The sequence below is a fragment of the Ochotona princeps genome, chromosome Y, assembly GCF_030435755.1.
Source record: "Ochotona princeps isolate mOchPri1 chromosome Y, mOchPri1.hap1, whole genome shotgun sequence".
NCBI lineage: Eukaryota > Metazoa > Chordata > Mammalia > Lagomorpha > Ochotonidae > Ochotona > Ochotona princeps.
This window is the reverse complement of record NC_080866.1, coordinates 12053271-12125359: the sequence shown is the minus strand read 5'-3', so window position 1 is coordinate 12125359 and position 72089 is coordinate 12053271. Positions and strand designations below refer to the sequence as shown.

Below are 72089 nucleotides of genomic sequence, written 5' to 3'. Positions count from 1 at the left end.
TTCAACGGCTTCTTAGGTATACACTCTCTGGTCTGAAGACAGAGCCAGCAGAGTATCATCCCAGTCAATTGAAAGCTCCAACATACCATCAGCAAAAATTTACATCACCATGGAATTAATTGACATAGTAATGAGTAACCAATATGTTAAAAGTAAATGCGAGTTCCCAGCCACCTTCTGTGACCACCTCACTTACATTTCAATTTTAGTTTATACACAACCTATAACATTCAAAACATAACATGTTATACATAAGATCATATCATCTTCTTTTTTTTAAATTTTATTTTAAATTCATTAATTACATTGTATTATGTGACACAGTTTCATAGGTACTGGGATTCTCCCCACCCCTCCCCAAACCCTCCCACCATGGTGGATTCCTCCACCTTGCTGCATAACCACAGTTCAAGTTCAGTTGAGATATCCCCATTGCAAGCATATACCAAACATAGAGTCCAGCATCTTATTGTCTAGTCAAGTTCAACGGCTTCTTAGGTATACCCTCTCTGGTCTGAAGACAGAGCCAGCAGAGTATCATCCCGATCAATTAAAAGCTCCAACATACCATCAGCAAAAATTTACATCATTATGGAATTAATTGACATAGTAATGAGTAACCAATATGGTAAAAGTAAATGCGATTTCTTATCCACCTTCTGTGACCACCTCATTGACATTTCAATTTTGGTTTATACACAACATATAACATTCATAACATAACTTGTTATACATAACATCATATCAAATTAAGGCAAACATGTGGTATTTAACCTTTTGGGATTGGCTCATTTCCCTTAGCATTATGGTTTCCAGTTTGGCCCATTTGGCCACAAAGAACTGCATTTTGTTTTTTTTAATAGCTGAGTAGTATTCCATGGAGTAGATGAACCATAGCTTTCTTATCCAGTCCTCTGTTGATGGGCATTTTGGCTGCTTCCATGTTTTTGCAATTACTGATTGTGCTGCTATGAACATAGGAGTGCATGTTGGTTTCTTGTAAAACAAGTGTTCTGGATATATTCCTAGGAGTGCTATTGCTGGGTCATACGGTATGTTGAATTTGAGTTGCTTGAATGTTCTCCATACTGATTTCCATAGAGGCTGTACCAGCCTGCAGCCCCACCAGCAGTGGAGTAGGGTTCCCTTTTCCCCGCAACCTCGCCAACAAGTGTTGTTGGTGCTTTTATTCATGTGGGCCAGTCTTACTAGCGTTAGGTGGTACCTCATTGATGTTTTAATTTGGATTTCCCTTATTGCCAGGGAACTTGAGCATTTTTTCATATGTTTATTTGCCGTTTGGGTTTGTTCCTTTGTGAAGTGTTTGCCCATTTCCCGTGCCCATTTCTTGAGTGGCTTGTTTGTTTTGACATTTTGGTTGTTTTGTAGCTCTTTGTATATTCTGGAGATCAACCCTCTATCACCTAAGTCGTGTGCGAAGATCTTCTCCCATTCTGTGGGTTGCCTTTTTACTTTGTTGATTGTTTCTCTAGCTGTACAGAAGCTTCTTAGTTTGATGAGGTCCCACTTGTTTATTTTGGTCTTGATTTCTACTGCATTTGGAGTCTTTTTTAGGAAGTGAGGGCCTACCCCTAAGTGTTCCAGTGTGTTTCCAACATTTTCTTCCAAAAGTTTGAAGGTTTCTGGATGTAGGTTTAAATCTTTTATCCATTTGGATTTGATCTTAGTATATGGTGAGAGATGTGGGTCTATCTTTTTGTTTCTGCAGGCTATCAACCAGTTGTCCCAACAGCATTTATTGAACAGACCTTCCCATTTGCCTGGGTTGTCGTTTGTCTTTTTGTCAAAGATTATTTGGCTGTATTTGTGTGGGTTCCCATCTGGTGTTTCTATTCTGCTCCATTGATCTTCTTCTCTATTTTTTTGCCAGTACCAGGCTGTTTTGATAACCACTGCCCTATAGTATGTCCAGAGGTCTGGGACTGTGATTCCCCCTGCTAACTTCCTGTTCTTGAGAATGGTTCTAGCTATTCGTGGTTTTTTGTGTTTCCAGATGAACCTTTGAATCATTGTTTCCAGATCTGTGAAGAATGTTTTGGGCAATTTGATTGGGATTGCGTTGAATGTATATATTGCCTTTGGCAGTATAGACATTTTAATGATATTGATTTTACCTATCCAGGAGCATGGGATGTTACTCCATCTTTCTAGATCTAGTTCAATTTCTTTTTTAAGTAGTTTGTAGTTTTCCTCAAATAGGTCTCCAACATTTTTGGTTAGGTTAATTCCCAGATACTTCATGCTTTCCTTTGTTACTTTGAATGGTATCTTGCTGGTTAGATCTTTTTCCAACTTGGGGCTGTTAGCATACACTATGGCTGTTCATTTTTGTTCCTTAATTTTGTACCCTGCCACTCTACCGAACTCTCGTATAAGTTCTAGTAGTCTCTGTGTTGAGCCTTTTGGCTCTTCCATATAAAGAATCATGTCATCTGCATATAGTGAAAGCTTGACTTCTTCATTTCCCATTTGGATTCCTTTGATTTCTTTTTCTTGTCTTATGGCCTCAGCGAGTACCTCTAGAACTATGTTGAATAGCAGCGGAGAAAGCGGACATCCCTGTCTTGTTCCAGATCTCAGTGGGAAGGGTTCCAGTTTTTCTCCATTCAGTATGATGCTGGCATTGGGTTTTTCATATATTGCTTTGATTATGTTGTGGATTTTTCCATCTATGCCTACCTTGGTTAGGGTCTTTAGCAGGAAGTTGTGCTGGATTTTGTCGAAAGCTTTGTCTGCATCTATTGATACTATCATGTGATTCTTGTTTTTCAGTTTTTGGATATGGTGTATCACATTTATGGATTTGCGAATGTTGAACCATCCCTGCATTCCAGGGATGAATCCTACTTGATCTGGATGAATGATCTGTCTGATGTGTTTTTGAATTCTGTTGGCTAGGATTTTGTTGAGAATCTTAGCATCAATGTTCATCAAAGAGATAGGTCTGTAGTCTTCCTTCTCTGTAGGATCTCTGCCCGGTTTTGGGATTAAGGTAATGTTGGCTTCATAGAATGAGTTTGGAAGGGTTGCTTCCTTTTCTATTGTTTTGAAGAGTTTGTAGAGGATTGGGGTTAGTTCTGTTCGGAATGTTTTGTAGAATTCTGGAGTGAAGCCGTCTGGGCCTGGGCTTTTCTTTGTTGGGAGGTCTTTAATCACTGATTCAATCTCTGCTTCAGTTATGGGTTTGTTCAGGTTGATTGTTGCCTCTGGGCTAAGTTTTGGCAGGTTGTGTGAGTCTAAGAACTTTTCCATTTCTTGGTGGTCTTCTGATTTGTTGGAGTACAGTGCTTTGTAGTAATTTCTGATTATGTTCTTAATGGTTGTAATGTCTGTTGTTATGTTGCCTTTTTCATCTTTGATGCTGTTAATTCTTGCTTTCTCTTGTTTTTTCTTTGTCAGTCGGGCCAGCGGGGTGTCTATTTTGTTTATCTTTTCAAAAAACCAGCTTTTTGATTTGTTGATTTTGTGTATGTTTTTTTTTTTATTTCTATCTGGTTGATTTCCTCCCTTGTTTTGATTATTTCTTGTTTCCTGTTGTGTGTGGGGCTCATCTGCTGCTGCTTTTCCAATTCCTGGAGGTGTGTGGTTAGTTCCTGTATTTGGCGCCTCTCTTGGGCCTTGACATGAGCTCCAATTGCGATGAGTTTACCCCGTAGCACTGCTTTGGCAGTGTCCCACAAGTTTTGGAATGTTGTATCAGAGTTTTCATTGGTTTCCATAAATTTTTTGATCTCATCTTTAATTTCTTCCCTGACCCATTGTTCGTTCAATAGCATATTGTTCAACCTCCAAGAGTTTCTATATTTCCTTGGGCATTTTGAATTGCTGATTTCCAGTTTCATTCCATGGTGGTCTGAGAGGGTACATGGTATGATTTCTATCTTTTTGAAGTTATTTAGATTTGCTTTGTGTCCTATCATGTGGTCGATCCTGGAGAAGGTGCCATGTACTGCTGAAAAAAATGTATAATCTGTTGTCTTAGCATAAAAAATTCTATAAATGTCTACCAAGTCCAGTTGTTCTAATGTTTGTACGAGCTCTGTTGTTTCTTTATTGAGTTTTTGTTTTGTTGATCTGTCTATAGTTGTTAGCGGGGTGTTAAGATCGCCCACTATTATTGTGTGTGTATCTATGTCTCCCCTTAAGTCTGTAAGTAGTTGCTTCACGAAGCTAGGTGCATTGGAATTAGGTGCATATATGTTCACGATTGTAATTACTTCTTGATGGATCAGTCCCTTCACCAATATATAATGTCCTTCTCTGTCCTTTTTGATGTCTGTCAGCTTGAAGTCTAGGTCATCTGAGATTAGAACAGCTACATTAGAACAGCCTTTTTTTCTCGTCCATTGGCATGAAATGTCTTTTTCCATCCTTTCACTTTAAATTTCTTACAGGATTTTCTGGTTAGATGTGTCTCTTGTAGGCAACATATAGTTGGGTGCTGTTTGATGATCCATTCCGTTAATCTATGCCTTTTGATTGGTGAGTTTAAGCCATTTGTGTTTAGAGATAATATTGAGAGGAATTGGTTTTGGGCTGCCATGAGTGTAAGTGTGCAAGTGTGTATTTGCGACTATTAGAGTTTTTGATTGGTTGACTTTTCTTGTATGGATTTTAGTGGGGAGGTCTTCCCATTTGCCATCTTTGATTTTGGTTTGTATTTTTTCTTTCTGGGTTTAGCACCTTCCTGAGGAGATTTTCCAGAGCTGGTTTCGTGTTGATGTATTCTTCAAGTTTCTCTTTACTGTTGAAGTATTTGATTTCATTCTCAAATATAAATGAGAGCTTTGCTGGGTACATTTTTCTTGGTTGGCAGTTGTTTTGTTTCAGGATTTGATAGGTTTTACCCCATTCTCTCCTTGCTTGGAGCGTTTCTTCTGATAGGTCGGCTGTGATCCTGATTTCCCTTCCCCTGAAAGTAATCTTATCCTTTTTTCTTACTTGTCTTAGAATGGTTTCCTTGTATTCACTTGAAGGTAGCTTGAGGACCACATGTCTGGGAGACAATTTGTTTGGATCGTATCTACTGGGGGTTCTTTGTCCTTCCTGGATTTGTGCTAGATTTATATTTCCAGTATTCTGGAAGTTCTCCTGTATTATCTCATTGAGCACTCGTTGCAAGCCTGTCTCCTTTTCCACTCCTTCGGGCAGGCCTATTATTCTAATATTTGATTTTTTGAGGTTGTCTTTCATTTCCTGTATGGACCTATTGGCTTTCTCTAGAGTTGTCTCCAACTGTTTGATGAGCTGCTGCCTTTCATTCTGATTGTCTTCCAATTCTGATATTCTGTCTTCTGCTGTGTTCATTCTGTTGGTTAGGCTTTCAATTTTGTTCTCTATATCAAGGATTCCCTTTTTGACTTGATTTATTTCTGCAGTGATATGGTTTTCGAATGCCTTAGACTCTTCCCAGCGCTTCTCACTCTCTCTGACGAATTTCATCATTAGCTTCTTAAAGTCCTTATCTGATAGTTCCTCTATGTCTTCATCTTGCATCTCAGATATTGGGATTAGTTTTTGGTTGTATTGGGAGGGAGTGCTTGATCTTTCCTCTGGGTCATTGCTTTTTCTGATACTTCTCCTCATTGTGTTTTTACTTCTTGTTGTTTTGAGATTTTAGCGGTGATTCAGCTGAGCCGGCTCTGGTTTGGGGTCTCCGGCTGAGCCCAGCAGGGCTTACCTCCTGAGTCACCAGCTGCTTTCAGGGTCTGTAGATCACAGCCCCGAGTTGGGTCAGGAGGCTTTGTGGGCCAGCCCTAGTGCCAGGCCCCTTCCCCTGTGGCTCCCTCTCAAAGGCAGTTCCCTACAGATTCACTCTGCCAAGCCGCGCCTGGGCTTTGGGTCACAAGGCTAATACAGCGGGGGTCTCTGCCTCAGTGCTGAGCCGAGACTCTCCTTCAGGGCTTGAGGTTAGCACAGCAAGGGCTCCTGCTGCTCGGAGCCTAAAATCCCCAACCCCGGCCTGTGCTGGGCTGGAGATCTCCGCGGCCCCAGTGCCAAACTCGGAAGCGCTGCTCCGCCAAGGGCTGCAACACCACAGGCAGGTCTTTCCGAGCGGGCTCCTGCTGGGAAAACCTGTCCGGCCAGTTCAGCTGAGCCCACTCCGGTCTGGCCTCTCTAGCTGAGCCCAGCTGGGGACTCCGCCCTGAAGAAACCACTTCCTCAGCTGCACTCTCTCAAGGATGGAAGCGGATCTCTGAGAGGCACAGAGCCCTTTAGGTGAGACGTGCCCCCACTAGTCTGCTCCTCTGCCCAGGACGTGAGGCCCTGTCGAGCGTTGCCCAGCCTCTGGGGCTCAGGGCGAGTCCAGCAACAGGATCCACTGACTCTCCCGCAGCCAGTCCATAGCTCGGAGCCGATATGGGGATCTCTGAGCCCCAGTCCCACAGTGCTGCTCCTGTTCCCTCTGCACTCTCCCAGAGCCACTGAGCAGCGGGTAGGCAAGCCTCTGGGAAATCTCCCCAGCTTTTCCTCCACTTCTGCAGGGATAATGCACCCAATGATCAGTCCAGTAGCCTCCTCTCGGGGCTGCTGCCTTCCAGGGGACTGGTGCCCCTGTCGGTGTGGGCGCCTATCCTTCCAGCCGCCTCTGTTTTCCCTGGGGCGGTTGAGCCTCTGCCGCCTTCCCCCTGCCTGGGATCGTGACTCACCAGGTTTCTCGCGGCATGCTGTATTTTCTTTCCTACTTTTTGTGGCTGTTCCTTCATGCTGTGTAGATCTTCTTGCTTTAGTGAACTCCAGTGACCTTCTCGCTCTTCTCCCTACAGTTTCGCGCCTCCTGGCCTGTTTCTCTGCTGGATCGGCTCCCCTCCTTCCCTACTCCACCCTACACCAGCTCTCTGCAGTCGGCCATCTTTTTCAGTCTCCGGAACTGCAAACTTGTACAACCTCTGTGGAAATCAGTATGGAGAACACTCAAACAAATGAAAATCTGCATACCATACGATCTAATAATAGCACTCCTAGGAATATAACCAAAACACTTGCTACACAAGAAACCAACATGCATCCCTATGTTTATAGCAGCACAATCAATAATTGCAAAAACGTGGAAGCAATCAAAATGCTCATCAACAGAAGACTGGATAAGAAATCTATGCGGGTTTTTTTGTGGTCAAATGGGTGCAACTGGAAACCATTATGCTAAGGGAAATGAGCCAGTCCCAAAGGTTAAATACCACATGTTTGCCTTACTATAAGGTGAAAGGATGCCCATCCAGAAAATGGTACACCTGTATTATAATATTATTATTAGTTTTTAAATTGTGCTGTTTTGGCTTCATCTCTTGAATTTTTTTAAGATTCATTTATTTTTATTGCAAAGTGAGATATACAGAGAGGAGGAGAGACAGAGAGGAAGATCCTCTGTCCGATGATTCACTTTCCAAGTAGGCTCAATGGCCAGTGCTGCGCAGATCCATAGCCGGGAACCAGCGACCTCTTGCTTGTCTCCCACATGGGTGCAGGGTCCTAAAGGTTTGGACCATCCTCAACTGCTATCACAGGCCACAAGCAAGAAGTTGGATGGAAAGTAGCGTGGTCAGCATTAGAACAGGAGCCCATATGGGATTCTGGGTCATTGAATGTGAGGACTTTAGCCACTAGGCCACGCCACCAGGCCCTGTAATAGTATTTTAACTTCAAACAGTCTGTGTATCTAATGCATTATGATATTGTGATGTATCAATTAATGTGAATCAGACTGCTTATGTTCTACATGAAAGAACTGTAAAGCCTAATATACTTTCAAGACCCTAAGCTACTCAGAAATGGGGTGGAAAAACAGGGAAATCTTCCATCTCCTTAGAGTGTCTGAAGAAGGCATAAAGCATAACCTGTCAGAAACATAGCAGGTCATTCATAGACAATAGACTCAAATCAGCATTAAGCCATAGTTAAATTATAAAGACATACAGGGGGAATCAAGAGCGATCCTGACAACCTCTTAACAGGAGGTCATATGCACAGAGCAGGTGGGACCCCAGAGTAGAGCAGGTGGACAAGAGGAGGCTTGTATCCCAAGCCTGAAGACTCGGATTCTCACCAAAGACTATCAGTATGGGCACCAAGGACTACATCCTAACAGACTAGGAACACATGGGGCATTGGAGTGCCTTCTGAGGCTGAGAACTCCAAGGTCACCCAGCCCCATCTGGATCTATCACATGGGATGGAACAGGCCAAATTCCTTCCTCAACAGACCCAAGGTCATTGGAACAACAGGATCCAAGGAGTCCTGAGTGATTTGCAGAAACAGAAGAACAGCAAAGTTCCTTAGGGACTAGGGAGAGGAGCTTCTTTTGGTCCTTACTTAGTTCCAACATTGGATCCCCACCCTCTCTTGCAATGACCTTCAGGATTGCCCTGGAGCCTCACACCACAAAATTCAATCAATCAATCAAATATAATAGAAAGTGAGAAAAATACAAGGAAAGCTTACAACCAAACAGGATATGATCATCGTGGATCCACATACACCTTTCTAGATGTAACGCAAAGATTACTTACTCCTAACTAGGGTATGGGCTATTTCCCTGCACACCCCTACTAAAACAGTTCTACACCTCAACTGTAAACAAAGGCCTGATTAGAATTATAAGCCAGTTTTTAAACTATGCTAAAATTTACCAAGTTCAGCAAAATTATGCATCCACACAATAAACAGCTAAATTATAAAATGAAAACAGACATGAGACAGCTGAATAGTAGCCTATAGACACTTTAAAGTGTATAGCAGCCGGGGCTGAGTACAAACAAAATGCTAAAGTGTCAATGAAGTAATCACAGGAGGTGGTTCAGAACTTGCACTGTTATAATGTATTGATTATTCAATACTATATCAATTAATTCTATAATGTTGTACAATGTTGTTGATGTTGTGCTGGGGCTTGTAATTGATAAGAACGATATTCTGCCAGTTCTACCTTCAGACCAGAGAAGGTCTCCCCAACAAACTGTTGAATTGATCTGGACAATAAGATGCTGGACTCTATATGATTACAACGAAAGAATCTTGACTGAATTTGAACTGTAATACTGCAACAAGTTGGAGAAACCCACCAAGGGAGGAGGGCATGGGGGAATCCCAGAGCCTATGAATCTGTGTCACATGATGCAATGTAATTAATAATAATAAAAAAAAAAGCTTACAAAAGTTTCCCATCAATCCAGTGAAATTGGTGGAAATCACTTCAAGAAGAGATGTGGATAGGAACAGCATGCTCGATTTCCAACAGGAAGAGAAGTATGCAGGACAGGATAGAATCACATCGCCAGTTACCTGTCACTCATGTCCAATATCTAGTCTCTGAGAAACATCTCACCATTGATGTTAGCTCGATATTCCTTAACAATCACTGTGTTAGAGAAATAGGGATTGCTGAGGAAGAACAACCTGATCTTGATGCAGTTCTTGGGAGCTGGAGCTTGGCCACCTGCTAGGAGAAGATGGAGCAGCTCCTGTGTGGATTTCAGTGTCATGTGCAAGGTGAATATCTAGTCTTTCAGCCTTTAACCGTTGCCCATATGTCCCTCATTTATGCTGTCTCTGTCACTTTCTCTTGTTGACAAAGAATTAACATTTTAAAAACAGAAGACACATATATTCAAGAGATAGAATATTTACTTGCTTTAGTTTGAATCTACTTTCTCAAGGCAACAGCAGTTATAATCTTAAGACACCTTTCAGTTTGTTTTATTGTGATGGAAGCTTCATCTAGAAGGCCTACAGAGAAGTGTTGCCCAGAGAACCTCAAAAAAGAATATGCAGGAACCTTAAATACTGTTAAGAAATACCATGTATTTATAAATTGGTACGCAGAAGTCCTAGAGTATTTTTAAATTATTGAGGATATTGACATAAAGACAACTGACTTTGAATCTGGCGTGTTGGCCCAATAAGTACAACCATACTTTGCATGTGCTGTGATCACACATGGATGCTGCTTAGTGACCTGGCTGCTGAAATTGCCACTGAGCACCCTGTTGTGACCTGGGAAAACAGTACTGGATGGCCCAAAGCCTGTGACCCTGCTCCCAAGTGGGAAATCAGGAAGAAGCTTTGAGTACTTGCCTTCAGATTGGCTAGATTCAGCTCTGGATATTGGGGCTTATTTGGGACTGAAGCATTCGATGGTCAATCTTTCACTCTGAATCTCCTTCACACTGTAAATCTGCCTTTCCAATATAAATAAATAAATAAATAAATAAATAAATAAATAAATAGTTAAAAGAAAACACCAGTCTTCATATATTACTGAAACTATGAGCATATTATTCTGAGGCAGTCATCAAACTTTGTTCCTATGAGGCTACAACTGATAGAAGGAGACATTTTGACAAGAAGCAGTTTATCCAGTTTGTCGATTCTGCTGCTAAAACTACCAATCCTATTATGTTCACTGATAGAGGCTATTTTCTGCTGAATCTTTTTTTTTTTTAATTATTTATTATTTAACTTCAGTAATTACATTGTATTATGTGACACAGTTACATAGATACTTGGGTTCTCCCCACCCCTCCCCAAACCCTCCCACCATGGTGGATTCCTCCACCTTGCTGCATAACCACAGCTCAAGTTCAGTTGAGATTTCCCCATTGCAAGCGTATACCAAACATAGAGTCCAGCATATTATTGTCCCATCAAGTTCAACGGCTTCTTAGGTATACCCTCTCTGGTCTGATGACAGAGCCAGCAGAGTATCATCCCAGTCAATTGAAAGCTCCAACATAACATCAGCAAAAGTTTACATCATTATGGAATTAATTGACATAGTAATGAGTAACCAATATGTTAAAAGTAAATGCGGGTTCCCAGCCACCTTCTGTGACCACCTCACCTATACTTCAATTTTAGTTTATACACAACATATAACATTCAAAACATAACATGTTATACGTAATATCATATCATCTTAAATTAAGGCAAACATGTGGTATTTAACCTTTTGGGATTGGCTCATTTCCCTTAGCATTATGGTTTCCAGTTTGGCCCATTTGTTTTTTTTAATAGCTGAGTAGTATTCCCTGGAGTAGATGAACCATAGCTTTCTTATCCAGTCCTCTGCGGATGGGGATTTTGGCTGCTTCCATGTTTTTGCAATTACTGATTGTGCTGCTATGAACATAGGAGTGCATGTTGGTTTCTTGTAAAACAGGCGTTTTGGATATATTCCTAGGAGTGCTATTGCTGGATCATACGGTATGTTGAATTTGAGTTGCTTGAATGTTCTCCATACTGATTTCCATAGAGGCTGTACCAGCCTGCAGCCCCACCAGCAGTGGAGTAGGGTTCCCTTTTCCCCGCAACCTCGCCAACAAGTGTTGTTGGTGCTTTTATTCATGTGGGCCAGTCTTACTAGCGTTAGGTGGTACCTCATTGATGTTTTAATTTGGATTTCCCTTATTGCCAGGGAACTTGAGCATTTTTTCATATGTTTATTTGCCATTTGGGTTTGTTGCTTTGTGAAGTGTCTGCCCATTTCCCGTGCCCATTTCTTGAGTGGCTTGTTTTTTTTGGTGTTTTGGCTGTTTTGTAGTTCTTTGTATATTCTGGAGATTAGCCCTCTATTCCCTACGTAGTGCGTGAATATCTTCTCCCATTCTGTGGGCTGCTTTTTTGCTTTATTGATTGTTTCCTTTGCTGTACAGAAGCTTCTTAGTTTGATGAGGTCCCATTTGTTTATTCTGGTCTTGATTTCTACTGCATTTGGAGTCTTTTTTACGAAGTGAGGGCCTACCCCTAAGTGTTGCAGTGTGTTTCCAACATTTTCTTCCAAAAGTTTGAAGGTTTCTGGATGTTGATTTAGATCTTTTATCCTTTTAGATTTGATCTTGGTGTATGGTGAGAGATGTGGGTCTATCTTTTTGTTTCTACAGGCTATCAACCAGTTGTCCCAACAGCATTTATTGAACAGATCTTCTGCTTTGCCAGGATTATTGTTTGTCTTTTATTAAAGATTATTTGGCTGTATCTGTGTAGGTTCCCGTCTGGTGTTTCTATTCTGCTCCATTGATCTTCCTCTCTACCTTTGTGCCAGTACCACGCTGTTTTGATAACCACTGCACTATAGTATGTCCAGAGGTCTGGGAACTGTGATTCCTCTACTAAAACCCTGTTCTTCAGGATGGTTCTGGCTATTCGTGGTTTTTTGTGTTTCCAGATGAGCCTTTGGATCATTTTTTCCAGTTTCTTGAAGAATTTTTTTTTTTTTTTTTGGCAATTTGATTGAAATTGCGCTGAATGTATATATTGCCTTTGGCAATATAGACATTTTAATGATATTGATTTTACCTATCCAGGAGCATAGGATGTTACTCCATCTTTCAAGGTCTTGTTCAATTTCTTTTTTAAGTGGTTTGTAGTTTTCCTCAAATAGGTCTCCTACATTTTTGGTTAGGTTAATTCTCATATGCTTCATACTTTTCTCCGTTATTTTGAATGGTATCTTGCTGGTTAGGTCTTTTCCAACTTGGGGCTGTTCGCATACACTATGGCTGTTGATTTTGGTTCCTTAATTTTGTACCCTGCCACACTACCAAACTCTCGCATAAGTTCTGGGAGTCTCTGTGTTGAGCCTCTTGGCTCTTCTATATAAAGAATCATGTCATCTGCGTATAGTGAAAGCTTGACTTCTTCATTTCCCATTTGGATTCCTTTGATTTTTTTTTTTCTTCTTCTTATGGCCTCAGCGAGTACCTCTAGGACTATGTTGAATAGCAGTGGAGAAAGTGGACATCCTTGTCTTATTCCAGATCTCAGCGGGAAAGGTTCCAGTTTTTCTCCATTTAGTATGATGCTGGCATTGGGTTTTTCATATATGGCTTTAATTATGTTGTGGATTTTTCCATCTATGCCTACCTTGGTTAGTGTTTTTAGCAGGAAGTGGTGTTGGATTTTGTTGAAAGCTTTTTCTGTATCTATTGGTACTATTATAGGGTTCTTGTTTTGCAGTTTTTGGATGTGGTGTATCACATTTATGGATTTCCTTATGTTGAGCCACACCTGCATTCCAGGGATGAATCCTACTTGATCCGGATGAATGATCTGTCGGATGATTTTTTGAATTCTATTGGCTAGGATTTTGTTGAGTATCTTAGCATCAATGTTCATCAGAGAGATAGGTCTGTAGTCTTCCTTCTTGGTTGGATCCCTGTCCGGTTTTGGGATTAAGGTAATGTTGGCTTCATAGAATGAGTTTGGAAGGGTTGCTTCCTTTTCTATTGTTTTGAAGAGTTTGTAGAGGATTGGGGTCAGTTCTGTTGGGAATGTCTTGTAGAATTCTGCAGTGAAGCCATCTGGGCCTGTGCTTTTCTTTGTTGGGAGATCTTTAATCACTGATTCAATCTCCACTTCAGTTATGGGTTTGTTCAATTCATTTGTTGCCTCTGGGCTCAGGTTTTGCAGATGGTGTGAGTCTAAGAACCTTCCATTTCTTGGTGGTCTTCTGATTTGTTGGAGCACAGTGCTTTGTAGTAGTTTCTAATTATGTTCTTAATGGTTGCAATGTCTGTTGTTATGTTGCCTTTTTCACCTTTGATGCTGTTAATTCTTGCTTTCTCTTGCTTTTTCTTTGTCAGTCAGGCCAGTGAGGTGTCTATTTTGTTTATCTTTTAAAAAACCAGCTTTTTGATTCATTGATTTTGCTTGTGTTTTTTTTTTTTTTATTTCTATCTGGTTGATTTCCTCCCTTGCTTTGATGATTTCTTGTTTCCTGTTGTGTGTGGGCCCCTTCTCTGCTGTTTCTTATCCAAATCCTGGAGGTGTATGGTTGGTTCCTGTATTTGGTGCCTCTCTTGGGCCTTGACATGACCTCCAATTGCAACGAATTATTCCGTAGCACTGCTTTGGCCGTGTCCCACAAGTTTTGGAATGCTGTGTCAGAGTTTTCATTGGTTTCCATAAGTTTTTTGATCTCATCTTTAATTTCTTCCCTGACCCATTGTTTGTTTAATAGCATATTGTTCAACCTCCAAGAGTTTCTGTATTTCCTTGAGAATTTTGAATTGCTGATTTCCAGTTTCATTCCGTGGTGGTCTGAGAGGGTACATGGTATAAGTCCTATCATTTTGAAGTTATTTATATTTGCTTTGTGTCCTATCATGTGGTCGATCCTGGAGAAGGTGCCATGCACTGCTGAAAAAAATGTATCATCTGTGGCCATGGGGTAAAATGTTCTATAAATGTCTACTAAGTCCAGTTGTTCTAATGTTTATATTAGCTCTGTTGTTTCTTTGTTGAGTTTTTGTTTTGTTGATCTGTCTATAGTTGTTAGCGGAGTGTTAAGATCGCCCACTATTATTGCGTGTATATCTATGTCTCCCCTTATGTTTGTAAGTAATTGCTTCACGTAGCTAGGTGCATTGGAATTAGGTGTATATATATTCACGATTGTAATTACTTCCTGGTAGATCAATCCCTTCACCAATATATAATGTCTTTCTCTGTCCTTTTTGATGTGTGTCAGCTTGAAGTTTAAATCATCTGAGATTAGGACAGCTAGGCCAGCCTTTTTTCTCGTCCATTGGCATGAAATGTGTTTTTCCATCCCTTCACTTTCTTTCTTTTTTTTTTCCTTTGGTTGATTTCATTGGTTCTTTTTTTTTATTAAATTTATTCATTAATTACATTGTGTTGTAATTATATAGAATCCGGGATTCTCCCCCCACAATCTCCCCATGTTGGGTTTCTACACCTTGTTGCATAACCATAGTTCAAGTTCAGTTGAAATTCCCTCTTGCAAGTATATGCCAAGCATAGAGTCCAACATTTTATAGTCTAGTCAAGTCCAACTTCTTATTTGGTAGACCCTCTCTTGTCTGAGGGCAGAGACAGCAGGGTATCATCCCAATCAAATAAAATCGCTAATATACCATCAGCAACAATTAACATCATTATGGAATTGATTGACATAGTATTGAGCAGTCAACATGTTAAAAATAAATGCGCACTTGATGAGCTCCACCTTTCCATGTTGGCTTCCTTATATGAGAGAATATATGGTATTTATTCTTTTGTGATTGACTCATTTCACTGAGCATAATAGTTTCTAGTTGGGACCACCTGGTTTTGAATAGAATAATATCATCAAGTGCCCATGGAGTATGTGATGGAAACAGTTCCTAAGAGACTTCTGTTTTTCCTTTTAGTTAAGCATGTGCTGCCTACTCAGTGACACATCACTTAATAAAGGTGTTACAATTTGTCATTGACGTTGCTGCTGTTGTTATTCATGCTGTGATTGATGTGTTAAATTTGCATTAGTCAGTCATTTTCCTTGTAAAATGCTATGATTTATAGGTAGCTGAAAGAGCTGTGCATTTAGTCTAATCAGTATGTGTAAAAGTGCATATGCAGGGTTAAAGATGGGAATTATTGAAAAGATGGTTGATGTTACTGTTAAAATTATTGTACTTCTTTATAAGTAGTTCTGATCTAAAATATAGATTGCTGCAAGTCAGGTCCCACAGCAAGAGATGGTGAGAATTCTCTGTTCTAGGCATGTAGGCATTCAATGGATGAAGTAACAACAGAGTATATTTAGCATGTTGTGAACATGAATATGGCAAATTGGCAGTTTCCGTCAGTTGCTGGCAATAGTTTAGAGTGATGACAAATATTATTTTGATTTTTTGTGTGTTATTTAGTTATGAGGAAAGTGTATGGTAAGCAGTCCATTTGATGGTTTACTAATTTCCTCATTGTTCAGAAGTCCGAGTTGATTATGTATTTAATATGATAACCATTTTTGTGCTGTGAATTGCATTGATTGTTATGTAGGGCAGAGTTGATGCTTACTAAATGTACAAAATGGATTGAAGAGATTAGCCAGTTAAATCTTTCACCAGTAAGGCACTCAACAGCCCATGAGATATTTATTAAAAATGTCAAGTAAATTCTCTTATTTTTGTATCATAGTGTCAAATAGCAGTAAAATAAACATGTTGAGATCCTTAATCTACTGCTATGTTTCACTGCAAAATTTACCTTTGTTAAAATTTGCTTCTGTTCAAATTTGTTGAGACCGCACGTAAAAGTATCCTAATATTACTTTGGCTGGTATTTTCTAATTACTGTATAATATTTTGGGAATGCAAATTTTATTTGAATGTCAACTACAGTTAAGCATGTGCCGTTTGTTTTTCTTACTCAGTTTTTGTAATTTGATGGAATGTTTTTATCACAACTTAATAAATGTTTGCTTTATTTTAAAAAAAAAATAAATGCGGTTTCTTAACCACTTTCTGTGACCCCCCATTAACAGTTCAACTTTAGTTTATATACTACATATGACATAATATCCATAACATAACATGTTATGCTTAACATCATATCATCCTAAATAAAGGCAAACATGTGGTATCTAACCTTTTGGGTATGGTTTATTTCCCTTAGCATTATGGTTTCCAGTTTGACCCAAATACAAATGAGAGCTTTGCTGGGTACATTTTTCTTGGTTGGCAGTTGTTTTGTTTCAGAATTTGAGAGTTTTTACCCCATTCTCACCTTGCTTGCAGTGTTTCTTCTGATAGGTCGGCTGTGATTCTGATTTGCCTTCCTCTGAAAGTAATCTTATCCTTTTTTCTTACTTGTCTTAGAATAGTTTCCTTGTATTCACTTGAAGGTAGCTTGAGGACCACAGGTCTGGGTGAGCATCTGTTTGGATCGAATCTGCTGGGGGTTCTTTGTCCTTCCTGGATTTGTGCTGGATTTATATTTCCGGTGTTCTGGAAGTTCTCCTGTCTTATCTCATTGAGCACATTTTGCAAACCTGTCTCCTTTTCCACTCCTTCAGGAAGGCCTATTATTCTAATATTTGACTTTTTGAGGTTGTCTTTCGTTTCCTGTATGGACCTATTGGCTTTCTCTAGATTTGTCTCCACCTGTTTGATGAGCTGCTGCCTTTCATTCTGATTGTCTTCCAGTTCTGATATTCTGTCCTCTGCTGTGTTCATTCTGTTGATTAGGCTTTCAATTTTGTGTTCTATATCAAGGATTCCCTTTTTGACTTGATTTATTTCTGCAGTGACATGGGTTTCGAATACCTTGGACACTTCCCAGCACTTCTCACTCTCTCTGATGTATTTCATCATTTGTTTCTCAAAGTCTTTATCTGGTATTTCATCTATGTCTTCATCTTGCATCTCAGATATTGAGATTAGTTTTGGCTGTGTTAGGAGGGAGTGCTTGATCATTTCTCTGGGTCATTTTTCTGATACTTCTCCTCATTGTGTTTTTGCTTCTTGTTGTTTTGGGATTTTAGCGTCTGACTTGTTTGTCTACAGCCGTTGCCCTCAGTGCTGTAATCTGTAGGAGGTGTGATCTAGCTGCTGCTGTATGGGGTGCTGGCATAAGCGTTATATTTCTTACTCTATTGGGGACAGCAGGTGATGGTGTGGTTGTTGTTGGGTTGCTTCGTTTGTGCCTGGGTTTATATTTCTGCCACCTGGCTCCGTTGCAGCTAGTTGGTTAGGAGTTGTCTTACGTGCAACACCACCTCTGAGGCTCCAGCTGAGTAGAGCAGTGGGTGCTGCCTGAGTCACCAGCTGCATGATGCTCAGAGTTTGTAATCTACAGCCCTGAGCTGGGTCAGAAGGCTTTGTGGGCCAGCTCTAAGTCCAGGCCCCTTATCCTGAGGCACCCTCTCAAAGGCGTTGCCCCACTCAGGACTTCTGCCTCAGTACTGAGCCGATACACTCCTTCAGGGCTTAAGATTAGCACTGCAAGTGCCTCTGCTGCTCGAAACTTGAAATCCCCAACCCCGGGCTTGATTGGAAATATCTGCGTGTCTCAGCGCCGCCAAACTCTGCTCTCCGGAATTCCCACTCAGTAGTGCTGCTCCACTGAGAGGTGCAACACCGCTTCCCGCCACACAGCAGGCAGACTTTTCTGCCACTGGGAGAGTCTGTCAGGTCGATTCCGCTGAGCCGGCTCTGGTTTGGGGTCTCCAGCTGATCCTGGCAGGGTGTACTGCCTGAGTCACCAGCTGCTTGCTGTTCAGGGTCTGTAGATCACAGCCCTGAGCTGGGTCAGGAGGCTTTGTGGGCCAGCCCTAGTGTTGGGCCCCTCCCCCTACAGCTCCCATTCCAAGGCGTTGCCCCACTGAGATTCACTCTGCCGAGCCACACCTCGGCTCTGGGTCATAAGCCTAGCACAGTGGGGGTTTCTGCCTCAGTGCTGAGGCGATACATTCCTTCAGGGCTTAAGATTAGCACCGCAAGTGCCTCTGCTACTCAAACCTTGAAATCCCCAACCCCAGGCTGGGTGGGAAATTTCTGCTGGCCTCAGCGCTGCCGAACTTTGCTCTCCAGAATTCCCACTCAGAAGCGCTGCTCTGCTGAAAGGTGCAACACCGCCTTCCGCCACTGGGCAGACAGGCTTTTCTGAGCGGGCTCCTGCTGGGTGAACCTGTCTGGCCCATTCCACTGAGCCGGTTCTGGTTTGGCCTCTCCAGCTGAGGCCAGCAGGGGATTCTGCCTGAGGCAGTGGCTGTTCACTGCTTCAAATTCACAGCCCTGGCACCTATATGAAGCTTCTTTCTCAGTTGCATTTTCTCAATGGTGGAAGCGGAGCCCTGAGAGGCACAGAGCTCTGAGGGGCGCACAGCCATGCCCCTACTAGTTTGCTCTTCCGCCCAGGTTGTGAGGTTCTGCTGAGTGTTGCCTAGCCTCTGGAGCTCAGGCTGAGCCCAGCAATAGGATCCACTGGATTCTCTAGCAGCCAGTCCAGTGTTCAGAGCTGATATGGGGATTTCTAAGCCCCAGTTCCACAGCGCAGATCCAGTTCCCTCTGCACTCTCTCAAAGCTGCTAAACAGTTGGGAGGAACACTTCTGGGAAATCTCCCCTGCTTGTTCTCCACTTCCGCAGGATATGATGACCCCTATGATCAGTCCAGTAGCCTCCTCTTGGGGCTCCTGCCCTCCAGTGGAATGGTGCTCCTGTCGGTGTGGGCGCCTATCCTTCCAGCCACCTCTGTTTTACCTGGGACGGTTGAGACTCTGCCTCCTTACCCCTGGCTGGCATTGTGACTCACCAGGTTTCTTGCTGCGTGCTGTATTTTCTTTCCCACTTTTTGTGGCTGTTCCTTCACGCTGTGTAGATCTTCTTGCTTTAGTGAACTCCAGTGACCTTCCCGCTCTTCTCCCTACAATTTTGGTTTACCTGGCGTGTTTCTCTGCTGGATTGGTTCTCCTCTTTCCCTACTCCACCCTACACCAGCTTTCTGCGATAGGCCATCTTTTTCCTATCCCCCACCCCGATGATTTTCTACCTAACAATTCCACTATACTTTCCTGTGAACTCTAGTAGTAGTCTTATGGTAGTCTGTATTCCCTTGTGCAGATAATAGTTTGATGTGCCCCAATATTCTCCTGACTTCCTCTCTTACACTTTGTATCCACTTGATATTCATTTCCTTGATTAAAATATCCAGAATTCTATTTACTACCTGGAATGAAAGCGTGCATTTTCCTTGTCCCAGGATACTAGCATGTATCTACAGATTTTTCCCTATTCAATATGATATTGAGCTATGTGTGTTGAAAGCATTGCTCATTTTGAGAAACATTGTTCATTTCCAACTTTGCTTTATGTTTTCAGCACAAAAGCCTATTATATTACAACCAATGTTTTTCCTGGGTCTATTGAGTTAAGCAATGCTTTCATTTGTTTAATAGGTTGTAGTCTTGTGTAATATTTATTGATCTTATATAGGAATAATCGCTGCACAACTTTCATACATTCTCTAATTGGGTAGTGTTCTTAGTGAGATGAGGGATAAGATTAGCTAGTATTTGTTGAGAATTTCTCTTGATTAAGGTTTATGTGGCATTAAGAGATCATTTATTAGTTACTTTTCTGATTATCAATATAGGTGTGAGCTTATCTTATTCATTTTTTTGTGGCAAGTTGTGACTTGATGTGTTGTTACATTCATTCACTTCCAGGCATGTTTCAGTTTTCTTTTGATATCTGCCATGGCCGGTTATTCTTCCTGGAGCATGTTATTGCAGTTCTCTTTCTTTGCACACTTCCTACAGTTTCATTAACTGTTGATTCCTTTTCATTTAATGGTGGTCACAAAGTAAATATTCTACAATTCAGTTTTCACAGTCTTAGGTATCTTTTTCCATAGTATATACTATTTCTCTGGTTTTTGATGTGTGTGTGTGTGTGTGTGAGTGTGATGAAGCTGAAATATCTAAATGTTTGACGATAGTTGTATTGAATCCTTTGTCCTACTTTACATTTATTAAGAAATGCTTTAAATAAGGTGGTGCCATGATGTTGGTCCATATATACCTTCTAAAAGTATTTCTCTATATTGAATATTGCATTATCTTTTACTGAAACACATCTTCGTTTCTTGTATGATTTTTTTCTGATATCTGAATGACTGATGTTCGTTTTTCTCCATTGACATGGAATTTCTCTACCACTATTTCACTCTGTATCTGTGTATTTCCATTGGTGAGTTGCAATACTTACAGACAGCAAATGGACTGTCTTTTTATTTAATATGGTAGGTAAGTAGAATCTTTTGGTTTAATAGTTTAAAGGCCATTTGCAAATGGGTTTATTATTGAAAACTAACAATCTGATATTATCATTTTTCCATAAGCATTTCAGTACCTAATTTGTGTCCTTTGCACATTGATCAGGGAGAATTTCTTCTCACATTCTTCTCGCGAAATAATTGTAATTCTGCATTGTTGAGTGCAGCACTTGGTTAATTATTACTTGTGTCAGACTAGGTACTGGTCATTTCCTCAAGTTGCTGATCATTTTGGATTATTTTCCTACCCAACTTCATTCCAGTGTGTCTTGTGTGATAATCTCTACTACACAGATGCCTTTCTCTCTGGAATGTTTCATCCTTACTGTTAAAATTTCTACAAGTGCTCTCTATTTTATGCTATTTGTTTATATATACAAAGGTATGTAAACATAGACAAAACTGTGTTTCTTACCCATTTCTTAATCTATTTCCTATTGAATTTCACTATTTTCATCTCATACATTCAAAAATCTTTGGAATTTGAGTTTTGTGTTTTAGTACTATAATGCATTTGTTGTGGTCAAGACATAAAATGGCATATGGAGAGAAGTGCACTAGGCTGATAAGTTGGGTGACTATGATACTTGAGAACAGTCTTCCTACAGTATCCCCAGGGGCTGTGTGACCTGGAGATTTCAAAGTGTGAGGCAGAAAACTGGAGTGTGATTTGAGTAACTGTGTAGGAGTCATTGTATGGTGCAGAGTCACTACGTAGCCTTGTAAGCTGATTCAGTATGTGTGGGCACTAGTTCAGGGTTGTTAGCGTGTGCACCACAGAACAAGAGATAACACTAATAGAAAAAGCATTCATGAAATTGAAGATTATGACCGATGTATCAGCGAGTGTTGTCTTAAGTGTTGCAATATCACTTTAAATGGGCACCTTCACTATCCATCGTCAGGAACCATGCTATAGGATCAATTCTTGCAGAGATTCAAAGTGCTGTATCCGAACTCAACTAGCTGCACAATCTGAATTCAAATTGAACTGTACGACTTAGTACTACATCCTTCTAACAATAATTTGTTGTAACCCATGAAATATGTGAAAATCAAATACACAATAGTATTTGCACATGTCGTAAGATCCAGTGAAAATCAGTGAAAGTTTGCATTCTGCAAGAGATACAAATGAGACAAAGAAAGATTCACCAGTGGCTTTTATGTGACAGACACAAACAGAGATAAAAAAAGAAAGATGTAATTTTTCTAATGGCAAATTAGTCGCACATTAAATATCGCCAGGTGCTTATTTTGAATGGTAACTGATCTCTAAGCCATTAACTTCTGGACAGAACACATTTCTAGTGTCTTCCTGTGGAACAATTCTGTTATTCTGGCAAAATGAATACTCTTTGCAGTATTGTTTAGTAACTTAGTGTGGCTCTACAGGTAATGTTGAGTTGTTATTCATATTCTTTAAAACCCTACCAAGATACAAAACATAAAGTTATTGTCCAAGTTGTACTTTGTGTGTTATCCACATTAGATTCAGGTGGCTAAAGAGTCCCAGGAGTTTTCATATGCTTGTTTGATAATATACTGTCATGATTTTGCAGTCTGTATCATGTGGATCCCTTACTTTTTCAGTATTATTTTTCAGTAAATAGTGTAGGATTTTGCAGTATAAATCACATGGATCCCTTAAGTGATAAGTGGAATTTTCAAGCGCTTTGATTTGCAGAAAGAAACTACTTTCCTCCATTTAACATTTAGGGGATGAGTAAAGCAGGGCTGGCTTAGAACAGTACATGTGGAATGTGTATAGTTACTTCTCACTATCTCGGTAATAAAGACAATAGACAGATTGTGGAAGTTTTCACCATAACTTTCAAATTAGTAAATATTAAATACTAAGAAAATCTCTTCCTCTTGCAAAATTTAATTCTTTTCAGTCACTGTTGTCTTTTGCTGCAAGATCTCTTTGTGAAAAATGTCTTCGTTGCCATTAAATATCCTTCATTCTCATCCCACATCCCTATTTCAATTTGGGTCTGCCTATTACTTGGACATTTCATATAAAGAAAACCCTCATCTTTCACGTCCTGCTGCTCCATTTCTGAGTCAGATCCCTGCTAACGAGCATGGGAAGGCAGCAGATGATGGCTCAAGCTCTTGTGTCCTTAAATCCACATGAGAAACTGCAAGGAGCTCCGTAATCACAGTCTCCTTACTGCTCAGCTCTGGACATTGCAGTGATTTGGGGAATGAAGCAGTACTTTGGAGACGTCTCTGGCTTTCAAATAAGTAAGTTACACTTTAGAAACAAAGAAAGACACTTTACATTCAACACTGAAAAAGATAAATGAAAAAGAAAAAAAAATATCTAAACAGCTACTCAATTACAAGGTTTGCAGCTTTCCAGGAAAGACACAAAGCAACACTCAACATCCTTTCATAAGGAAAAGATACACAGAAAATATGACAGTAATGCACACCAATCAAAAGAGTCAAGAGCACTCCTAACACAAATTAAAACTTCAATAAAGCATGATGGAAATAGAAATTCTCACTCATTGCTGGTGGAACATGTAATAGTTTGCTGGTTTGGAAGAATATTAAGCAGTTTTTCCCAGTGTTAACCTGAGTCTCAGCATATTCTCTAGCACTTCGGAAACCATAAATCATAAAACTAGAAAAATAGCTTTGAAGATGGCTATCCAGATAACATTAAAATGTGGTAGAATTGAATTCATACACCAAACAACATGAGAAATTGCAATGCCCTTCAATAGATGGGAAAATGACAAAATCTTTTTAGTGGTTGTGTAGTGTTCTGTGGAGTAGATGTTCCACATTTTCTGTTAGATGTGCTAAAGAAAGAAAATACCAACTAAGTACAAACAGACCTTCATTATGCAAAGAGAAGTCTGTTCCTGGGCCTATCTCTTGTGGTGGGAGAATGCACAGGAGAAGAGAGGGTCTCAAGTGGGAAAGAAAAGCAGGGTAGTGGAGACAACGGTTTTATACCCCCACTGGCATGGGCGCTGGCATCAGCCCTGCTTGAGCTCTGATAGGAGAGGGCATGTTGGCCTTTGTCAAGAATCGGCCTGTACACGGCATTGGCGGCTTTCAGGGAGTGCCAGATCTCTGACATAGCTCACTGTGGTGCCCACCCATTTTCTGTAACCAGATAATTAGGTCATGTAGAGTTTTTTGCTTTTTGCTTTTGTTTGTCTGTTTGTTATTCAGGTGAACTGGCATTTTCCTAATCTTGGGCCCTGAGTGAACAGAGAAATCAACTCGCAGACATGCACGTAATGCATCTTAGGAATCTGCATTAAGGAGAAGAACCTACCAACCAGAATGGCAATGGCAAAAGATAGAAGAAAAGACAGAGGCACTATGATTGTTACTGAAGACTCTCCAGCAAAGCAGCAAAAGCGTCTACTACCCACAAAGTTAACTGAGGAAGACAAGAAAGAACTCATTATAAAATGCCTGACCAACAATGAGAAGGACATACAAGAGTTCAAGGAATTTAAGGAATATGTTATACAGGAAATAATGGCAATGTACTAAAATAAGAACACAGTGGAGCAAATTAAAAGTACAGTGGAGAGTATCAAAAATAGAAAGAATGAAGCAGAAGAAGGAATGTTAGAATTGGAAGATATTTTCTGTCACCATGAAGAATTAAAAAAAAAAAAAAAAAACACCTGGAAGCAGAGATGGGTCAAGCTAAAACAAGTATTCAATAATTAAAAGATATGATTAAAAGGCCCAACATGAGAGTTATGGGAGTTCCAGAAGGCACAGAAGGAGAAGTTGGGATTCAAGCTGTATTTATTGAAATGATAAACGGAAACTAACCTAATCTGGAGACAGAATTGGAAAACAATATACAGGAGGGTCACCAAACTCTCAACAGGGTTGATTAAAAATGAACTTCACACCAATACATGAAAATCGTGCTCTCTTCATTTGAACAAAAAGGAAAAAATCCTTAAGTGTTCACCTTTAAAGAAATGAAGTGACCTATACAGGAAGCACAATCAATCAATCAGCACAGCTGACCTCACAGGGCAAACACTACAGGCCAGAAGAGAATGGAATGACATATTCCAGATTCTAAAAGCAAACAAGTTCAGCCCAGAATAATGTACCCTGTAAAGTTTTCCTTTGTCTTTGAAAATGAAATAAAATTCTTCCACAATAGAGAAAAACTTCAAGAATTTGCCTCTTCTAAACATGTCCCACAAATGATACTCAAAGAAGTTCCCATGAAAGTCAAAAGGGGAAAACAACTACAAAATGCAAAAGCAAATGTGGAGAACATCCCACTAAAAGGCTAACAGAAGACTCACTCAAGGAACAACCCATCGCTAAAATGACAGGACCAAACTGCCCCTTACCATAATAACTCTGAACTTAAATGGCTTAAACTCATCAGTCAAATGGCATAAATTAGAGGACCAGATCAAAAAACAAAATACATCAATCTGCTGCTGACAAGAGACACATCTCACCAACAAAGATCAGAGGCAATTGAAAGTGAAAGGATGGGAGAAGATATTGTAAGTGAATCATAAGGAAAAATGTGCAGGGGTAGCCATTCTTATGTCCGACGACATAGGCTTTGATGTGAAGAACATTAAAGACATAAAGATGGACAACACAAAATGATCCAAGGATCCATTCGGCAAGAAGATCATCATAACAAATGTATATGTGCCAAATGCCAAAGCATCTAGCTATGTGAAACAAATATTAATGGCTTTAATGGAAGAAACAGACTCCAAGATGATCATAGTGGGGGATCTTAATACCCCATTAGCATCAATGAACAGATCAAGGAGACAGAAACTAAGGAAAGAAATAGCAGAACTCACCCAAACTCTAAAGCAAATGGACTTAGCTTATATCTCTCAAACAGTCCATCATACAGAGAGAGAATAAGCCTTTTTTTTTTATTCAGAGCATGGAACTGTCTCCAGAATTGACCATGTTTCATGCCACAAAATAAGCCTCGGCAAATTTTAAAAATTGAACGTATACCAAGCATCTTCTCTGACAATCTTCGACTGAAGCCAGAAACTAAGAATTCAAAACACCAAACAAGACTTGCTAACACATGCACACTAAATAATATGTTACTAAATGAGTAGTTGGTTAGTGAGGAAATCAAAGGGAAATCAATGTGTTGCTAAGAGAAAAGTTCATTTCAATCAGTGCTTATGTCAAGAAACTAGAAAAGCATCAAATAGATCGTCTAACCTTACAGTTCAAGAAGCTAGAAAAACAACAGCAACTCAATCCTGATATTAGAAGCAAGAAAAAAAAAACAACAAAACAAGGGAAGGAATAAACAAACAAGAGATAAAAGAACTAGACATAAGACAATGAATCAAAGAGCTGGTTCTTTGAGAAACTTAACAAAACAGACTCCCCACTAGCCCATCAGGAACTATTACAAGCAACTATATGCAGCAAATCACAAGATCTAAAAGAGATGGATAGATCTTTGGACACATACAATCCAACAAAACTGAATCAAGAAGCAATTAACAACCTAAGTAGACCTATCCCATTGCATTGAAATTGCGTCAGTAATTAAAGCCCTTCCAACCAAGAAATGTCCTATACCAGATGGCTTTACTGTTGAACTCTAACAAATGTTTCAAGATGAACTTTCCTCAATTCTCCACAAGATTTTCCAAATAATAGAAAGAGAGACAAATCTTCCAAACTCTTTCTATGAATCCAATATCACTTTAACACCAAAGCCAGAGAGAGAAACAACAGAAAAAGAGAACTACAGACCGATATCCTTGATGAACATAGATTCAGAGATCCTCAACAAAATGCTAGCCAACCAGATCCAACGACACATCAGATCATTCACCTGGACCATATGGGATGGTTCAACATCCACAAATCAATAATATGATTCAGCACATACACAAATTAAAAATAAAAACCATATGATCTTCTCAACAGATGCAAAGAAGGCATTGGATAAAATCCAACACACTTCATGCTGAAACTCCTAAGTAAGAGAGACATAGAAGGAACATTCCACAACACAATCAAAGCAATATACGAGAAAACCAATGCCAGCATCATACTAAATGGAGAAAGATTGGAAACCTATCCACTAAAATCAAGAATTAGACAGGGATGACATCTGTCACCACTACTCTTCACCATAGTATTGGAAGTCCTTACCAGAGTCATCAGGCAAGAAAGAACAGAATTAAAGGAATCCAAACTGGAAATGAGGAACTGAAATTGTTGCTACTTGAAGACTACATGATTCTCTACATACGAGAACCAAAGACTCAGTCAAGAGACTGTTGGAACTCATTAGAGATTTTGGCAGACTAACAGGATACACAAATACTGAGCACAAGTCAATGGCACTGCGTACGCAAACAATTTCAAGGCTGAGAAAGAAATTGTAAGTACAGATCCCTTTAACATAGAAGAGAGCAACCTTAAATGCCTTAAATGGGACTACATCAAACTAAAAAATTTCTGTGCAGCAAAGGAGACAATTATCAAAGGGAGGAAGTAACCAACAGAAACAGAGAAATATTTGCACACCACACAAGTGATAGGAGACTAATATCCAGGATTTACAAAGGGCTACAGAATCCTAAGGACAATAAAAAGCAAACAAGCAAACAAGCCTGTAAAGAAATGGGCAAAGGATTGAGCAGACATTTTTCAATAGAACAGACTCAAATGGCTAACTGACATATAAAAAGATACTCAGGCTCTCAAGCCATCAGAGAGATCTAATTGAAAGCCATGTTGAAGTACCAGCTAACTCCAGTGAGACTGGCCTACACTCAGAACTCAAGTAACAATACCTGCTGGCAAAGATGTGGAGAGAAAAGTAGTCTCCTTCACTGCTGGTGGCAGTGTAGGCTAATGCAACCATTGTGGAAATCAGTATAGAGAGTGCTGGGAGAATTGTAAACAAGTCTGCCATATGATACAGTTCTCCTGCTCCTACGAATATACCCAATAGGGATGAAATCTGCATATGTGAAGGGGATCTATAGGCCTATATTTGCAGAAGCAAAATCTGCACTGGCAAAGACATGGAAACAATCCAGATGTGCTCCCAAAGAAGAACAGTTAAAGAAGCTGTGCTGCTTCTACTCCATGAAATAGTATTATCTATTAAGAAGAACAAAATTATGCCATTTACAACCAGGTGGTCCCAAGGAGAGTCCATTATGCTCAGTCAAATATATCAATCCCAGAAGAGCAAATACATAGTTCTCATTAATATTAAGAAACCATCATGGAAAGTATAACTTCAATGACCTGATCCATACTGGTTTTTATGTGTTTGTTAGTTTGTTAGTTTTTGACTATTTTATTTATATTTTTTTGCTGCATCCCATCTTTTAATGTTTTAGAACTCAGTTACATTTATCCCAGATACATTCTTTTCCTGACAAGACAATAAGATGCCGGACTCAATGATTGGTATATGCTTGCAATGGGGGAATCTCAACTGAACTTGAACTGTGGTTATGCAACAAGGTGTAGGAATCCACCATGGTTGGAGGGTTTGGGGAGTGGTGAGGAGAATCCAAGTACCTATGAAACTGTGTCACATAATACAATATAATAAATCAATCAAAATTAATAAATAAATAAAAAAGAAGCCATCATGGAAAAAATAACTTCAGTGACCTGATCCATACTGGGTTTTATTTGTTTGTTAGTTTGTTAGTTTTTGACTGTTTTATTTATTTATTTATTTATTTATTTATTTATTTATTTATTTTTGCTGCATCCCATCTTTTCATGTTTTAGATTTCAGTTTCATTATCCCAAATACATTCTTTCCTTTATTTGAATTCCTCACTGCCTCGTGGATTACATGGTGGCATCATTTTTCCCAAGAGACTTATTTTTGATAAAGATTGGTTAATTTTTATTGCAAAGTCAGATATACAAAGAGGAGCAGAGATATAGAGGAAGATCTTCCGTCTGATGATTCATTCCCCAAGTGAGTTCAAGGGCCAATGCTGTGCTGATCCAGAGCCAGGAGCCAGGAACCTCCTCCATGTCTCCCACATGGGTGCAGGATCCCAAAGTTTTGGGCTATGCTTGACTGCTTTTGCAGGCCACAAACAGGGAGCTGGATGGGAAGTGGAGCTGCCGGAATTAGAACCGTTGCTCATATGAGATCCCGGGCACGCTCACGGTGAGGACTTTAGCCCCTAGGCCACGCTGCTGGACCATAAGAGACTTTTGCGGTTTTTTTGTTTGTTTGTTTGTTGGTTGGTTTGTTTTGTCACACTTGTGTTGTTTAATCAGTGGTGGTTTTTTCATGGTGTTGTAATTGCTGTGGTGATTCCTGGTTGCTGTTATTCTAATTCATACCAGTATTTGATTTTGTTTTATGGCTTCTCATTTATGGAAATGAGGGGAACAATGCAACATTCATTCCTGCTTCCAAACAAAAGGTGGGCTCCCAATAAAATTGTTGGAAATATGTAGACAATGGGTTGCTGAACTGTTTGACATTGTCTGCACCAGCAATGCTTGGGCACACTTCAATAAGAGACTGATGCAATTATGACATAGTTATGGAATTATGGGGAAGCTTTTGTTGTGCTGTGTGGTAGAATCCCAGTCTATACAATATTGAACCACAAAATTCAAAAATTTCAAAAAATATATACAAAAAAGCAAAAGAATCAGCTAATGAGAAGTACAATGCTCAAGAGTAAAAGCAGAGACCAAATCACAACATAAATAACTGAAGACTCCCCTGCCAAGGAAGAAAAGCCTTTAGCTCCCTCCGTGATAACTGAGGACTACATTGAGAAAATGGGCCTACAGAATGACAGTGGCAGAAGAATAATCTCAGAGTTCAAAGATATTTCTTATTACAATGGGAAAACAATTAAAAGGTGAAAGCAGAGCTGGGTAAAGCTATAAAAGGAGAAAAGGTATTTAAGAAGTAAGACACACTATTAAAAGACCCACATAGAAGAGTTATAGAAATCCTAGAAGGTGCAGAAAGAGAAGTTCTGCTTAAAAATGCATTCAATGGGCCAAGCAGCATGTGCTAACAGCTGGGTTCCTCATCTTGGTGGCGCCCGGGGTCCCGTGTGGGTGCTGGTTCTAATCCTGGCAGCTCCACGTCCCATTCGGCTCTCTGCTTGTGGCCTGGGTAAGCAGTCGAACACAGTCCAAAGTTCTGGGATCCTGCAGCCATGTGGGAGACCCAGAAGAAACACCTGGCTCCTGGCTATGGATTGACTCAGCTCCAGCTGTTGCACTCACTTGTGAAGTGAATCATCGGACGAAAGATCTTCCTCTCTGTCTCTCTTCCTCTCTGTATATCTGACTTTGTAACAAAAATAAATAAATCTTTATCAAAGAAATGAATTCAATGGGCCTGGCATGGTAGTCTAGCGTTCAGAATCATCATTTTTCATGCATCAAGAACTCATAGGACACTAGTTCTAATCCACACGACCTGACTTACCCTACAGCTCCTGGCTTGTGTCCTTGGAAAACAGTGAAGGATGGCCCAAACCATGCTATGCTGTACCCAGACTGGAGACCTACAAGAGGCTCCTGGCTCCTGTTTTCGAATCAACTCAGCTCCTGCCATCACTGATGCTTGGGAAGTGAGTCAACAGGCAGAAGATCTTCCTTTGACTCTCCTGCTTTATATATTTGACTTCCCAATAAACATAAAATAAATCTATTTTAAACAACAAATTCAATGAAATAACAAATGAGAAATTTCATAAACTGCAAAAAGAATAGACATTAACATCGAGAAAGGGCACAGAACACCCTACAGGTGTTTTGATCAAAACTAATCTTGACCACAATGCAAGATAATCAAGCTCTAGTCAATGGAACACAAAGAAGAAATCCTTCAATGCAGTCGAGAAAAAAAAAAAAAAAGATCAATTGACATATAGAGGAAGTACAATTAAATTCATAGCTGATCTCTCACAGGAGACTATAGGCCAGAAGAGAATGGTGTGATATATTCCAAATTCTGAAAGCAAAGATTGTGAGTTCAGGATAACATCTCAGCAAAGCTTTTCTTTGTCATCTTCTCCTAGTTTTGGATTTTTATTTATTTTCATTTTTGGTGATTTTTTACATAGGTGATTAGGATGAATAGGGTCAAGGGCTACAGGACATTGGGTGAGATCACAATTTCCACATTCTCTCTTTTTTTCTTTTATTGCTGAATCTGCAGGAAGGGAGTAGTCAAGGAGAGAAGTCACATTCAGCCTCCTTTATTGACAAGGCAGATAGAGAGGAGGAAAGACAGAGATCTTCTGTTCAATGATTCAGTCTCAAAGTGACCACAATGCCCAGATCTGAGCCGATCTGAAACCAGGAGCCAGGAGCTTCTTCTAGGTCTCCCATGTGCATGCAGGGTCCCAAGGCTTTAGGCCATGCTCGACTGCTTCCCAGGCCACATACAGGGTGCTGGATGGGAAGTGAAGTGGACCACTGGGATTAGAGCCAGCACCCATATGATATCCTGGCCTGTGCAAGTGAGGACTCTAGGCTACCGTGCTGGGCCTGGCTTTGTTTTGTAAAAATGAAGATTCTTCCACAGTAAAGAAAAAAGAATATGCCTTGACTGCTCTCCATGAGCCAGCATGCAGGTGGAGCAGTGGGCAGGCCTTCCAAAACCAGAGTGTCTTTGGGAGGAAGAAATGTCTTTGCTTTCACAATATGCCTTATACACAAATCGTCTGGCTCCAATTCTATGAAATTTGTGAGATTTTTCGGTGCACAGCTGTTAGGCAAGAGGAAAGAAACTTACAACTGACAGTTCAATCATAACATGCACTTTGCCCCCATGGCGATTTTCTGGTTTCATGGCCCCTACAGAGATGAGCATCAGGATTATTTAGAAGGAGGAGCAAGTGCATGGAAAGAAGCTGCATGGAAATGGAAGACAAGGAAAAGAAGGGAAATAAGTAACAAAAAGAAATAGTGTTGGCCTATGCAGAGGGAACCTGCTTTGCAGAGACTGAAAGGAGCATGTGTAGTTCTTGTCCACGTTGGAGGATGTTCCTGGTACTCAGTGACGTGCCTTGGGAGAACACAGTCATCTCCATGCTGAAGCCTCATGCAATTAAAATGTGACAGTTCTCCTCAGCATTCTCATTCTGCAAAATCATTCTGGTACTGGGTCTGTGAGCTGATGTTTACCTAATAGAATGAATTGCCTAGCGAAATGATTCTATCAATGAATACATGATTGTCCCATGACTTACTTTAGGGTGGAGATAGAACGTTGTAGTAGTGGGAGGTGGGGGGCAGCCTCATTCCATGACTGTTCGGAGAATTTCCGCCTCACTCACCTTTTGCTTCCCAAATCACTGAACCCTAATCTTCTTTGGCCATCAGCCTCTGTCACCCACACCAAGATTCAAAAACTCTACAATTCCCCACCTACGTAGCACTTTGAGAATAGCTAGTAAGATGAATGAGTGTATTAAAGGAACTGTCTGAGAAGAGAATATTGAACACCAACCTATGAAAAAAAAGGTCCTGGATCTATGATAATGTGGTGATTGCCAAGTGAAATATTCCGTATTACACAGAACACTGAATCCTACAGATGACACTACTATTACATATGATTGTATTAAACGTTACAAAGGAAAAAGCCAGAGTTTGATGAAAATGTGAATGGATGTCTAGATGGGTCCAGAGGCAAGGTCCAAACCTCAACAGTTTAAGAAGAAATTCCCTAATCAAATATTTAAACTGAACTTCAAAGGATCAATGAGTACCAGATGAATAACAGTTGCTCTAGTGGTTAAGACACTGGTGGAGGGGTCAGCACTGTGGCCACTACCTGTACCTTAACCTGTACTTTAAGCTATTACCTGTGATGCCCACATCCTGCATGAGCATGGGTTGGAGTCCTGGCTGCTCTACCTCTGATCCATTTCAAATAAATATTGGTAACAAAAAATCATTGAGACATCACACTCCGTGTCAGAGTTCCTTCAGTATGACACAGAATGAATCATCCAGACAGAAAGCCAATAAACCTAAATTCAAGTCAAATCATGCTATCCAGCAGATGGGCTTCACAGACAGTTTGCATAATATTTGACCTAATATCTACAAACTACACACTGTTCTCATCAGCATTTGGAACCTTTTCAGAATTAGACCACGTATCATACCCCAAATCGAGTCTCAGCAAAAGTCAAAAGTATTTTCTCACCCTAACCATTGAAAAGCTGCCATGTAATACTGTCCAAAGCTTCTCTGGGTAGCCAAATGAGTACTGCTTCCCAAGCCCTTGCACGACCTGAGAAATTCTCCACTTAGACCTGGAACTGGCACCAACTCATCTGTAGTTCTGTGCAGCCCATCCTGGGAGCCACTGGTGTCCCTGTACTGGGTGTAGCATCTGTGTAGATGGATTCATAATTGTAGTGTGTCTACCCATGACTGGTCAGGCCCTGAAACTTTGGACCTTTTCTCACTGTTTCTCCCCAGCCCCATCAGACACAATATGAATTCTCTACCCTCAGACACACCCAGCCAGCAAATGTTACCTGGGTCCTTGCAGTCTCAGGAGCATCGGCTTCTCCTATAATTAGCATATAGGAGAGAAACACACATGAATATGTGTTACTCATGATCATAGGCACATACATACATATGTCATTACAATTCCCTGACATGCACACAGGTGCACATTTCCATGACACCCACATAGTCATGCAAACACCTACATGTAAGTGCACCATACATCTGTTGGTCTTCAACCCTGAGGATATAGAGCCTGGAAACAGCAGGTGGAGGTACCAGAAGATGCCATTTCTTGCAACAATATCAGAGCCAAAGTCAAAGAGAGGCCATCATGCTTCACTGGAGATAAGATTCCTCTCCTAAACCCAGTGTCTGTTTAACAACAGGTTTCTCTCCCACAGTCTGTGAACAGATCCGCCTTTCATATACTCAAAAGAAATACAGGTTTACAGCTCCATGAAGTCTTTTTTTTTTTTATTGTTAATTATTTTGCATTATGTGACAGTTTCATAGGCTCTGGGAATCCCCCCTCCCTCCCCCTCCCCTCCCCCCGGTGGATTCCTTCACCTTGATGCAGTATTACAGTTCAAATTCAATCAAGATTCTTTCATTGCAAACATATACCAAGCATAGAGTCCAGCTACTTATTGTCCAGATTGGTTCAACAGTTTCTTGGGGAGACCATTTCTGGTCTGAAGTTTGAGCTGGCAGAATATCATCACAGTCAATTAAGAGTCCCAATATAACATCAACAGCAATTTGCAATGTTATGGAATTGACATGGTTTTGAGTAACCAGTGTATTAAAAAGAAAAAAAAAAAAAAAGGAAAACAAGTCCTAGCCACAACCTATGATTAGCTCATTGACATTTCAATTTTAGTTCATATACAGGACCGGCTGCTCTATACCTTAAAATGGCCATAAGGCACCATTCAGCTGTTTCGTGTCCATTTCATCTTAGTATTTAGCCAGTTGTTGTGTTGAAGTAAAATTTTGCTGATCTTGGCAGATTTTAGGATAATCCAGACTGGCTTGTAACTCTAACAAGATATATGTCAACATTTTAGGTGCAGAACATTTTTTTGGGGGGGGCGGTGTGCAGGAAAATCCTCAACACCATGGTGAGGAGTAACTAATCTTTGTGACCCACCCAGCGAGGCATGAGCCAATCCATGCCAGCTCTTTCCTGTCAGATTTCAAGTTCTACTTTCTGTTGTTTATTTATTTTAGGTTTTTTTTTTCTTTTCTTTTTTTTTTTTTTTTAGTTTGTATGATTGTTCGTTTGCTGTGATGGGTTTTCGAAGCGATCCCGATGGTCATTGCGAGGGAGGGGGGGTCCAGAGGTGGAGCCAGGCTCGGACCAGAGAAAGCTCTCCTCCCTGGTCCTGAAGGACGTTTATTGTTGTTCTGTTTCTGCAGACCACTCAGGGCTTCTGGTTGTCTTTCTGATGACGTTGGTTTCTGCACGGTAGTGTTTGGACTTCTTTCATCCCCTGTGGAAGCTCCGGTACCTAGAACCTCTGTCCTAAACAGTAATAGCAGTGGTGGCATGTAACTTGGTCTTCAGGTGTGTATGCAGACAACATTCATTAGCATGAAGAAAACAGGTTGGTGAAAGATGTGTCTAAGGGTCACAAGTCAACATCCCCCAAAATCTCAGCAACACTCCTCTGTTTCTCTAACCCATTTCTCATGAAAGTGGAAACGTGCTTAAACATTTCTTCAGTCTGTACACTGTTGGAGAAACTCATGACTCCAATAGCTCAAGACCTCTCTGAACTAAATGCTGCTGGCTTGTGTTGGCTGTTAGATGATTTTATCTCTCTTTCACTCTCCTTCTCCACAAACACACTGCTTCCTCCCACATGTGTTCTCTAGTAAGCTGATGAGTGTAGTCTCAACCACACTCCCTGAAAGCATATGGCTTCTACCTTCTGTGTCCTCTGGTGTGTGATGAAATGTAACTTCTGTGTGAAAACCCTCCTACACTCCCTTCAAATTGAGAGCTTCTCCCTTGTGAGTCTCTTGGTGCCTGGTGAGGTGTGATTTTTGTGTGAAGCATTGCCTGCATTATTCACAATCATTGGGTTTCTTCCCAGTTTGCAAACTCTCTGGTGACAGATAATAATCTGTGACATATCACTGATGCCCTACAAACAGTTGCCATACTCAGTCCCTACTCTGTTTGGGAATGCTACCTCTCAGAGAAGATTTGAATGCTTCCTCTGCATTCACTGCCTAGCCTCTTGTGGAATCATCCTCTTTTTCTCACTCTCACTCGAAGCCTCCAATGACTTTTGGGTGGAGGCTGGAAGAAAAAAAGAATTGCCCTTATTTCTCCCTCTGCTTTTTTGTTTTTGAAATGGGTTTGGAATTTTTATGGACCTCTCATCCTTAACTGTGTCATGGCATCTATGTGGATCAGATGGTGCCCATCCCCTTGAGAATGGTTCCCTGGTTACAGGAGCTGTCTTGCAGATGTTTCTGAGAAGTCCCAAGAGCAGTAACTAAGGATGGCATGTCAAATGAGGGACTTGTGACTGAAAGCGACAAGCGAGCATAGGTAACCAGGATGGATTTCTGACTACACTGTGTCTTCCAAAATAAGATGGTTTGAGGTTAGGACAGATACAGAGAAACAGCCTGGCTACCTGCTTTCACTTGGGTTAAGCCTGTCCTACTATTTGTTCCTCATGTACTAGCAACAGCTGGCATCCACCAAGTGATCCTGTGTGATACGTCAATTATCTTCTTTTTTTTTAAATTTCTATGACAGCTTTAGAAATCCAAAAGGTCTGTATCAGCAGATCTTTTCACAAATGAACCAGTCCAATGCAACCCAACTACCATTCTGTAGTTTCACTCTTAGACTACCTTCATAGCTTAGACCTCAGGGACCTCTACCACATCTGTTGAGGATGTCCTCTTCATTCATGTTTCCCTGTACTTCTCTGTCCCCCAAAGCCTTCACTTGGATCTCTGGCACTTTGTCTGAAAAGTTACTTGAGGCTATCTTTTTGTGTTGAAAAGAACTCTGATCACTCAGGGTAGAATTTCCTTCTTGACACTCTTTATGAACAGGAAGAGCTCTATGAAGGAAGAAGCCACACAACAGGAGATCCACAAATTTGGAAGACACATTTTGTTTAAGATGAGCACCTATGAGTAGATCTGTGTTTCTCAACCCAAAATAAGTGCAACTTGATGTTTTGTGTTACTGCTCTGGCTAGGCAAGGGACAGTAATGCCCGTTCCTGAGTCTGAGACAACCTAACTACCACTGACTCATGCCTACGCCAAGGATTGCTTTTCCTCCCTGTCACACAAATCATGTGAAAGACTATCGTCAGGTGTCATGCCTCTCTGTATTGACCAATCTCAGCGTTTGCCTATTTTCCATGCATTGGACCTTCCCACTTCCAAGATTACTCCATCCATTGACTGACTAGCTCTCTGACCCCAATTTCAGATACCCACTGCCCTCTGATAGGTTTACACATAAGACTCTATCAACCTCAGTGAGATGACCCAAATCTCCACAAGAGTCTTTTTTCATCAGGAAAATCTAGACGGGGGAAAACAGCGTGGTGGTGAGGTGCGTTAAGCTTCAGACTGCAGTGCTGCCAGCCTGTATATATGATTGCTGGACTCGTAGCTATGCTGCTTCTGAGCAACACCCCTGAGACTACATCTGGGAAAACAGCAGACTATGGCCTTAGTTTGTAGATGCCACTATGTGCGAAACCTGAAAGAAATTCTTTGGCCCTGACCTAAATCTGGTCCAGCCCTGGTTGTTGGGGCTATTTGGGAAATGAGCCAGCAGATAATGGATTTCTCTCTTACCTGTTTATAGCTTTTCAAGTAAATAGAAAAGTCTTTCTAAAGAGGCAAACAGACATGAAAACCAGACCTATTCTGAAACACTTGGCTGTGCTCATACTCATATTTCACTCAATTGTATTATTCAGCAAATCTCCACTTCCATGGACAGTCTTAAGCACAAAATTCACATGACAACATCGCATTGAAACAATGACTAAATAGAAACATATGGCTTTTTTTTGGGAGGGGCCGGGGAGCATGGAGAAAATGTAAAATAAACTGTTCATGATCCAGAGGGAACTTCCATAGTAGAAGAGCTGCAAAGTGACCAAGACCTTGTTTTTTGTGTTGGGCCCTCTCCAAAGGGGGTGTTGTGGGATACTTTTGTGCACCAAGTATTTAACAAATAAAAGAACTAAATGAAAACGGTATCAATTGTTCCCAGGAGTCAAAGACATAAAACATGGGTCAGGATTTGGTTACACTGGTTTAAGTCACTGACTATGACACTGGTATGCTGTAGAAGCATTAGATTGAGCTCTGGTTGCTCCATGTTCAATCTCCTGTGTGTTACTGTACCCAGGGAAAGAGCACAAGATGGTTCAAATGCTGAAATACATGGGAGACCTAGATGCATTCCAGACTCCTGGCTCAAGCCAGAGATAATTTCAGCAGGTGCAGCATTTAATCTAATTGCATTTATATATGCATATATATATATATATACATATATATTATATTACATATTTATATATATTATATGCAGATACATGGTTGGTGTAGAGACAGAGAGGAAATCTTCTGCCTTTTGATTCACTCCCCAGTGGCCACAATAACCAGAGATGTGTCCATTCAAAATCTTGAGCCAGGAACTTCTTCCAGGGTCCCCCATGTGGGGGTAGGATCCCAAGGCTTGAAGCCATCCTCACGTGCTTTCCCAGACCACAACCAGGATTCTGGAAGGGATTTGGAGCAGTCAGGACATGAACCGGTGTCCATATGGGATCCTAGCATGTCCAAGGTGAGGACTTTAGCCATAGGATGCCATACTATGCCCTAGTGCAGCTTTTGGGGAATAAAACAGTAGGTGGTGATCTCTCCTTTCTATCTCTCTCTATCTCTGTGCTTGAGTCTCTTATAACTCTTCCTTTTATTTGATAAGTAAGTCTTTGTTTTTGCTAAATGGAAATCACATTTGAATTGAACTTTGGCAGCACTTACAATACATTTGACTCCTTAGAGTTGAATCACAAATATTCCCAAGGGGACTCCTTTGCTTATTTCAACACAACAGTGCTACTTACCTCTCACTGTTGTGAGCTCTTCCTTTTTCTTCCCTTCTTTTTCTTCTCGTTGCTTCCCTTGATACCCAGCTTCTGGCCATACTCATCCCCATACCATATTAGCAGCTCACAGCCTGGTTTGATGACCTGGCAGGTGCGGTAAAATATCTGCCTGTGGTACTGGAAGGCCACCAAATTCTGCTCCTCATCATTGCGGGCACAGTTCACATATCTGGGGTGGAGATAAATGCTGAGTTTGAATGCTCTGTCACGTTCAAATCTCGTGTGTTCTGTAATAGCCTCCACCCTGCTTGAATCCCAATTCTGCAAGAGCTCTCCCAGAAAACATACACCTCTCTCATGAGATCAGTGAACTCCCAGGTACAAGTTGTAGATACAGTGTTCATTGTGATAAGTATGCTTTCTTCCTTCCTTCCTCACTAGTCATCCTCAAAACTCAAGCCCACCTTACTCCCACCTTGACTGCCATGAAGCACACAGAGTTTCCCTAAACTCCAAATTTCATTCAGTTTTCTGCTACAGAATTGGATGAGTGGACACACTCCTTACATCTAGCTTTCCACACATGCTCCACACCTCAGCTTTCCCAAAGGCAATCCTTTGGAGTCCTTTCTCTTGGATCTTTCTCCTGGATCTTGGGAGTCCAAGATCCAGATCCAGAAATGTAGAGGAGTCTTCATTGTTTCTTATCCTCTCACAGAACTGCTCACAGAAACCCTTGTCCAGATGCAGCTTCCTTCTCTCATCCACATCCCAGGTTTGGTTTTGTTTTGCTTAATTGATAAAGTTTAGTGTTTTATTTTTATTTGAGAAGCAGAGAAGCAAAGAGGACAAGGGGAAAAAGACAGAGATGCCAGGAGAACGGGTGGAATGGGGACACAGAAAGGACACAGTGGCAGGCGGAAGCTTCAACCAGGTCTTCCACGTGGGCACAGAGGTCAAACATTGAGGACATTCTCCAAAACTTCCCTGGATGCATGGGGAAGCCACTGGTTTGGCAGTAGAGCAACCAGTACTTGGGATGCAGGCTTCACAGTCACTGCCTTAGCCCACTGCTTGTCAATGCCTGTCCCCAGAACCCAGCTGTTTACTCTTTTTTTTTTTTTTTTTATCTTTCACTGTCTCATCGATTGAAGGTCTTATGTCTGAAGTTGTTCTGACAGTGTATAATTGTCAAAAGACTAAGAAACATTACTGCCAGGCACCAATTTCATAGAATCTCCATGTATTTAGGAAATTTTTGACACTGGAAGGGCTTAATCAATGCTAATTAGAGAAAGAGTGAGTCTAATGGCCCCAGTTGATCTAGATTCCTCAAGGCCCATCTTTGTGTTCTGTTTACTAAGCATAGTGATTTATGTTATGGTAAGAAAGCAAGAATTAACAGCATCAAAGATGAAAAAGGCAACATAACAACAGACACCGCAGCGATTAAGGACATAATTAGAAATTACTACAAAGCGCTGTACTCCAACAAATCAGAAGACCAACAAGAAATGGAAAAGTTCTTAGGCTCACACAACCTGCCAAAACTTAGTCCAGAGGCAGCAAACGAACTGAACAAACCCATAACTGAAGCAGAGATTGAATCAGTGATTAAAGATCTCCCATCAAAGAAAAGCCAGGCCCTGACGAAAACGCTACAGAATTCTACAAAACATTCCGAACACAACTAACCCCAATCCTCTACAAACTCTTCAAAACAATAGAAAAGGAAGCAACCCTGACAAACTCGTTCTATGAAGTCAACATTACCTTAATCCGAAAACCAGACAGAAAACCAACAGAGAAAGAAAACTACAGACCTATCTCTTTGATGAATATTGATGCTAAGATTCTCAACAAAACCCTAGAAAATAGAATTCAAAAACACATCGGACAGATCATTCATTCAGATTAGGTAGGATTCATCCCTGGAATGCAGGGATGGTTCAACATCCGGAAATCCATATATGTGATACACCATATCCAAAAACTGAAAAACAAAAATCACATGATCGTATCAATAGACGCAGAAATAGCTTTCGACATAATCCAACACCACTTCCTGCTAAAAACCCTAACCAAGGTAGGCATTGATGGAATAAACCACAACATAATTAAAGCGATATATGAAAAACACAACGCCAGCATCATACTGAATGGAGAAACACTGGAACCCTTCCCATTGAGATCTGGAACAAGACAGGGATGTCCACTTCCTCCAATACTATTCAACATAGTCCTAGAGGTACTCGCTGAGGTCATAAGACAAGAAAAAGCAATCAGAGGAATCCAAATGGGAAACAAATCAAGCTCTCACTGTACACTCTCACCATACACTAAGATCAAATCTAAATGGATAACAGATCTAAACCTACATCAAGAAACCTTCAAACCTTTGGAAGAAAAGGTTGGAAATACACAGCAAGATCTGGGGGTAGGTCCATACTTCCAAAAAAGAACACCAAAGGCAATAGCAATCAAGACCAGAATAAACAAATGGGATTTCATCAAACTAAGAAGCTTCTGTACAGCAAGGGAAATAATCAACAAAGTAACAAAGTAACCCACAGAATGGGAGAAGATATTCACGCACTACATAGGTGATAGAATATACAAAGAGCTACAAAACAACCAAAATGTCAAAACAAACAAGCCACTCAAGAAATGGGCATGGGAAATGGGCAGACACTTCACAAAAGAACAAACCCAAATGGCAAATAAACATACGAAAAAATGCTCAAGTTCCCTGGCTTTTAATTGATTGGGATGATACTCTGCTGGCTCTGCCTGCCGTCCAGAGAGGGTATGCCTAAGAAGCCGTTGAACTTGGCTGGACAATAAGATGCGGGTTTCTATGTTTGGTATATGCTTGCAATGGAGGAATCTCAACTGAACTTGAACTGTGGTTATGCAAAATGTGGAGGAATCCACTATGGTGGGAGGGATTGGGGAGGAGTGGGGAGAATCCAAGTACCTATGAAACTGTGTCACATAATGCAATGTAATTAATGAATAAAAAAAAAAGAAATAGTATTTATATAGAATATGCTTTTAGAAACAGGTCATGACATTCACAGGTCATTAGAATAAACATGAAAGAGGACATATGATGCAAAAGTCACGGAGGAAAGTAAAGGAGAAAGAAAAGAGATCTTGTCTTGGAGAGAAATATCCTGTGTAGTTGTAACATGCCATGGCTCTTACCTCATCCAGTTGGCCAAAGAAGTATCCTTTCCATCCACGTACTCATAGCTGTTCCTGCCCTTGGCTATCTGAGTTTCAAAAAAATAGGTTAATACGTTTCTGAAATGGGTGTAGCTCAGCAGAATTATTAACAACTCTATCCTCATGTTCTGTGACATTACATGACTCCGACACATGTTGAGACTTTACATAGTGTTGGTACACATTTATTCTGGTTTTATTTCCCTACAGTAGAAGCCCATAGAGGAGATTGCCACTGCTTTATTTTTAACAGCCCAGTGATTTTCTCTAGGCTAATATTTATTTATTTTTTGGAATTATTTATTTTTATTACAAAGTCAGATGTACAGAGAAGAGGAGACAGAGAGAGAGATTGGAAGATCTACCATCTGATGAGCCACTCCCCCAACTAACCACAGCAGCCGGTACTGTGCCGATCCGAAGCTGGGAACCAGGAAACTCTTTGGGGTCTCCCATGCAGATGCAGGGTGCCAAGGCGTGGGCTGTCCTCAACTGCTATCCTAGGCCACAAACAGGGAGCTGGATGGCAAGTGGAACTGCTGGTATTAGAAAGAGTGCCCAGTTTTGATCCCAGCAGGCTCAAAGTGAGGACTTTAGCCACAAGGCCACGACACCGAGCCCTATGCTAATCTTTACAGCCTGGCTGATCATGTTGGCTCAACTCATGCCATAATGTGTAGAAGGACACATGAACCAGTCTCATGCTAGGCAGGTGAAAAGCCATCAGACTGGAAAGGGATGTGCTTCTTACCTGCCAGCTGTACCCACTGTCAGCTTCCTCTTCTACTTCTGTGATCTTGTCCTCAAAAGGACCAAAGTGCAGCCCCAAAGGCAGATCAGATGCTTCATTAAATACTCCAAGCCCAGCTTCCGGAATGCTCGATGGGCCAACTCGAAGTCCAGTGGGCACACTGAGGAGAGCACGACTAGGATGTCCCTTTTCCACTGGATTGTCCTTTAGAAACACGGGGGGTCCATGAGCAGCACAGCTCTTCAGGAAGCAGATCTGACACTTCTCACAATCTGGAGATGAGAGTGGAAGGGATGAGGAACATATACCAAACGTTGCTGGCTATAGAGAGCATCAGAAGCAGTCAAGTGTTCACATCACTCAGTCTCAGTCTTGCACCCCAAGTTACCAGAAGACAGAATGATGTAAGACCAAATTACAAGTGGAATTTCAATTCAGACTATGGGATTTTTCTTTGTGGATGTGCCAAAGGGTCACTTACACAGGTAGTCATCATCCTCAGTCTCACTGAACTCTTTATATGTCTGACTCTTTCTTCCTTTCAAGTTGTACATCTGAAATTCTTCATTCCCATCCTTTCTTCTGAGTTCTGAGATGGAGAGACTAAGTCAGTGAAGTTATCAGTTCTTTTGGGTTTAATGTTTCAAATAAAATAAAGGGCTTTCAAGACAAGGAAAAACTGCATGGACATTTGTTTTTCATTACAATCTCTGGTTTTAATTCATTTCCCCTGAAGTTTGAATATCTGTTTATTTAAACAGCAAAGAAAGACACATCTAGAGATTGACACAGCAGTTGAGAGAATCAGAGTATACAGAATAAAGAGAGAGGTGGATAGGTTCACTTTTTGAGTAACCTGGATAGCACCCAAATCAGTCTCAGATCAGAAAGCTTTATTCAGTTTTCCCAGGGGGTTGTAAGACCTCAATCACTTATCTCCTCACCAAGTGTTACTAATTTGTATATCAACAATTTGCTAGAGTCAGAGATAGGGTCAGTTCTGGAACCCAGGCACTCTGCCATGGGAAACAGGCATATTAACTAGTATCTTCACTCCTAGGGCAACTGACTTCCTCTCCATGAAGTGTCTGCATATAGGCTAAGTAACCTGATCCCACTGTTTTTTTTTTTTTAGATATTCCCCAAAGAGCTTAAAATGTAATCATGTTTCTAGAGGCTCTATTTATTTTGTGTTGAGTGTGACCCAAGCATGCAATTGCATCCCTCACAGCTTGACCATCCTCATCAAGCTTCACCTTCCCTGGGCTTCCTAGTGGGCCTAGAGAGACAGCTCCTGAAATTATTTTCTTACCAAGTTTTTGTGTAGAGTGCTGTCCTGAGCTGTTTGATTCCTTAGGATGGAACACTGCTTTCCGGCCCTTCTTTGAGCCAGTTGTGTTTAGTAAATTTGCAGTTCCTGATGATTCCTTCGTACTGATTTCATTATGTAAAGGCCCGCTGGACTTTCCCTTTAATGAGAAAGTAACATGTTTTTTTAAACTAACTGTTCAGTGCATTTGTCCTTTGGGATTGCAAAGTGTTTTCAGGTACATGGCATTCTTTAAAGTATCAGCAAACATGGGAACATATGAGGTGATTGAATACTGAAGGGAAAAGCAGTGTCTGTGTTTCTAGTGTATTTGGGGATAGATCACATCATTTGAGCCTGTTTCTCTCTAGATGGTTTTCAATTTCCTCTGCACAAATGAAAGTGGAAAAGGGGAGAAGATTTAGAAAGATAATCTGGAGGACAATATTTGTGAAAGCAGGTTGGTAGGGCTTCTTTAGGAAAGTATGTCTTATCAACCTGTGGACCGTGAAGGGAAAATATAGGAAAGCACAGACAGGATGAGATACAACTGGAGAATTTGGTGGCATACATGAGGTTAGAAAAAAAATTAAGATGGTGATAAAAGCTGAAAAGGACAATATCCTGAGCTTAATTGATTTGGGGATTGGATAAGCTGGTGCCTATATCAATTGGCTTGAACCCAGATGTACTGTTAGATACTTCTCCACAGCTACTCTTGTTGACCTGTAAATTGGCATACATGTAGCTAAAGTTCATTTTGAGATATTACATACTCATTAATTTGATTTAGTAATATCTATACTGCTACGACCAGTTTACCATGTTTTTATAGCTGAAACCCAAGTCATACATACATATATCATATATATGATACATATAGCAGATATGTATAAGATATGTCTTTAGAATTCCTTGGACTTGCTTTTCTGTTTTATCAGAAAATGTTGAATGAATTTTCCAGAAAATTTGGGGAAGTTCTTCATGACCCAAACTCTGCCAAAATTTTGGAGAAATATTTGTAATCAACTGGACACTCAAAAGTCACGTTGTATTGTCTAAGCAACAGGAAACAAAAATAATTGCAAACATTGGAAGGACTGCGTACTTAGTACCCAGAGAAAGAGGATGTTGTTTTGTCCTACAAGAATGAGGACATGAGTTCAAGATACAATTCTGTTTAATGTATGAGTGAACACAGAGGGAAGTTTAAATTACTGCCTGTTTGATACATTCTCAGCATTAAAGCCTGGAGTCTTCAGGCTTGGAGGTTCTCTCTCTCTCTCTCCAGTAAGATTTCATGTTAATTCGTAAGGAACATTTCCAGAGGGAAAGAGAGACAACTATTATCAGTCCACTGGATCATTCCCAAGTGATGGCTACAGCCAGAGCCAAGCTGATCTGAAGCCCAGAACCAGGAGCCTCCTCCAGGTCTCCCACGTGGTGCCATGGTCGTAAGGCTTTGGGCCATCCTACACTGCTTTCCCAGGCCATCAGCAGGGAACTGGATGGGAAGTGGAACAGCTGGGAAATGAACTGGCTTCCACATGGGACCTCGGAGTGTGCAAGGTGAGGATTTAGCCACTAGGCCCTTGCAGACTTTCTCTGCTCTAAATAAAGTCCCTATGAAGGTGTGGACACCCACTCTTATCTCAAACACTTAACAGTACAATACCTCACATTCCTCAACATTTAAAGGAGTGTATTTCAGTAACTGATTCATAGGGTTGTTGGAAGGTTTAACTGTGTGTGTTGATGATAAACCTTACAAAGTCTGAAATACCGTGAAAACAACACAAGAAGTAGCGACACAAGAAGTCTTGTTTAAGGTTCCTGATCGTGTTAGCTATTACGAAAGATTATGAGAGGAAGAAGACAGTTAATAGTATACGGTGTCCTTTCTTCTCTTACCTGTGAGGGACTTAAGAGGATCATTATTTATCGATTTATTATTATTTACTTTAGTGAAAGGGTTTTAAGAGCTACTCACCTTCTGCTGTCTGGTGTGTTTCTTTTTGCAGGTCATGCGATGAGGTTTGACTAGAAGGTGACAAGAAAGCATTGATAAATACTTCAAAACTTTGCAAACTCTTAGCAGAAAAGCACTTTGGATCAGAGAGTAGGGATTCTACCTGTGATCCAGATGTGACATGAAAATATCTTTTAACTATCACTAAGATGTATGTGTATGTGTTGAAGATTTTTATCTTTAAAACAGACCCAAAAAACAAAAGAAATCCTTCATTTCCACCTCCACTCTGACTTATGTCTATTGTGTTCAATTAAATAAAGTAATTTGATTTTCAGAATGTAACTGATGAACAATTTAGGAACAGAAAGAAATTTCCTTGAAAAGAAAATAAAAATCATACGGAAAAATCTGTAATTAATTGCATAGTTAGTTTTTAGAAATTGAAAATAATTTCTCTAAGATCAGAAACAAGGAATGGTTTCTACATACTTGCTACTATTATTTGATCTGAAACTTTTCCTAGACAGAACAATGAGGTGAGGAAATAGCTTCTCCAATTTGGAAATGAAGCAACATGTTTTCTACATTTGCATTTGGCATGAGCTTACACATGGAAAACCCTGAAAATTCCATTAACAACCTGTGAGACTTAATAAAAAAAAATAGCATAGTCATCAGAAAGAAAGAAAGTCAACACTTCCAATGAATTGTTGGGTGGCAGTTTGAGTAGTCTACAACATGAGCAACCCCATTCTTGAGCACTGGTTTCAGTTCCTCCTGTCATTTTCACTTCATCACCTGGTGGTGCAATTGGGGAAGCAGGAAGTAATGGCCCTAATACTTGGGATTCTTCTACCCAAATGAAAGCTTCCGGTCTCTAATGTTGACCAGGTTCATCTGCACAGACTAGGGAGTGAATAAATGGGTAGATCTCTCTGTCTCTTTTTCGCTCCCTGTCTCTGACTTTGAACAACATACACAAACCACTTATGTACAAGCTTGGTTGTACTTCCGTCTTGAATTAGTTAGTTCATGTTAAGTGTCAACTGTTCATACATTTTCCACTTTTTGTCTGATTAATAGCATAGTTACTGTTCTAGGATCTTATATAAGTCAGCAGCCTCTGACAGGCACTGTTTTCAAGATAGTAAATGGTGTTAATCAAATATTGCTGAGTTTGATCCCAAGAATGGTTTTCAGTTGCTGCTTATTTCTCCTGGCCCTCACTTTCTTTATAGGCCTCTATTCTCAAAAGCATTAGTGTTGTCCAGGGGCTGTGAGTGCCAGCACTCATAAGAAAGCCAGATGAGGGGGCTCTCAGAGTTAGATTAAAGCAAAATCTTCCCTTTAGGCAATACACCTAGAAGAAGAAGTGCTAGGCAAAGCGATTCATAGCACTCCCAGGATGGACTGGGAGTATTGAGTACAGGTGAGAGGTCTGCATAGTCAGAACACAAACATCCTTGTCCATATTCATCCCTGAACAGGTGGGACAAGGGGAGGGGAAACACACAGGCACAATGGGCTGATGCTGCATAGGTCTGTGTGACTTGCATGCTATATTTCCACTTCATTTTTGAAAGTAGGTCTGCTCTGACTTGCCAATCTTTGCACACTATTCCTTGGAGAACTACATGGAAACATTTTTGAAGGCATCTTGGAATGTTAGAAGACATGAGAGGTTGCTGTGTAATCACAGTGGCTACAGAAGAACAAAGTATCAGCCATGTCCTCTGGTCTCGATACAGTTGTCTATTCTGCCGATGCTAAACATCTGTCCTGAACCTCCTGTGCCAACCTCACTAACACAGCAATGTGCCCGAGGCTCTCACCTCCAGATTTCCCAGTGCTGAAGCTGGGTGTGTCCAAGCTTGCTTTGGCAGGAATCTTGACACATGTGATTCTGGTATCCCACTCCAACTCCTCTGAGTCTGTCATCAAGCAAGAATTCTGAGAGAGGGAAGATGCAGGGGCTTGCTCTGAGCTAGGTCTGAAAACCAGGAACCCAGCCATGGGCTGTGGCACCAGCAGGATAGTGATCAACAGGCAGGCTCTGCTCTCACTGAATTCCTACAGCTCTAGACATCTGCTGTCTCAACAAAGAGAGGTGCATCGTCATGGAAACCAGAATGTGGGGCAGACAGGCAGTTAATGGAATACTGGAATTCAGGGCTCCTTGGGGGTGAGGAGGGGGCCAAGCATGTCAACTTACAGACCTTCAGGTTTGTACTGAGAATGATGGGCTTCCCCAGAGGTGGATAAAGTTTGCGGTCTCAGGTGAAACAGGGTTGGAGTCTAAGATGGGAAGCTTATGAGCCTGACTGAAGAGTATGTGCCTTTGGTACTTTGAGGTTACTGAAACCTGGGTAAGTGTATGCATTATTTGAGGCTAAGCATTTGTGTGAATGAGGCTTGGGATCTCTCAAGTTGGGCAGTTTAGGACTGGCCTGGACTTTATTCAAAGGACAACTCTGTGATTGGTGACATGCTGGGTGGGGGTTATTGCAGCACACCAGGCTTGAGGGCAAAGGGCTCTCTCAGGCTAGTGGACATGGTCTCTCAACTGCAAAGGACCCATACTCTATCACCCTGAGGAGATTGGTAGGTGCTCAGGGTGAAGGGGCCTGTGGCACAGGCTAAGGAGAAAGGGGTCACACTACAATGTCACGGCCTGGGCTCTGGTCTATTATTCCTGCTCTCCCAAGTGCTGTTAACCACTGTTGTCCCCTCCTGTGACACGTCTGGGATTACAGAAAATGCCAGTATGAAGTGTGAATATTCTGTATGGTACTGCTTTCTGATGATGCTATGATGAAAGCAATAGTGCTGGTTGGCAATCTAGGAACTGATGGTGCACGGCAGAGGAAGGAGCCACGACTATCAGTCATGGTTACCTCAGCCTTGAGTCCTGTTGGTTTGGGTGGAGCTGAGTTTACTCGCACCCAAGTCCTGGCCCTATGCACAGCACATCTGTGTCCTACTCAGGGAATAGTAAGACCTCCAAGAGTCAAGCTCAAGTCAAGCTTCAACTTCAGAATGCTGCATTTATGCTGGGCCTTTCTGGAACCCAAGCCAGACTTGTTTTCAATAGCTCAACTCCAGGCAGAAGCAACTGTGTCCTGAAAAGTCAAAATCCATGTTGTGTATTGTGTCCTGGTTATGCTGAAACACATGTGGGCTGTTTCTGGGTGTGCCAGTGTCTATGTGTGTGATGGTTCCTGGGAGTTCAGGGTGTATATGTGTGCTATTTTCTGAAATGTCAGTATCTGAACTAATGCATATTCTTTGGTGTTCAGCACCTCTCCATGTGTACTGCTTTCTGAAAGGCTAGGGGCAATGTGTTAATTATTTTATTGGCGGCAGGGCTCTGAGTTAGGGGCTTTCCCTTTGAACCTTGGGATTAGATGTATCTTGTTTCCTTGAATTCTGGAGACTGTGCATGTGTTACTTCCTAGGAGTGTGCGGTGATAGCTCTCACTTGTATTGCTCTGGCAGTAGTATTGGTCTCATCCTCAAGTCCTAAGCCATTAGTTATAGCATTATGATTGTACCTGTGAGTTGTAGAGTCTATTTTCTGTTGTTAATATCAAATTGCCAGGTCTGTGTTGTAGTGAATGTGTACCTTTGCTAACCCTGATGAATCAATTCATTAAAAATGAAAATGATAAAGAAAGGAAATTGTATTGCTAGGAGAAAAATGAGAAAACAGTGAAGCAGAATAAGGGAGAACTTTACAGTACAGAATCAAAACAGGAAATACATATATTTAATACTTGAGGCTATAGCTGAAGGGGAAGATAAAGTATTAGTGACAGAAAAAAATAACGTCAACTTAGAGAAAGATACAAATTTGAATGTCTTTGCCTTGAATAACCACAAAAGTGTTCAGCGGAAGAGAACAAGTAAATTCAAGAGATGTATTAAATGTCACAATGAGCATAGAGAAATATAACAAATGCTAATTTTTTAAAAAACATATTTTTATTTCATTTTCTTTTTTTTAAATTAATTACATTGCATTATGTGATACATTTTTTTTTATGCACTGGGATTTTTCCCTGCCCCTCCCCAAACCCTCCCCCCCACGGTGGATTGCTCCACCTTGTTGCATTTCCATAGTTCAAATTCAATTGAGATTCTTTCATTGGAAGTTTTGACCAATCATAAATTGCAGCATCTTATTGTCCTGGTAAGTTCAATGGTTTCTTGGTGAGACCATCTCTGGTCTGAAGGTAGAGCCAGCAGGGTATCATCCCAATCAATTAAAAGCCACAACATAATATTTCCAATCATTTACAACATTATGGCATTAATTGACATGGTATTGGTTAATCAATATGTTAATAGGAAAATGCAGGTTCTCAACCACATCCTGTGACTTCTTCATAGACATTTCAATTTTGGTTTACATTCAACCGTGTTCTACACACCTTAAAATGGCTTAGATGGCTATTCAGCTGTCTCATGCCTATTTTCATTTTAGTCTTTAGCAGTTTATAGCATTGAAGCATGTTTTCGCTGAACCTGGCTGTTTTTCAGGTGGTCTAACTCTATAATTCTAACTGGATATATTTCAACAGTTTAGGTGAGCATGTTTAGCAGGGGTGTGCAGAGAAATGTTCCATACCCTAGTGAGGAGTAACTAATCTTTGTGTCCCACACAGTGAGTTATAAGTGCATCCATGCTAACAATTTCCTGTCTGTTTCTAAGCTTTCCTTGTTGTTCTCTGTCTATCTATTCTAGTTTGGTTTGTTGGTTTGTTTGTGTGTTTGTTTTGAGTGGTTTCTGGAGCCCTCCTGATGGTTATTACGAGAGAGGGTGGGGACCCAAAGTTGGAAGCAGGCAAGGACCAGAGAAAGCTCCTCTCCCTCGTCCCGAAGAAAGTTTACTGTTCTTCTGTGTCTGCGGACCACTCAGGGTTCCTGGTTGTTGTTCCGATGACCTTGGATCCTGCAAGGCAGGACTTGGGCTTCTTCCATCCCATGTGGTAGATCCAAATGGGGGTGGTTGACCTCAGAGTTCTTGGTCTCCGAAGGCACTCCATTTCCTCATGGTCTCCTTGGCAGTAGGGATGTAGTCCGTGGTGCTCCTTGGTACTGATAGTCCTTGGTGAGTATCTGGGAGTATTAAGGGTTGGTATAAAAGTCTCCTCCTGTCCGCCTGACCATTCTGAGGTCCCCCCTGCTCTATGCATATGCCCTCCTGTTAAGAGGTTGTTAGGATTACTCCTGATTCCCCCATATGCCTTTGTATATTTACTATTGTCTAATGCTAATTCGAATCTGTTTCTATGAGTTACCAGTTATGATCCTGATAGGTTATATTTCCCGTCTGCCTCACACCTTCTAGGGTGATGTAGATTTCTCTGTTCTCCCTCCCCTTTTCCAAGTATTATGCGGACTTACAAGTACATTAGGTTTAACTTTGTTGCTTTTTTTTTTTTTTGCCTTAATATTTATGCTTACTTTTGCTGGGAATCACCAGAAATTCATCTCTGACCTACACTGGGAGTCCATTTGGGCACCATTTCTAATCCTAGTGGCCCTGCTTCTCACCCAGCTCCCTGCTTGTAGCATGGTAAGGCATTTGAAAGATGTGGGACCCTTCATATATGGGGGAGACCTGGAAGAAGCTCCTGTCTGCTTGCTTCGGGTTGCTTTAGCTCCAGACATTGCAGCTGCTAAGGGAGTGAATCAGTGAACCGATGATCTTCTCCCCTGTCTCTGCGTCTCTCTGTATATCTGACTTTCCAATGAAAATATCTTTTAAAAAGATATATATATTTGTTTTCCAGCTGTCTTTAATCTACGTAATTACCAAATCAGGACTAGCCCAATACAGTAACTTCTTGCTTTGTGAGAATGCTTACTTCCTGAGAAACACATTCTCATGCAGTTTTCTGTGTGTATAAATACCATGCTGTGTGCTCAAACTAAGATGATTACAATGTTTGTCGGTGATGAGATTACTCTTTTCTGAGAACTTGCTAAATTGTGTTATACAGTGCTTGCTAAGTTGCTTGCTATACTCAACCATGTGCATGCATATCCATATAAAAGCCCTATCCATTGCAACAAAAAGAAGGACACTCTTCTAGGGTTTGCCAGTGGGTGAGCAGGTGCACCAATTATGGCATATCTGTGTAAGAGTATAGAAAAATAATGTCATTGGGAATGGAGCTGAAAGCTTTTTATTTTATGCTGCCATATATTTTTGAATCTGTGTATTATTTAAAGCCATTTATTTTTATTAGAAGGAGTAACGTGGGGACTGGAAAGGGAGGAGGAAGAATAAGGTAGGTAAGGAGAAAGGGAGAGTGGGAAGGAATAGACAGTCTGGAGTAGGATAGAGGAAAATAGGTCTCTCATCTGCTGATTCAGCCCGAAATTGCTACAAAAGCCAGGAGTAGGCCATTATGATGTTCCCTGCAGGTGTGTAGGTGCCAGAGCACATTGGCTATCTTCCACTATTCTGTCACATTAGCAGGAAGCTTGATCAGAAGAGGAGCACCAAGACTCCAATCATGTCCCAAATGAAATTCTAGGATTCTGGGTGATGCTTTACCGATGCCAGACCTGGCCCTGGAGATACATATGTCATTTCACATTTTCTATAGATGCTTTGTCATATTCCCACACAGTGTTGAGTCATGCCAAGTGGAGCATAATGCATAGAGTAATACCGTGCATTAACATCCTACAACCAATTATTAACAAGAGAGGACATGCACTTGGACTGGAAGGGACTATGTCCTTGTGTGAAGGGATAGTAGTTTCTCTCTGATCCTGCTTCAACATATCTATTAACACAGAAACTGGGAGGCAGCAGGTGGTGGCTCCTGAGTCTAGATGTCTGTCACCTGCCTGAGAAATGTAAATGGAATCCTGATTCCAGCCTTTGGCTTATCGTAGCTGTGGATGTTGCACATATTTTGAGAGTGAAATAGTGCCACACAGAAGCTCAGCTCCAGGGAGAACAGGTCTGCATTGAGCAGGTCACAGAACAACTGCAGGGCTGACTGCAGATGCACATCTCTGGTTTTCCTTTGGAGGAACACACAGAGTAGATCTCCCATCTCTCAAAGTGGGGCCAACTGTGGTCATCTTTACACACGTCTGTCCCTGGTGATTTGCGTATTCTTAGAGGCAGCCCAATAGTCACATTGCAGTACCATTTCCACTCCTGGGAGAAGCAACCTGATAGATTTGTTTTCATACACAAATTTTAAAAAATGCAGTTTAATCTTTTTTTGTGATGCAGTTCCATAGGCTCTAGCATTTACCTTCCCTCTTACCCGTACTCCACAGCCTATTTTCGCCTCTATCATCACAATAGTGTTGTCCTTCCAAAATAGTCATTAAGTTCTTTACTCTGCTATTTAAGTATATCCTGACAATTTAATATGAACAATGCCTTAAAAGGAACCATTATAAATACTATATTATAATACATGTTATATCTTGTATAGTATATCTATGTATTTTTAATTATATATTTATATTTTATACTTTAAATATTTAATTTTTATTGAGATTTTTTTCCTGGCAAAACCATAAGTACATGTAATTTATGCAGTATTTTAAATTGCAACATTTCTGTGCTTCTGTTATATGTATTCATATAACATATCATTTAAAATGATCCACTGTTTTCCTAACATAGTGATTTTCTGAAGAAAAATTCTGAATCCAGGATTACAACATTCATCTGACAATTATTCATGTTAATTCTGCTTTACTTTATTTCAATCTCATTTTGGATACCCTGTCAGTGAGGATCAGGCCAACAACTTACAGAATATTTCACCTTTTTTATTTTACTTTTTATCCCCCCTACTTCCTTATATGTTAATTTTTATTTAATAGAGTCATTTATCCCTCCAGAATTGTCTGCTTTCTTGAGAGGCTGCCGTGTGTTAGATTCTCGCTTCATCCCTAGGAGTGTGTAGCAGTATGCAGGATCTTGAGGACCCATGTTTTGGTTTAGTTTGAAGACTAAGAAATTTAGAGCCAACAGGTTTTTGCTCTGTTACTCAGACATACAAATAGGGGGATAAATCTGAAAAAATTAGGTTTCTTGTAAAGTGGAATGACTTGTAAGTGTGTTTTGAGTAAGTTCAATTCTGCTAGTTACTCTGATTCATGACATAGTTGAATGAGTCTGAGAAATGTAAAATGTTCTCCACTCAGATTTCTCACAGGCAATAAGTTAAACTCTATGGCAAATATTTCAGAAAGATATGAAAGCATGCTGTGGGTTTCTATCAGATCATCTTATACTATACTTGAATAACACCTTAGGATCCTTTGTTGTCGAGATGATCTTCTGTCTAGGGTGATAATATATAGGCAAATCTTAGCAAAGCATGAAACATTAGATTAAAGTCTAACAAACTCTGAGGTTAAATGGAATGTCAGTGCCTAGTTTGTCAAATTTGCTTTGTAAAGATCCCTTAATTCCATGGTTAAGTTTTTTTCGAGGTATTTACAGAGTTCTCTCAGCTTTGTGAATGGGACCCTATCAGGCATTTCATGTCTCTTTTCATATTCTAGTTTTGAAGAATCGCTGTGTTCCTTTTAGGGAGTCTTACTCACTTCTGTGTTTTTGTTTCTTGTATTTCTGTATTTATTTTTAGGCATATCTAGAAGTACTTTTTGGTTTTTCCTCTGATGGCTTTTATCTTTGAACTACTACTCTCTGTGACTTGGTTGCGTGACTTCTTCAGTGAAGATCTGGAGGTGTATCGATCGAGGGAATTATCAAGGCATAATCACAGTGTCACATCCTCTCTTTCCAGAAGAGCAACAGCCATGATTAGCCCATAGTGGCTACAACTGTCAGCACTTGCACCACACAGAACCTCAGTGTAGGCCTGTAAGTGCAGAGCCCTGCAATGATTAACCTTGGATACATAGAGATCTTTTAGCCTTGATGTCAGACATGTTGAATGCCCAAAGACCCAGCTTTACACCATACACTATCATGCAGTCACAGCATTCCCATAGTCTTTGCATAGAAGACTCCAACAGTCACAAAATGTTGGGAATTCTCTTGTTTCTGTGAATCTGCCCCACCTGCAGGGTGAGGAGTGGTGTTCCCAGCGCCAGTTATGAATGGCCTGCCTTCGTAGTTTGTGCCCAAGAAACTGGGCTCAAAGTCAGTGAGGAACATGCATTATCCTTATAATACAATCATCTAGCAGTGCTCTTGTAGAACTAGGTGTGCACCACAGCCACTACAATCCCTGCTGATCTCAAAGAGGTGGTTTCTCCTGAATAAACCAGGGCACACCAAAGTAACACTATCTCCTACTGGTCCATATGAGTTATATATTTTTAATTATATATATATATATATACACACACATATACATCATACATATACATCATACATATACGTTATATGTATATATTATACACACATCACATACATATATACATATATACATATACATATAACATACATATATACATATATTATACATACATTATGCATATACATTACACATATCCATTATATGTGTATATATGTATATATATTAAAGGTATATGTATTTTTTTTATTGTTAATTATTTTGCATTATGTGACAGTTTCATAGGCTCTGGGTATCCCCCCTCCCTCCCCCTCCCCTCCCCACTGGTGGATTCCTCCACCTTGATGCAGTATTACAGTTCAAATTCAATCAAGATTCTTTCATTGCAAACATATACCAAGTATAGAGCCCAGCTACTTATTGTCCAGATGGGTTGAACAGTTTCTTGGGGAGACCATTTCTGGTCTGAAGTTTGAGCTGGCAGAATATCATCACAGTCAATTAAGAGTCCCAATATAACATCAACAGCAATTTGCAATATTATGGAATTGACATGGTTTTGAGTAACCAGTGTATTAAAAAGAAAAAATTAAATTAAAAAAAAAAAAAAAAAAGGAAAACAAGTCCTAGCCACAACCTATGATTAGCTCATTGACATTTCAATTTAGTTCATATACAGGACCGCTCTTTCCTGTCAGATTTCAAGTTCTACTTTCTGTTGTTTATTTAGTTTAGGGTTTTTTTTGTTTTTTTTTTTTTTTTTTTTTAGTTTGTATGATTGTTTGTTTGCTGTGAGGGGTTTTCGAAGCGATCCCGATGGTCATTGCGAGGGAGGGGGGGTCCAGAGGTGGAGCCAGGCTCGGACCAGAGAAAGCTCTCCTCCCTGGTCCCGAAGGACGTTTATTGTTGTTCTGTTTCTGCAGACCACTCAGGGCTTCTGGTTGTCTTTCCGATGATGTTGGTTTCTGCACGGTAGTGTTTGGACTTCTTCCATCCCCTGTGGAAGCTCCGGTTGGGGGTGGGTGACCTCAGAGTACTCGGCCTCCGAGGGCATCCAATTCCCTGTGGCCTCCTTGGCAGTTGGGATATAGTCTTTGTTGCTCGTATTAATAGTTTGTGGTGAAGGTCTGGGAGTCTTCATGGTTGGGATCTAAGCTTCCTCCTTACCACCTGCTCCACTCTGGAGTGCTCCCCTACTCCACGCACATGACCTCCTGTTAAGAGGTTGTAAGGATCGCACCCGATTCCACCCTCATGCATTGGTATAGTAGTTTTAGTGTTGTTTAGTGCCGCTTTGAGTCTGTTATCTATGAATTACCAGATTTGATCTTGATAGGCTATATTGTACTTTTTTCTCACTCTTTTTATGGTCCTGAAAGATTTCCCTGCACTCCCCCCCATTACAGGTTAACATAGCGTATTGAGGGTATAGTAGGTTTTACAGATTTTCGATGTAGATCTTAAGTATTCTGACATTAATTGTTGTTTTATAGATTATATCGCCTTATCTTATTGCATTGGATACAGGTTGTTAGAGATTGCACTAATATTACAATATACAGGTACTATTTTCCAAGTTGTTCTCTTTTCATCTCAGATTAAGGCAAACATGTGGTATTTAACCTTTTGGGATTGGTTCATTTCTCTTAGCATGATGGATTCCAGTCGGGCCCATTTGTCCACAAAGAACTGCATTTCGTTTTTTTTAATAGCTGAGTAGTATTCCATGGAGTAGATGAACCATAGCTTTCTTAGCCAGTCTTCCACTGATGGGCATTTTGGCTTCTTCCAGGATTTTGCGATTGTAGATTGTGCTGCTATGAACATAGGCGTGCATGTTGGTTTCTTGAGTAGAAGATGTTTTGGATATATCCCAAGGAGTGCTATTGCTGGATCATATGGTATGTTGATTTTCAGTTGTTTGAGTATTCGCCAAACTGATTCCCATAGAGGCTGTACAAGTCTGCACTCCCACTAGCAGTGGAGAAGGGTTCCCTTTTCCCCACATCCTCGCCAACAAGTGTTGGTGGTATTATGTATGTGTGCCATCCTTACTGGAGTTAGGTGGTACCTCATTGTTGTCTTCATTTGGATTTCCCTTATTGCCAGGGAACTTGAGCATTTTTTCATATGCTTGTTTGCCATTTGGGTTTGTTCTTTTGTGAAGTGTTTGCCCATTTCCCGTGCCCATTTCTTGAGCAGTTTGTTTGTTCTGTTGTTTTGGTTTCTCTGGAGATCTTTGTATATTCTGGAGATTAGCCCTCTATCACCTATGTCGTGTGCGAAGATCTCCCTTTCTGTGGGTTGCCTTTTTACTTTATTGATTGTTTCTCTAGCTGCACAGAAGCTTTTTAGTTTGATGAGGTCCCAATTGTTTATTTTGGTCTCGATTTCTACTGCATTTGGAGTCTTTTTTAAAAAGGAAGTGAGGGCCTACCCCTAAGTGTTGCAGTGTGTTTCCAACATTTTCTTCCAAAAGTTTGAAGGTTTCTGGATGTAGGTTTAGGTCTTTTATCCATTTAGATTCGATCTTGGTGTATGGTGAGAGATGTGGGTCTATCTTTTTGTTTCTGCAGGCTATTAACCAGTTGTCCCAACAGCATTTATTGAACAGACCTTTCCATTTGCTTGGGTTGTTGTCTGTCTTTTTGTCGAAGATTAATTGACTGTATCTGTGTGGGTTTCCATCTGTTGTTTCTATTCTGCTCCACTGATCTTCCTCTCTATCTTTGTGCCAGTACCAGACTGTTTTGATGACCACTGCCCTATAGTATGTCCATAGATCCGGTACTGTGATTCCCCCTGTTAAGTGCCTGTTCTTCAGAGTGGTTCTGGCTATTCGTGGTTTTTTGTGTTTCCAGATGAATCTGTGTATCATTTTTTCCAGTTCAATGAAGAATGCTGTGGGTAATTTGATTGGGATTGCATTGAATGTATATATTGCTTTTGGTAGTATAGACATTTTGATGATATTAATTTTGCCTATCCAGGAGCATGGGATGTTGTTCCATCTTTCGAGGTCTTGTTCTATTTGATTTTTGAGTGTTTTGTAATTTTCTTCATAAAGGTCATCTACGCTTTTGGTTAAATTTATTCCTAGATATTTCATGCTTTTCTCTGTTATTTTGAATGGTAGCTTGTTGGTTAGATCTTCTTCCATCTTGCGGCCATTTGCATACACTATGGCTATTGATTTTTGTTCATTTATCTTTTTTTTTTTAATTATTTATTATTTAACTTCAGTAATTACATTGTATTATGTGACACAGTTACATAGATACTTGGGTTCTCCCCACCCCTCCCCAAACCCTCCCACCATGGTGGATTCTTCCACCTTATTGCATAACCACAGCTCAAGTTCAGTTGAGATTTCCCCATTGCAAGCGTATACCAAACATAGAGTCCAGCATCTTATTGTCCCGTCAAGTTCAACGGCTTCTTTGGTATACCCTCTCTGGTCTGATGACAGAGCCAGCAGAGTATCATCCCAGTCAATTGAAAGCTCCAACATACCATCAGCAAAAATTTACATCATTATGGAATTAATTGACATAGTAATGAGTAACCAATATGTTAAAAGTAAATGCGGGTTCCCAGCCACCTTCTGTGACCACCTCACCTATACTATCAATGAGGTACCACCTAACGCCAGTTAAACTGGCCCACATGAATAAATGCAACAACGACACTTGTTGGCGAGGTTGCGGGGAAAAGGGAACCCTACTCCACTGCTGGTTGGCCTGCAGGCTGGTACAGCCTCTATGGAAATCAGTATGGAGAATATTCAAACAACTCAAATTCAACATACCGTATGATCCAGCAATAGCACTCCTAGGAATATATCCAGAACACTTGCTCTATGAGAAACCAACATGTACTCCTATGTTCATAGCAGCACAATCAGTAATTGCAAAAACATGGAAACAACCAAAATGCCCATCAAAAGAGGATTGGATAAGAAAGCTATGGTCCATCTACTCCATGGAATATTACTCAGCTATTAAAAAAAACAAAATGCAGTTTTTGTGGCCAAATGGGCCAAACTGGAAACCATAATGTTCATTTATCTTATATCCTGCCACTCTGCCAAATTCTCGTATGAGTTCTAGGAGTCTTTGTATTGAGTTTTTTGGTTCTTCTATGTAGAGAATCATGTCGTCTGCGAATAGTGAAAGCTTGACCTCTTCATTTCCAATTTGGATTCCTTTGATTTCTTTGTCTTGTCTTATGGCTTCTGCAAGTACCTCTAGGACTATATTGAATAGCAGTGGTGATAGTGGGCAGCCTTGTCTTGTTCCAGATCTCAGTGGGAAGGGATCCAGTTTTTCTCCATTTAGTATGATGCTGGCATTGGGTTTTTCATATATTGCTTTGATTATGTTGTGGATTTTTCCTTCTATCCCCACCCTGGTTAGGGTTTTTAGCAGTAAGTGGTGTTGAATTTTGTCGAAGGCTTTTTCTGCATCTATTGATACTATTATATGGTTTTTGTTTTTCAGTTTTTGGATGTGATGTATCACATTTATGGATTTTCTTATGTTGAACCATCCCTGCATTCCCTGGATGAAACCTACTTGGTCTGGGTGGATGATCTGTTTGATGTTTTTTTGTATTCTATTGGCTAGGATTTTGTTGAGAATCTTAGCGTCAACGTTCATCAGGGAGATCGGTCTGTAGTTTTCCTTCTCTGTTAATTCTCTATTCAGTTTGGGGATTAAGGTGATATTGGCTTCATAGAATGAGTTTGGAAGAGTTGCTTCCTTTTCTATTGTTTTGAAGAGCTTGTAAAGGATTGTGGTTAGCTCTGGTTGGAATGTTTTGTAGAATTCTGTGGTAAAACCATCTGGGCCTGGGCTTTTCTTTGTTGGGAGCTCTTTAATCACTGATTCTATCTCTGATTCAGTAATGGGTTTATTCAGGTCTTCTGTTGCTTCTGGGGTGAGTTTTGGTAAGTGGTGGGAGTCTAGGAATCTTTCCCTTTCCAAGTGGTTATCGAATTTGTTGGCATATAGTTCTTTGTAATAATTTCTAATTATTTCCTTAATGGTAGTAGCGTCTGTTGTTATGTTGCCTTTTTCATCTTTGATACTGCTAATTCTTGCTTTGTCTTGTTTTTTCTTTGTCAATCGGGCCAATGGGGTATCTATTTTGTTTATCCTCTCAAGGAACCAGCTTTTTGATTCATTTATTTTCTGAATGGTTTTTTAAATTTCTTTCTGATTTAGTTCTTGTCTTGTTTTGATAATTTCTTGTTTCCTCTTGCTTGTGGGGTCTTTCTGCTGTTGCTTTTCCAGTTCCTGGAGGTGTGTCCTTAATTCTTGCATTTGTTGCCTTTCTTGGGCTTTGACGTGCGTGCTAATTGCAATAAACTTACCACGCAACACTGCTTTGGAGGTGTCCCATAAGTGTTGGACTTTTGTATCTGGGTTTTCATTGATTTCCATAAATTTTTTGATCTCGTCTTTAATTTCTTCTCTAACCCATTGTTCGTTTAATAGCATATTGTTCAGCCTCCAGGAGTTTACATGTTTCCTGGGACATTTTGAGTTGTTGATTTCCAGTTTCACTCCGTGATGGTCTGAGAAGGTACATGGTACGATTCTGATATTTTTGTAATTAGTTAAACTTGCTTTGTGTCCTATTATGTGGTCTATCCTGGAGAAGGTGCCATGCACTGCTGAGAAGAAGGTGTAGTCTGTGGCCTTAGGATGAAATATTCTATAGACGTCTACTAGGTCCAGTTGTTCTATTGTGTGTGTGAGATCTGTGGCTTCTCTGTTGAGCTTTTGCTGCGTTGATCTATCTATTGGTGTTAGTGGGGTGTTCAGGTCTCCCAGAATTATCGTATGTTCATCTATGTCTCCCTTTAAGTCCAAAAGTAGTTGTTTCACGTAGCTGGGTGCATCCGGGCTAGGAGCATAAATGTTAAGAATGGCGATTGGTTCTTGTTGGATCCTCCCTTTCAAGAAGATGTAGCGCCCTTCCCTGTCCTTTTTGACGTTTGTTACTTTGAAGTCCGTATCATCTGAGAATAGGACTGCCACACCAGCCTTTTTTTCTCGTCCATTGGCATGGAATATTTGTTTCCACCCTTTCACTTTAAGTTTCCTGAAGTTCCTTCTGGTTAGATGTGTTTCTTGCAAGCAGCATATAGTTGGGTCCTGATTTTTAACCCAGTCTGCTAATCGGTGCCTTTTGAGTGATGAATTTAAGCCATTTGTGTTGAGGGTTAAAATTGAGAAATTATAATTTTGCCGTGACATATACCTGTGTTTTTGAGGTTGTTGGTAATTGATTGTCGTTTCTGTGGATGGACTTTATTGAGATCTCCCTGATTGCCATCCTTGCTTATGGCTTGCTTCCTTTTTCTCTGGGAGTAGCGCATTTCTAAGGAGATTTTGTAGAGTTGGTTTTGTGTTGGCATATTCTTCTAATTTCTCTTTGCTGTGGAAGTATCTAGTTTCATTCTTGTATACAAATGAAATCTTTGCTGGGTAGAGTATTCTTGGTTGACAGTTGTTCTCTTTCAGTACTTGAAAGATTTTGTTCCACTCTCTTCTTGCCTGGAGCGTCTGTTCTGAGAAGTCGGCAGTGATTCTGATGGTCCTGCCCCTAAATGTAAGCTTCTCTTTGGTTCGTGCTAACCTTAGGATTCTTTCTTTGTATTCATTGGAGGGTAGCTTGATTACCACGTGTCTTGGGGAGGATCGTTTTGGGTCCACCCTGTGGGGAGTCCTCTGGCCTTCCTGAATTTGGATTGGGTTCATGTTCCAGGTATTTTGGAAGTTCTCCTGCATAATTTCCTCAAGTACTGGTTGTATGCCTGTCTCTCTTTCCACTCCTTCTGGGAGCCCCATGATTCTGATATTTGACTTCTTGATGTTGTCATTCATCTCTTGGATCGTCTTGGTTGCCTTGTGTAGTTGTGACTCTAGTTGGTTAATAATCTGCCTGTTTTCATTCTGGGAATCTTCCAAGTCGGATATCCTGTTTTCTGCTGCTGTAATTCTGTTGGCTAAGCTCTCAACTTTGTTCTTCAAGTCTAGGATCTCGTTTTTGAGCGATATTGTTTCTGTGGTTATGTGGTTTTTAAAATCTTTGAGCTCGTCCCATCGCTTTTCATTGTCTCTGAAGAGTTTTATAATTATTTTTCTGAACTCCTTATCAGTGACGTCTTCAATTTCTTCATCTCTAATCTCTGCGATTGACCAGGATTTATGGTGGCTTTTTGGGGCGGAGCAAGCTGTGTCTACGTCACTAACTCTCTTATTTCTTCCCATATTTGTGGCCCAAGGTGTTGCTGGATTCTCACCCTAGTCTAGTGTTTTTTTTGAGAGACCCAGGCACCAGCTTGCTGAGGGGTCTCCAAGCGCTATCCTGTAGAGATCCGAGCGTGCAGGTGTGGAGTAGCAGGGTGCGGGAATTTTCAAGGCACTTTTGGTGCGTCTCCAGTACACTGGACCACAGGGCGCCACTTCCAAGGCCCAGCAGATTCAAAGCGCACACTCAGCTTGTCCCCTACACGTATGAGACCACAGGACGTGGGGGAATGAAGGCACTCTGTGTGCGCCCCCTTTGCGCAGGAACACAGGGCACAGAGGATTCTAGGTGCTTTCTCAGTGTGTCCCCAGTGTCAGGGACTGCAGGGCGTGGAGGTTCCAGGCGCTCTCTGGGAACGCCTCCTGCACGTGGGTCCGCAGTGCCCTCCTGGTGTGTTTTCCAAGCACAGGACTGTAGGGCGTGGGTTGTTCCAGATGCTCTCTAGAAGCGCCTCCTGCGCAGGTCCGCCCACCCCAGCAGCACGGGACCGCCCACCCGAGTGCAGGGGACCGCCCGCCCCAGCGCTTGTACAGGACTGCCCAGCCCAGAGGCACACCCGGGTCCGCACAGTCCAGAGGTGTGGGTTCCTGTGGGTCAGTACCCCCTGCTGTGTGCCAGTCGCAAGGCACGGGGGAGTATTCAGTGTGCCTTCTGCCTTTCTCCTCAGCGCACAGGACCACTGTGCGTCAACTCCAAGACAGTTTTGGCAGTTTTAACGCACTTGCCTTGTGTTCCCAGAGGCTGGAGTCGCCCGGGGGGTGGGTTGGAGGGGTGGGGAGATGAGTACCAAGGATGTTCAGGGTCTGTGCCTGCTGCTGGAGAGTTAACTCCCGGAGCCTCCGACCAACTTTGCCCCTACCCAGCATGGTACATACCCTTACATAGTACATACCCTTACATAGTACATATTGTAACATATATAAATATTGAACAACTATTTAAGGGAAGAAGAAATTGAGAGAATGCAAGAAAATATTGGAACGTGATTAATTGAGTGTGAGTCTGCATGTATCAAGTGTATATGAGCTTCTCAAATAAAGCATCTGCAACAGCAGCAACAGAAGAAAAGCAATGCATTTATTAGATGCTTGTGCACATTTCTTAAAAAAACAAAGCAGGATTATAAACAGAATGATTCATGCTCTCAAATCTTGATAGTTTTGTAAAGAAAAGTGATTTTCTAGCACTTTGTGAATTTCCTAAAGAAGGAAAGCTCAGTACATCTGGCTTTTCCCTTTAACTGCTCTTCGAGTCCCTGAACATCAATTCTGAGTTGTGAGGAAGCACTTTTTTGCAGTTCAGTGTTACCCACATGATGTAGGACATTGATTGTTACTGAATTCATTATAAGGCCATGTGCAGCTGAAACCACATGCCAAGGTTTACATGTTAAAATGATATCTTGTTTTTATTTGAACCACCAACATGGAAACAGAATGAATGACGCTGTGAGGCTGATTCAGCAGATTGTTCCAAAGAACAATTCAAACTGTAGCCCACATAATTTGGTAAAGAAGACAATCTCCTCATCCAAATTAGAAAATTATCAGAGACGTAAGATTTACAATGCTGACAAATCACTGCATCAGTTGTGAGTAAAGTTAATTTAATCTGGCCTAATTTCCCTTGTGTATGGCAATAATCTAACCAGAATTCCCCACATATTAACCTGTGATATATTGACGATAAAGGACTTGGCATTTTCCTGTAATCGGAGTCAAATGTACATTTCATCCTATGGTCAATAAAGGAATGCTGCAGTCTTCATGGAATAAGTCTCTTGAAATTTTAGTTTTTCTTGACATTAAAATCTTGTAATATATGCAAGGTCAGGTGTATGCTGGAGATTTGAAAATTGAGAGGAGAACTATTTTCTCATTTTTTCTTCTGTGTCACTGCATATTAATATTCCACATATTTGCAACAGAATATTCTGAAAAAACACATACTAAACTTTCGGAATTGCCTTTGAAATTTGGATAGGATAATTTAACTACACAGATGGAAGAGAAGTTGAAACCTAATTGAATATATATAAAAAGTGAATCCAAACTTGAGTTATCCTATCATCTTATTCTGATACATTTCTCCTTACATTGAAATAAATTATTTAGCATGCTAAACATATATGTTCTTTTAAAATTTTGTCTTCAATAGGGAAATAGGGAAAGACATATCTCAGTGAAATTCCTGGATCAATGACATGCTCTACTGGAATTCTTATCTTGCCATATACCTCTTTGGAGCCACATTTTTACAGTTGTGCACCCTAGAAAGGAATAAGTGATGGCCAAGAAACGTATTTCCTGCAGTTCATGAGGAAGTTTGAGTTTGAGTTTCTTTCTCACACAAATGACTGACCTATTCCTGATGACTGTAAAAATCTCAACAAATGCTGCAAGTTTGCCTTGTGCGTCATTGAGGAGAAGAACAATCAAAAAGAAAGGGGCAGGGGTCTTTGCCTGGAGAGCTATCAAGATTTATTTTCAGGGTTTCAGTTCCTACATACTTATAAAGCAATAACTCAAACACAACTCAGAATTAGATCATGAATGTAAGCAGGAAGTTCAAAGAAAATTAACAAGGGAGCTTTGTCAAAGCACTATTAAAATGCAGAAGAGATAAAGAGTACCGTCTGACCTTGGTTAACTGATTAGACTGACCACAGATGTTCGCCTTTCCTCAAGGAGTGGATGAAAACACCTTGGAGGACTCAGTGGTGGTACCATGTATGCTGGGTGAGAGGTCCTGTTCCCCCGTTCCTAGATCCTCTTTTTGACACATCCCCAACCTTGAATCTGTCACCCCTAATTTACCTTGTTGGATGCATTCCAACAACAAGCACGACCTCACCACATACATTGAAACACTTACACACAGACTTCTCATATCTAACAATAGGAGTTAATTGATGGAGATTGTCAAAGGAAACTGGAAGATAGACTTAGATTAAAGTGAGAATAGCCTTCTTTTTTGAATTATAGTATAGGCTGATTTAGTTGCTGGGCTCCATGCAGTAGGTTTGGATAACACAGCAACTTCAAAGGTGTGAAGAGAACAGCTCCCTTGTTTGGCAGGACCTAGGGTAGCTGCCAGCAGTTTGGCAGGGTCTGGTGGGTGTCTCTCTAACCACCTTGACACAGCTTCACCCCATTTTTGAACAGACACTCAACCACTGCACACAGTTATGGGTTATTTCACTTGCCTTTGCCTAGCTAATTATTATTAGGAACTTGTAACTGGAATAAAGGTTACAACACATCTTCTACTTTGACTTTTGCAACCCTAACCATTAAATATTTTGGAGAGTATAAACCAGACAAAATAATCTCTCTCACTTCCTTACACTTACACTTGCACTTACATAGCGTAAAATTTATTTCAAAGTCAACAGATTGTTAATGAAAGAAAAGCTTTGGCCAAGGTAAATTACATGGAATACAAATTACTTGAAAGTGTGTCACTGAAACATAAGTCCACCTAGTACACACCAAAGGGATTTGGTTTATTTTATTTTATTAAATTTATTCATTCATTACATTGTGTTGTAATTTCGCAGGAACCGGGATTCTCCCCCCCAATTCCCCATATCCTCCTCCCATGGTGGGTTCCTCCACCCTGTTGCATAACCATAGTTCAAGTTCAGTGAGATACCCTCTTAGCAAGCATATGCTAAGCATAGAGTCCAACATCTGATAGTCCAGTCAAGTCCAACTATTTATTGGGGAGACCCTCTCTGGTTTGAGGGCATAGCCAACAGAGTATCATCCCGGTCAAATAAAACCACTAACATATTATCAGCAACAATTAACATCATTATGGAATTAATTGACATAGTATTGAGCAGCCAACATGTTAAAAAATAAATGTGATTTCTCTTTTTTTAATATTTTATTTTTTTTATTCATTGATTACATTGTATTATGTGATACAGTTTCGTTGGAACTGGGCGCTTCCATTGGAACTGGAAGCTTGAGACTGATGTAACCGAGGGTTCTAAAATTCAGGGACAGGAGCAATCTGAAGTGAGCCTGAGAGGAAAAGAACCTTGGGGAACACTATGAGAAATTCCCCACTATCCCCTGGACTGAAAAAGGCAGCACACAGCAGAAATAAGAATGCAAAATACTGGGATCAGAAACATGAGAAGGACAAAGAGGGAGTCCCGAGCTGCAGAGACTCAAGTGAAATTGGCGAGTGATATTTGGGGAGCAAACTCTGGTGAGTTGCTAATACAGGGAAATGTCCACCCTTAGCAGGAGGCCAAATCGGGTGAGCGAAATTCTGGGAGCGAACATAGATGAGTTGCCAACACAGGGAAGTGCCTGCCCATAGCAGAAAGAACTTGGGAGAAAAACACGGTGAAATTCAATCGAATCTGGGCAGGTTTGGATCTGGGCAGACAGGTCGGAGAGGGCAACAAGGCACAGAAACAAAGAACCTGGGCAACTCTGGTAGCTGGAGCTCCCAGCAATGGGTGGTGCCAATCCCAGGGCCATGAGAAGTTCACAGAAGGGACATTCAAAGCTACCGTAGGGCCCGGTGGTGTGGCCTAGCAACTAAAGTCCTTGCCTTGAATGCACCAGGATCCCATATGGACACCAGCTCTAATCCCGGCAGCTCCACTTCCCATTCAACTCCCTGCTTGAGGCCTGGGAAAGCAGTTGAAAAAGTAGGACCCTGCACTCACATGAAAGACCTGGAAGAGGATTCTGGTTCCCTAGCCTCGGATCGGCACAGCACCAGACATTGCGGCTCACTTGGGGAGTGAATCATCGGACAGAATATCTTCCTCTGTATTCCTTCTTCTCTCTACATGCCTGACTTTGTAATATAAATAAATAAATAAATAAATCTTTGCAAGAAAGAAAAAAAGGCTAACATAAATCCCAGTTTTAGAGAGCCCACAAAACCACAGACTTAAGTAGGGGGAGGGAAATTCAGATGCCACAAAGAAGAAAAAAAAAATCTAGGTTTGCAAGACCTCAGGTCAATCACTTGGTGGCAGCGTGGTCAAGCGATAGAAGCCAGCAATGCCCATTATCACATAGACATGAGGCGAGGTCACAAAAATAAATGAGTCAGAGGAAGGAACCAGTGCCACCCCAAAAAGTCACTGAAAGGCCTGGTCAATCGCAGAGATTACAGATGAGGACATTGAAGACCTATCCGAGAAGGAGTTCAGCAAAGTAATGATGACACTTTTTAGAAACAATGAGAAACGATGGGAGGAAATTAAGGAATTCAAAAACCACATAATCACAGAAACAAAATTAGTCAAAAATGCGATCCTTGACCTGAAGCACAGAATTGAGAGTTTAGCCAACAGAATCATAGCAGCAGAAGGCAGGATATCCAAATTGGAAGATTCCCAGAATGAAAGCAGGAAGATTATTAACCAAGTAGAGATACAACTGAACAAAACCAACAAGGCAATGCAGGAGATGAATGCCAACATCAAGAAGTCAAATATCAGAGCTATAGTCCTTCCAGTAGGAGTAGAAAGAGAGACAGGCATACAATCGGTGCTCAATGAAATTATACAGGAGAATTTCCAAAACACTTGGAACATGAGCCAAGTCCAAATCCAAGAAGGGCAGAGAACATCCCACAGATTTGACCCAAAAAGATCTTTACCCATATATGTGGTAATCAAGCTCCCCACTAACGAATACAAAGAGAGAATCCTGACGTTAGCACGAAGCAAAGGCAAGCTTACATTTAGAGGCAGGAGCATCAGGATCACTGCTGACGTCCCTGAACAGACACTCCAAGCAAGAAGGGAATGGAATAAAGTCTTTCAAATCCAGAAACAGAACAATTGTTAACAAAGAATAATGTACTCAGTCAAGATCTTCTTTGCATTCGAGAATGAAATTACATACTTCCATAGAAAGGAGAAATTAGAAGAATGTGCCAGCATAAAACCAGCTCTGAAAAATCTCTTTGGAAATGCGCCTCAGCCAGAGAAAAAGAAAGAAAACCATAAGCAAGGATGGCAAATGGGAAGACGTCCCCACTAAAGTCCAGGCAAGGAAGAACAATTAGATACCAACAACCTGAAAAACACACGCAATGCAGGACAAAAGGGTAACCTCTAAATATTAACCCCAAACACAAATGGCCTAAATGCATCAGTCAAAAGACATAGATTAACAGATTGAATCAGTAAACAGGACCTAATGATATGCTGCCTACCAGAGATGCATCCAAGCAGAAAAGATCCTAAGAAACTGAAAGTGAAGGGATGGAAAAAAGATGTTTCATGCCAACCCATGAGAAAAAAAGGCTGCTGTTGTGGTCCTAATCTCAGATGATATAGACTTCAACGTGACAAACATCAAAAAGGACACACACAGGCATTTTATACTGTTGAAAGGAAAGATCCATTAGGAAGTGATTATCATGCTTAACATTCATGCTGCAAGTCCAGATGCACCCAGCTATGTGAAACAATTACTTATATGCGTAAAGGGAGATAAAGATGAACATGCAATAATCCTGGGAGATCTGAACACCTCATTGACACCAATAGATAGATCAATGAGACAAAAGCTCAACAGAGAAGCTACAGAGTTCACACAAACAATAGAACAATTGGACCTAATAGGTATATACAAAACAGTTCATGCTAAGGCCACAGATTACACAATTTATTCAGCAGTGCATGTCACCGTCTCCAGCATAGACAGCATGATAAGACACAAAGCAAGTCTAATTACCTTCAAAATATCAGAATCATACCATGTACCTTCTCAGATCATCATGGAATGAAACTGCAAATCAGCAATTCAAAATGCCCCAGGAAATATATAAACTCTTGGAGATGGAATAATATGTTATTAAAGGATTGATGGGCTAGAGAAGAAAGTAAAGATGAGATACAAAATTAGGGAAATCATTGAAAACTCAGATACAGCAGCCCAAAACTTGTGGGACACCGCCAAACACTGTTACAATAAGCTTATTGCAATTGGTGCTCATGTCAAGGCCCAAGAAAGACATCAAATACAGGAATTAAGCACACACCTCCAAGAATTGGAAATACAGCAGCAAAACGACGCCACAAACAATAGCAAACAAGAAATTTTCAAAGGAATGGAGGAAATTAATCAAATAGAAATAAAAAGCTATACACAAAATCCATGAATCAAAAAGCTGGTTTCTTGAGAAGATAAATAAAATAGACACCCCACTGGCCTGACTGACAGAGACAAAGCAAGAGAAAGCAAGAATTAGCAGCATCAAAGATGAAAAAAGCAATATAACAACAGACATTGCAACCATTAAGAAAATATTTAGAAATCACCACAAAGAACTGTACTCCAACAAATCAGAAAACCACCAGGAAATGGAAAGGTTCCCAGATTCCCATCACTTACCAAAATGTACCTGAGAGGCGACAGAAAATCTGAATAAACCTATATCTGAAGCAGAGATAGAATCAGTGATTAAAGATATCCTAACAAAGAAAAGCCCAGGTCCAGATGGCATCACCGTAGACCTCTACAAAACATTGCAACCAGAGCTAACCCCAATCCTCTACAAGCTCTTCAAACTAATAGAAAACGAAGCAACCCTGACAAACTCAATCTATGAAGCCAACATCACTTTAATCCCAAAACCAGATAGAGAATTAACACAAAAGGACAACTACAGACCAATCTCCCTGATCAAAACTGATGCTCAGATTCTCATCAAAATACTAGCCAAAAAAATTCAAAAGCACATCAGACAGATCATTCATCCAGACCAGGGAGGTTTCATCCTGGAATGAAGGGATGGTTCAACACACAGAAATCCAGAAATGTAATACACCACATCCAAAAACTGAAGAACAAAAACCATATAATATTATCAATAGATACAGAAAAAGCCTTCGACAAAATCCAACATCACTGCATGTTCAAAATTCTAACCAGGGTAAGCATAGAAGGAGCAATCCACAACATAATCAAAGCAATATGTGAAAAACCCAATGCCAGCATCATACTGAATGGAGAAAAACTGGATCCCTTCCCACTGAGATCTGGAACAAGACAAGGATGTCCACTATCACCACTGCTATTCAACATAGTCCTAGAGGTACTCGCAGAGGCCATAAGACAAGACAAACAAACCAAAGGAATCCAAATTGGATGTTCAAATGGGAAAGCAAGAATTCAAGCTTTCACCGTTTGCAGGTGACATGATCTTCTACATAGAAGAACCAAGAGACTCAATACAGAGACTCCTAGAACTTCTGCAAGAATTTGGTAAAGTGGCAGGGTAAAAAATAAATGAACAAAAATCAACAGCCATAGTGTAAAAGAACAGCCCCCAAATGGAAGAAGATCTAACCAGCAAGATACCATTCAAAACAACAGAGAAAAGTATGAATCATCTGGGATAAATCTAACCAAAAATGTAGGAGACCTTTATGAAGAAAATTATGAAATGCTTAAAAAAGAAATTGAGCAAGACCTCAAAAGATAAAACAACCTCCCATGCTCCTGGGAGGGCAAAATCAATATCATTAAAATGCCTATACTACCAAAAGCAATACATACATTCAGCGCAATCCCAATCAAATTGCCCAAAACAGTCTATATTGAACTGGATAAAATGATACAAAGGTTCACCTGGAAACACAAAAAACCATGAATAGCTAGAACCACTCTGAAAAATAGGAACTTAATAGGGGGAATCACAATCCAGGACCTCTGGACATACTATAGGGCAGTGGTTATCAAAACAGCCTGGTACTGGCACAAATATAGAGAGGAGGATCAATGGTACAGAATAGAAATACCAGAAGGAAACCCACACAGATACAGGAAAATAATCTTTGAGAAAAAGACAGAGGACAATCCAAGCAAATGGGAAGGACTCTTCAATAAACGCTGTTGGGACAACTGGTTGATAGCCTGTAGAAACAAGAAGATAGACCCACATTTTTAACCATGCGCCAAGTTCAAATCTAAATGGATAGAAGACCTAAACCCACACCCAGAAATCTTTGAACTTTTGGAAGGAAATGTTGGAAACACATTGCAAGAATAGGTGTAGGCCCTGACTTCCTAAAAAGGACACCAAAAGCACTAGCAATCAAGGCCAAAGTAAACAAATGGGACTTCAAAAAAACGAAGAAACTTCTGTACAGCAAGGGAAACAATCAACAAAGTAAAAAAGCAACCCAAAACTGGGAGACCTTTTCATACTACATAGGTGATATGGGGCTAATCTCCAGAATATACAAGGATCTCCAGAACAACCAAAACAGAAAAACAAACAAACCACTCTAGAAATGGGCAGATGTTTCACAAAGGAACAAACCCAAATGGTAACCAAACAAACATGAAAAAATGCTCATGTTCTTTGGCAATAAGGGAAATCCAAATTAAGACAACAATGGGGTACCACCTAACACCAGTAAGTATGGAACAGATACAAAAAAACACCAACAGCACTTGCTGGTAAGGATGTTGGGAAAAGGGAACCCTACTCCACTGCTGGTGGAACTGCAAACTTGTACAACCTCTGTGGAAATCAGTATGGAGAACACTCAAACAATACCATATGATCTAATAATAGCACTCGTAGGAATATAACCAAAACACTTGCTACACAAGAAACCAACATGCATCCCTATGTTTATAGCAGCACAATCAATAATTGCAAAAACGTGGAAGCAATCAAAATGCTCATCAACAGAAGACTGGATAAGAAATCTATGGCTCATTGACTCCAGCGAATACTACTTAACTATGAAAAAAAACAAAATGCGGGTTTTTTTTGTGGCCAAATGGGTCCAACCGGAAATCATTATGCTAAGGGAAATGAGCCAGTCCCAAAAGGTTAAATACCACATGTTTGCCTTACTATAAGGTGAAAGGATATCAATCCAGAAAATGGTACCCCTGTATTATAATATTATTATTAGTTTTTAAATTGTGCTGTTTTGGCTTCATCTCTTGATTTTTTTTAAGATTCATTTATTTTTATTGCAAAGTGAGATA

General features: G+C 40.6%; 1 protein-coding gene across 1 annotated transcript; it reads right to left on the bottom strand.

The window, feature by feature from the left end:
- Positions 1 to 38278: 38278 nt before the first annotated feature.
- Positions 38279 to 43618, bottom strand: LOC131478778 (histone-lysine N-methyltransferase PRDM7-like; the record flags this gene model as incomplete). Its single annotated transcript, XM_058659350.1, has 5 exons — positions 38279 to 38426; positions 41405 to 41472; positions 42177 to 42448; positions 42658 to 42765; positions 43489 to 43618. Coding segments are annotated over 5 exons (726 nt in total), but the record flags the coding sequence as incomplete, so codon positions are not given.
- Between the last annotated feature and the right edge of the window lie 28471 nt (positions 43619 to 72089).